Below are 72,089 nucleotides of genomic sequence, written 5' to 3'. Positions count from 1 at the left end.
ATAAGGGACAGAAAGCCAGTTTACAAGTATACATTGGCTGTAGGCTACAGCCAACTGGTCCAAAACACATTTCAGATTGACATCTGCTATGACTGAGATGTTCAAAAGGTGGCTGCAGTTCAAATGAAAATATCCGTAGCAATCAGTTCTGGCACAGTTAACTCACTCTCCTACTTTTGAATGTTAATTAGTGGGAGACAAATAACATCTGAAAAATAACTTCTGCTTAGTAACAAATAAAATACAGGTCGTTATATGGGTGCTTCATAAGGATGCCTCCTTCCTCCTCCCTTGCCCCAGCAATCTCATGTATGAAAGAAAGCACTGTTATATAACTTACTTTTAACTGAAGACATACAGGGCTAAGCAGACTTGTATTTATCCATCCATCACAAGGTGCTTGTATCATCTGCTCTGCCTGTACCTTTCCCATGAGATTGAGAAGTGTGCCTTTCTCACTGTTGCACAGATGCTTTTAAATTTTGAGAGAAAAATGTATTTTAAGATGGATGTAATAATTCAACAGCAAAACACTGTAATAGCTGATGCATACATATATGTGAAATAATTTCATTATTTGCTTTGAAAGGAAACGAGTCTAGAGAAATAGAGAGCACCTTAGCTGAACTTCATTTGAAGTTCATGACTGTGCATGCATGTGCGAGAGATGGTTGTGTCCTCTTCTGTAGCAGGAGAAAGGTGGGATTAAATGAATTTACCCAATTGAACTTCTTGGTTTACTCTTTCCCCCAAATAGTTTGCACAAAATTGTTTGTTCTTCTAGGTAGAAACACTTGGTAGACTTTGCCTTAGGTAAGGCCATGGTGAATTTGAAAGTGATAGGCATCAGTTCCTCTTACAAATAAGAACAATTGTATTAGCTGGATATGGGCACCTAAGCTGGAACTGCTGCAGCTCACAGCTCTAGAGGTAAGCAAAACAGTATCAGTGATGGCTTTGTCCGGCAACCTGGGGCTATAAAGGCTGAGTGGCTGATAAATGATCAGCTCATAGGTGTGCAGCACAGGCAGAGAACTAATGCAGTAACCTTGTTAATTTTCCCAAATCGTTGCCTTCCCTGTCAATACAAATAAGTTGCTCACATATTCGACCTAAGGAGCAGTTCAGTGATGTGAATTGCTGTTGCAAAATATTTGGTGAAAAAGATAATAATGAGTATGAATTCACAAAGCACCAATATCAGAGAAGTGTCAGGGTGGGCATCTTCAAAGTGACTTGAATGTGTCTTTTAAATATATTCTTGAGACAACTCTAATTTGCTTTAATCAAAATTACTGTGGAAAACATTGAGTAGAATATTTCACCTCAACTATTATTATTAAGTTAAAATTTAATTTAGTGGCAAAATAATGTCATGTTCTGCTTCAGGATAAGAGATCACGGATCCTTTGAATTTAGGATAACAAAATGCTAAGTTAATAATAATCTTTTGATATTCTGGCCATTGTAAGCCTAGGTGATGTCATGTCAATATTTCAGAATGTCCTGTCATCTTTATTTCAGCAGTGCAACTTGGGGTTTTTTTCTTCTGATTTACAGGAATGGAAATGGATTTATATGGTACACCCCCCCCCCCGCCTTTTTTTAATATAAATATTAAAAAAAAAAAAAAAAAAAGCAGTTGCAAGAGAAAAGAGTTCTGAAATTATTACATGTGTATTACAGGACAACCAACTAATTACTCCTAAGTAAGGGTGCTTACAGCTGAGAGAATTATAATATCAAAGCTGTAAGATATTGCAGCTTAGGGCTGAGCTATTATGATCTGTGTCCAAGAAAGGAGGACAGAAATCTGCTCAGTGATATAGAATCATAGAATCATAGAATAGTTAGGGTTGGAAAGGACCTTAAGATCACCTAGTTCCAATCCCCCTGCCATGGGCAGGGACACCTCACACTAAACCATGTCACCCAAGGCCTCATCCAACCTGGCCTTGAACACCGCCAAGGATGGAGCATTCACAACCTTGTAGGCCCCCTTCAGATACTGGAAGGCTGCTATGAGGTCTCCAGGCAGCCTTCTCTTCTCCAGGCTGAACAGCCCCAACTTTCTCAGCCTGTCTCCATACGGGAGGTGCTCCAGTCCCCTGATCATCCTCGTGGCCCTCCTCTGGACTTGTTCCAACAGTTCCATGTCCTTTTTATGTTGAGGACACCAGAACTGCACACAATACTCCAAGTGAGGTCTCACGAGAGCAGAGTAGAGGGGCAGGATCACCTCCTTCAACCTGCTGGTCACGCTCTTTTTGATGCAGCCCAGGATACGGTTGGCTTTCTGGGCTGTGAGCACACACTGAAGCTGGCTCATGTTCATCTTCTCATCGACCAACACCCCCAAGTCCTTCTCTGCAGGGCTGCTCTGAATCTCTTCTCTACCCAACCTGTAGTTGTGCCTGGGATTGCTCTGATCCAGGTGTAGGACCTTGCACTTGTCACGGTTGGCATCAGCCCACCTCACAAGCATGTCGAGGTCCCTCTGGATGGCATTCCTTCCCTCCAGTGTATCAACCGAACCACACAGCTTGGTGTCATCGGCAAACTTGCTGAGGGCACACTCAATCCCACTGTCCATGTCACCAGCAAAGATGTTTGAACAAGACCGGTCCCAACACCGATCCCTGAGGGACACCACTCGTTACCGGTCTCCAGCCGGACATCGAGCCATTGACCACAACTCTTTGCTTGCGGCCATCCAGCCAGTTCTTTATCCACCCAGTGGTCCACCCATCAAATTGATGTCTCTCCAATTTAGAGACAAGGATGTCGTGAGAGACAGTGTCGAATGCTTTGCACAAGTCCACGTAGATGACATCAACTGCTCTGTCCCTGTCCATCAGTTCCGTAGCCCCATCATAGAAGGCCACCAAATTGGTCAGGCAGGATTTCCCCTTAGTGAAGCCATGCTGGCTGTGACCAACCACCTCCTTGTTTTTCATGTGCCTTAGCATGCCTTCCAGGAGAATCTGCTCCAAGATTTTGTCAGGCACAGATGTGAGACTGACTGGCCTGGAATTCCCTGGGTCATCCATTTTCCCCTTCTCGAAAATGAGGGCTATATTACCCTTTTTCCAGTCATCAGGAACTTTACCTGACTGCCATGATTTTTCAAATATGATGGCCAGTGGCTTAGCAACTTCATTTGCCAGCTTCTTCAGGACCCATGGATGGATGTCGTCAAGTCCCATGGACTTGTGCACATTCAGGTTCTTAAGATGATCTTGAACCAGATCCTCTCCTACAGTGGGCCTAGGGTCTTCATTCTCACAGTCCCTGCGTTCACCTTCCAAGACTTGGGTGGTGTGGTCAGAGCCTTTGCCAGTGAAGACCGAGGCAAAGAAGTCATTGAGAACCTCAGCCTTCTCCAAATCCAGGGTAGCCAGTTCTCCTGATGGCTTCCGCAGGGGGCCTACGTTGTCCCTAGTCTGTCTTTTATTCGCTACGTACCTATAGAATCCCTTCCTGTTATCCTTAACATCCCCAGCCAAGTTTAATTCTAACTGGGCCTTAGCTTTCCTAACCTGGTCCCTAGCTTCCAGGACAACATCCCTGTATTCTTCCCAGGCCGCCTGTCCTTGCTTCCACCTTCTATAAGACTCTTTTTTCCTTTGAATTTTCCTCAGCAGCTCCTTATCCATCCAAGGAGGTCTCCTGGCCCTCCTGCTGCACTTCCTTCTAGTTGGGATGCAACACTCCTGAGCTTGGAGCAGGTGATCCTTGAATAACAATCAACAGTCTTGGGCCCTCCTGCCCTCTAGGGCTGTATCCTATGGAATCTTACTCAGCAGGTTCCTGAAGAGGCCAAAGTCTGCTCTCTTGAAGTCCAGGGCAGTGAGCTTGCTGCACGCTCTTCTCACTGTCCTGAAGATCTCAAACTCGACCGCCTCATGATTGCTACAACCAAGGCTGCCCTGGAGAGTCACATTTCCAACCAGCCCTTCCCTGTTGGTGAGCACGAGGTCAAGCATGGCACCTCTCCTTGTCAGCTCCTCTGTTACTTGCAGAAGGAAGTTGTCTTCCACACAATCGAGGAACCTCCTGGATTGCTTGTGCTGGGCCGTACCACCCCTCCAACAGAAATCAGGGTGGTTGAAGTCCCCCATGAGGACAAAGCCCTGAAAGCGTGAGGCTGTTCCTGTCTATAAAGAGCTTCATCCACAGATTCCTCTTGATCAGGCAGTCTGTAACAGATCCCCACAGTAATGTCCCCCATTGCTGTTCTCCCTTTAACCCTGACCCACAAACTCTCTGTTGACTGCTCACCTGTCCCCAAACAGAGTTCCATACTCTCCAGCCTATCCTTAACATAAACAGCAATTCCCCCTCCCCGCCTGCCAGGCCTGTCTTTTCTAAAGAGCCTGTAATTTTCCATTCCAACACTCCAGCCATAGGAGCCTTCCCACCATGTTTCTGTGATGCCTACTATATCATACACCTGTAGATGTGCACACATCTCTAATTCCTCTTGTTTGTTCCCCATGCTACGGGCGTTTGTATAGAGGCACCTGAGCTGAGCTCCAAATGAAGCCGGCTCATTGGCTGGAGCAGCTGGAATATCTCTACATTGCTTCGAGCATTTATTATAAGTGCATATTATATTCATATTATATGAAGATCAACTTTAAAAAAAAACCAAACCCAAACCAATAAAGTATAATCAATTATTGAAAGGAATTAAATATGTCATTAAGAGTTCTTTTCCTAATTGAAGTTACTTTATTATGCATCAATCTTCCATGTAGAGAGACAAATTTGTGGGCTGGAGGACATTGTGGAAACGGGGGATGAGTCAGATGGTGCTATTCGTGGCTGCTTTCTGACTTTCTGCTAGAAATTTGCAAGATGGGTTTGTGTGCTAGTCCTGCATGTTGTCTCTGCAGGTATTATTTTAAGCATTCATTGCTTTTGATACCCAGATGATGCAATTTTCTGTAGTTCTCTCTCTCTTTAAATCCTTTGCTTCAATACCTGGAAAGAGAGAAGTTGTTAGTTATTGGTAACCATCTTAAAGCTGTCAGTAAAAAAATTGTATTAATAATGTACTGCCTACTGGATAATTCACTGTGGTCAGATGCTTATTTAACTTTAGCTTTTCCAGTTTTTAAGAAGATAAATGCAGACAACAGCGTTCTGTCACCCATTGATGAGCACACCAAAAGGAAAACAGGTGATGACTTCTTACACAACTGTACTGTTGATGCAGTCTCAAATACCAGATGTACCAGCTGTAACAACATTAATACTAATAGGATCACCCATGTTTTGAATGGAATAAGCAGCCTCCATGTGATATATATTTTGGACAATTTTAGCCCAGTTTCTCTTGTATGTTCTTGGCAGAAGTGCCATGGCTTTTCTCAGTTCCAGTTGAGGAACTGGGTATTAGTAAACAAATGATGGCCTTGCTAGGAGAGCTCTGCTACAGTAATTGTTATGCTCATCAAAAGCCTGAACCGTGATGGTAGGAAAAGAGCTTTTTATCAGTTCACTTGCAACTTTCCCTTTATGAAAGGCAGGTTAGGGTCTCAAATTATAAAACATGATTATCGGAAGTCCATTAAATTATTGCATCTCCTTTTGTTTTGGTGAATAATTTTTTCAGATAGGCATTTTTGTGGTCTCACTTAAAATTTGCACTGTATACGTCTTCAGCTAAGGAGCTAGTATACCTGCCAGTTTTGCATTTGGGAAAAACTGGACTGATGTGGACGTACTGTGCTGAAGAAAATGAAAGGGATCATAAGAAACCAAAGGATGGTCCTATCCCTGTAGAATGAGACATATCCAACACAGGCATATGTAATACAGGCTGGAATGCAATCCAGTGACGTGTTCTTAATTAAAATTGCAAATGAAATCTACAACAGTACCCATGTTAATTGCTTGTGTTCTGTGCTCTTCATCATGGCTTTCATCATTTGGGTTTTTCCATCTGACCTCCATGCTAGTAATTGCAAACTGTAACAAGCCAAAGCAGTAAATTCTGTCCCACAGCTGTTGCTTCCCAGGCTAAAACTCTGAGGCACTCAGTTGTATCAAAACATTTATCTCAGAAATTATTATTTGTGTATTATAGGATAAACACAAGATAGATGGGCTGCAAGGGGATGTAATTAGCTCCTTCATGACTGAAACAGTTTATGTACTTAAAGCTGTGTCACAAGTAGAAGTGCATATTGGGTCATACACCTGTAGACAGTTAAAAACACTAATGTGTAAATTCCTGTCTTTGGAGATATATTGGCAGTGTATAGTAATGAAAGGTGTGAGTCCACAGGTAGGCACTAAAGCTTGCCTTGGATTTCTAATGCATAGAATAGTGATTGCTATAGAAAACACATGAGTTTAAGAGACCATGTCACTTTGCTAACATTCCCTTATCAGGAATAAGACTTGTAATATTCTTATTTCACTCTGGTAGCATTTAGGGACAGTAGAATTCCGAAGAATTTTATCATAAGTATGTTCATATTTTTATGATACATGTTCAGAGGGTTTATAATCCACACAAACAGTGCAGGCAAAAGTTGGTAGAAAACTTCTACTGTTTGTGTTTTACAGGTAGAAAAATCCTACTGCTTGTGTTTTACAGGTAAGGGGGGAAAAAAACTTCAATTAGGAAATCTGCCTAAGTCTACAAAAGCCATCTGTAACACAGCTTAGAGTAGAATGTGATTATCTGACATGTCAGTTTACTAAAGGATACAAGTAAAAGTAGAAATTATCTAACAAATAAAAAGAATCTGAAGATTTAAAGCTTAAACAATGAAGCAGTAGTACCTTCTCGTTCAATAAATAGACATAGCAGCAGTTAGATGTGATTGCTGCCTTGGGACAGTTGTGCTTGTGCTGAGGCAGTGCAAAAGCAATGCCAACGACAGCTCAAGGGCCATGAACGGCTGCCTTGCCCTTATGGCTCTGTCCCCTACCAAATAGATGTCTTTCCCAAGGCAGGTCCTTGAGGAAACTGCTTAGTAAGCCAAGGAAAAGGGGACAGGTGAAACTGCATTTAAATTAATGAGTGCTCTGTTGCCACAGTTTTAGCTGCTTCAGTTTTCTCCCTGTTTGCAGTTAGATTTTAGTAGTTCAAATGGCAGGCAATTTTTAACTCTCTCATACATGGCTCTACAGAAAAAACAGGAGTCTCACTGCTACTTCCTTTTAAATGAATACAACTACTGGGGTTTGTTTGCATGTTTTTCTTGTCCCCATAGGGTACTGTCTTGCCATGCTTGTCTTGGGTACTGCTCCCATTTTCAATGTGTATATTTTAACAGTAGACACTCTCACTAGAGGAGGTGGAATTGCATGGCTGGCAAATGCAAGCCAGGTGCTGAGGTCCCTCTGGTTTACTTGCTGAGGGAAGTGACGGGAAAACAGCTTAAAGGGAATCTGTATCAAAAAGTAATGGTGAAATGAGGGGAAAGAATTACTTAGTATAAATAACTATTTGTGTTTTATTATCTGTTCTTGTGGCAGACATATGCTGCCCTCTACAAGTTCTGTTTCTGCCAGAGGAATGTAAAGCAAACTTGCATTAAACTTCCCCATAAATGTAAAGGGACTAAAGCAAAATTTTTAGTGACATTTCCAGACTAATTCTATTTTCCAATTCCACCTGGAGTCAAGTATTTTACACAAGCTAAAAATGTTCCATTAGAAAAAAAAAAAATTAATTTATAAATTTACCTTATTTTTCCTAATGCTGTTGTATAAGCTAGGTTTTGTTATTTTCTGTCTTGGGTCATTTTGCCTGCCCAGTTATCAAGGTTTTATTGACAAATTTCATCATCACTTTAGAAATAAGACCTGCAGTCTGAAGTCTTTCTTCAACTGAGAGCAGAATTTGTGGCCTCTTTAGCAGCTGGTAAGTACTGTCTGCCTGCTGGCAAACTCTTTCTACTGGCCCCTTTGGGATGGAGATCAACAGACTTCAGTCACTACTTGGTTATCCTCATAGTGTATCTGTAGTAGTGTCTTGTTCTTGAGGGCCATCTAAGTGCCACAGCACCTGGAACATCTGATGTCTCCATCCCAAAGAACCTAAGACATTTCTTCGTTCTTTCACTTAACACTTACTTCTTTTGCAGTTAGTACAAACACATATATACAAAGGTGGATTTCTACATAAAGTACAATAAATAACAAAAAATAAGTACAAAAAATAACAAAACAGTTTAGTGTAAGGTTGCATTAGCTTTTTCTGTTCTGCAAATGCAAAGAGTGGAAGGATGCAGAATATCTGTCCAAGGTGGCATATGGATGGAATTAACCTGACAGAGATGGAGAAATACAAAACTGTTGTGGTGTTCAAAACTCTTTCCCTAGTTTCATGATTACTATTGTTTTCCTGAAAGCCTCAGGTCCTAGAAATAAGAAGAAAACATGCAAACCTCGAATTTCATAGGGAAGAAAATGTCTAGCTGTCATTGAGACAGATTGTATCTAGGCCATATTTTACGACTTTAACTTCAAAAGTGACAAACCTGGAGACAAACAGAAAAGATGTAGTTATTTATTTTGAGACAGGTGCTTGACACTTGGATTTGATAACACCATTTTTAAATGAGGCTATGTGTCCTGTTTTCAGCTGGGTTAGAGTTGATTTTCTTCCCAGTAGCTGGTGCAGTGCTGTGTTTTGGCTTTAGTCTGAGAACAGCGTTGAAAACCCACCAATGTTTTAGTTGCTGCTAAGTAGTGCTTACCTTAGTCAAGGACTTTTCAGTCTCTCATGCTCTGCCAGTGAGGAGGGGCACAAGAAGACAGGAGGGAGCAGAGGCAGGACACCTAACCCAAACTAGTCAAAAGGGTATTCCAAACTGCAGCATATCATGCCCAGTATATAAACTGGGGGAGTTACCCAGAAGAATCTGATTGCTGCTCCGGTCAGGCTGGGCATCAGTCCCAGTGGTAAGCCTTAAGTAGCAGTCACGACATGCTGCCATAAGCATGTCCTGCTAACTAACGAACTCAAATGAATTAGTTCATAAGTACTATGGATTTAGTGCAGTAGCTCTTTCAACTAAGTCTTGGTAAAGTGAGTCAGTACCACAGCTGCTCCGAGGATTGGGATATCAAGGCAGAAATTGCTCAGCATGTCTAGGAAGCACAAAGTTAACCTTATATTCTTGCAAGCTAACAGAAAGCTTTGAACTGGAAAAAAAACCAAACAAACCCACAACCTGGAATGATGTAAAATGTCAGCCCGCTTCATGGTAAGTTGCTCAAAATGACTCACTTGGACCCTTAGGGAGGAGGAAAGTGGAACCCCTGCTCAGTTTATGGTGCATAAACAGCCCAGCTGAATTTTTACTGTTTTTTCCCCTCATGATGGATTTGTCTGTGGTCATATTGGTGAACCACATCCACTTCCTTATTTAGGCTTCTCTTCTTCATTAGTTTCATGCCTGTTCTAAAAGCTGCTGTGAGCCTAAGATTGTAGTTGATACAACAGTCTGTACAAATATAAGAAGAACCCAACACTCCACCCCAAAAATAAAAAACCGTAAAACAAAATGGCAATAGCAGAAAAGCTAGTTAAAATGAGCAAGAGTCAGGCTTGGATTTCTTGAATCTGTGTATTGCTTCATAGTTAGTGCAATTGTAGCGATGGGATGGCTAAAAGACAGCATGTATCTAGATCCTTAATGCCATCTTAATATTGTTTAGGTGAATTTGGGAAAAGTAAACCTAGGGAATGAGCAAATTTCTTTCAGAGAGGTCAAAATTACTTCCATCAGCCTAAAGCTGTTTAATAGTGCAGCCCATTATTTCTCACTACAATGGCTGCACAAGATTCAAGGTAGATGCAAGCTTGGAAGAGGGGACCCTAAGTTCTAACAAGAATCTCAAAGACATAGTTTACTAGCAAAAGCAGGGAAGGGAAATCTCTTTCTCTTTTCTACTATTAGTGCCATAGTTTCAGGCTTTGAAGAAATGTCTTATTTTTTTTCAAGCAAGGAACTTTCCCCACAGAACTAATCCACTTTACCTTAGCAAAAGAAGTGGATGAAACTTTGAACTGCTGGAGACCAAGAGGAGAGACCCCATTTTCTTCCACGGGTACAAGATTTTACCCAAATGGTCTGAGCTGGCTTATGTTCAGCCTGGCAAGAGCCAGGAGACGTGGGAGATGAATGCACTCTGCCTTCTGAGATTAGAACTGGAAAGTGTAATATTTTACCTCCATTTCAATTATGATCAGATAATTCAGATGTTTCTCTTCCTCTCTTGAACACTGTTTCAAAGAAATTTGCCGGGATTCAAGCCAAGCCATCTCTGATTGTGCATTGGAAAAGTAGGATCTCGGCTCCTGTAAACATGTGGAAGGTAATGAATGAAATGAGTGTACAGATTTACCCAATAGCAGATGTGGAGGTAGAACTCCAATTATTATTACCTTTACTTGTTTTATACTCTGGTTTTGTACTACTGACTTAATTTTTTGAGACTGCTCATGAATGAGGGCAGTGAAAGGAGATGAGTGGAGCAAAGATGCAAGTGTTAGAATTCAGGTTGTGCATGCTGGTCTTAACCACTAGAAATAAAACAGAAATGAAATAGAAATGCTGATGATCTGTTGTTAGAGCTCGTTGGCTTCACATATGACTAGAACTCTGCTAAACATTTCCTTCATATCAATTTTCATTTGATTTCTTGCCTCTGACATCTGTTAGTATATCAGGTCAAAGACGAATGATAGGTCTCTGCACTGTAAGTTACTGTGGGTCTAGACTGCAAATAAAGTTACAGGAAGTCCTGGAAAAAAAGACACAGGGTCTGGAAGGACTCACTAGCCTGGAAGAAAAACTGACTGTGGATAATTTAGCTATACAGCAGCCAAATATAACACAGTTCAAGGCAACTTATTCAAAAGACATAAACAGTGAGAAGAAAGAGCAATTCAGGAAGATCTACACCAATTGTAAAGTAAAAGAATCACACAGGCATTTTAGATATACATTGTAGAAGGACCAATGACCTCTCCTATGACAGGAGAATGAAGATTCACATACTTTGTTTTAAGTGGCAAGTACTTGATTTGGAACTGTTCTGAAGCAGCAGAAATGAACATTATGGAATGTACTTGGGGAAAGAGACAGCATAGAGGTTGAGATCATGACATAGGCAAAATTTGCACATTGAAGCCAAGTATCCTGCTTGTTGTTAAACATTGTCTTTCACAGGAGACATCTGAGAGCTTGCAGAGGTTGTCATTAGTTGACCCCAAACACCCATCAGCCAGCACCCATCAGCCTTTCCATAAGCAGATGTGGCCCAGCCTGAGAAACTGAATGCCTTTCTCCTACCAAACCCAACTGAAATTTAACAATGGAAGTGGTAAATCCTGCCTAGGAGTTGCCATTGCAGAGCCTGACCTTGTAGGATTTCTTTGGGTATTTTCACATCCTCCCAGCCTAAAGACTTCTGACAAAATACAATTGAGTCACTTTTGTTCTAAAAATAATGCTGCCAGAATGATAAAAGGAAGTTTTAAACAAGGACTTGCTTCTAAAGTACTGCCCTAGGAAATGAGCTGGCTTCCAAAGTGTTGTTCTCCCACTCCAAAATTAAAAACCGTATCTTCCTCTTCCTGTGAGCCTTTCCCAAACATCAATATTTGCAGGCACTTGTAGTCCTTACTTTGAAAGACAGTTTCCTAAATAGCAGATTCATGAAACCAAGAAGCGAGAGCATGACCATGCATCGTAGTTGGTGTCTACAGCACTCACTTTGATAAAGAGAAGATATTTCCAGAATCACTACTATTTTTAAGTTTTTAACTTACTCATAAATTCAATCCAAAACAGAAAAGTTACTAGTGCTGCAAGCAGAAAATCTTCACCCAAGAACAGTAAAAAGAAAAGATGAGTTTGTCTGTTTCTCAGAAACATAGGTGCTTTCTTTTAGCTCTGGCTGCTGGTGGGTGAGGGATCAATGGTGCTTGCCTGGAACTCCAGCTATACCCTCAGCATCAGTGGGTGTAGTGACCATTTTGGTGTTTACAGGTTATCTGTGAAATTAAGGTTCAGATTAACATTAGATCACAGCAGCAGTCACTGACAGAACCTACATGTAATACTCTGGCTCTCAAAACTCTGCTCAGATCAAGCACAATGGCTCATATATGTGCATATGTTAAAACAGATGACTGTGTAAACATCTTTCACAGCTCAAATGCCTCTTACCTCGGATCTCTTATGGTGCCAGGAAAATAGTTTAAAAGCATCCTTTTTCCTTTGAACATCTGATGGGAAGATAGTTACCCTGAGCTGGCTAAAGCAATAAATTTACATATCCAAATAAAGTGCTTTATTTTGTCGTCATAATATATGTTCTGTCTCTAGTTTTACACGTCTCTTATTCCCTATAGAAAAAAGGGAAGCTATTTAGGCAGTTAGTGTTAATATCTTTTCTTATTTGCCAGATGAAAAGTTAAATAAGAAAGTAAGAAATGAGAAAGAACGCCAGTAGGAATGGAATGTAGAACTTGTGTTAAATCTTCTTTCTGCCACAGAAATTTCAGATTTCTCTATAAATCTTTGAGCTTTAAAGAAGGTTATGGCTATAAGCACTGGACACAATGTTAATTAACTAGATTTCCAACCTAAACAAAAAAACTAATCACAAACCACTCAGTTGATATGATGCTGGGTCTGGAAGACGTCTGAGATTTGTTACCAAGTTATTTGGGATCATATTTATCTAAATTAAAGAGCTGGCAAAACCATGCTGCAGGACCATTTTGCTGCTTTGATTCCATAATATGGTTAGGAGACTCAGTAAAGCTAATTTTCTGCAGTTAGCATGACTTCTCTGTTCCCCTCTTCCATCTATGCATACCAGACTAAGCAGCAAGCCTCCCGTTTTCTGCTCCTGAAGGCTACCTGAGCTGTCTTTTGTGCCAGCTGTAGCCCATGGGACTTGCGTTGACCATCTACAGCCAATCTAAACTCTCAGATATGTATGCTGATTTTCCAGTGGATAAAGGGACTGAGTTATTTCTATTTAAGTTGGCAGTGTCTCTATGATGGTAAAAATGGGAACCTGGTTTTGCGTCAACTGAGGACAGTGGCTCTGTGAGTGAGTTTATGAATTTTATCAAGACTAGGGTGACCAAGATTAAAAATAGAGGTCAAACAAAAAACTCAGTATTAAGCTTTCAAGATCTTGTAACTGTATCTGTTAAATGCTCATTAATACGTAACTGCATTGCTGCATTAAGATACAGTAGTTACTTAACTGTTAATACCAGCTGTGAAAATCATGAAGTCTTTAATAGGGCTCCTAGATGAACCCTTAGCAGTCATGAATGGTAATCTTATAAGATTATTTTAACCACAAAGGCTGTAAATGTGGCTGTCAGCTCTGCTGTGTTGTTTCCTTAGCTCAATTCCCTCTGAAGAGAGAAGTCACTGGGCAGCTTCTGTGTCCAGGGAGAGCCAGCTGAAGTGTGAAGGTACCTTCTTGCCTCTCTTCATTTGCCTCTTTTCCTCCTTGTGTGATAACTAGATGTTAAATAAGGGAAGCTTCACATGTCTGATCACATTACAAGTGCTGCAGTTGAAAATGCTGCAATGGGCAAAAGATAAGAGGTTAGTATTACTTAGGGAAAAGGAAGAAAAATTATTGCAGTTGAACTAGTCAAATTTGAAAGGGCAATGAATAGTATTAAGCCTAGGGGGTAAGAGAGGGCTGCTTCTAATGGAATCAGTGGAGTGAAATTCTCATCACACTGAGCAGAGATACAGGACTGAAAATGGAGGTTAACAGAGAGCACAAAGCAACCGTGGAATATAACTGAAGTTAATGAGACTAATTAACTATCCTTGGCATTCATTTGAACATAAGACCTAGCATTAGAAATTTAGAGACTAAAAGCTTACATAGTGTCTTGACTTTTGCTGCTACTTTTTTAAGGGGAAAAGGGAAAGTTGAATGCCCCTCTGAGAGCATAAAGGCTGGCAGTGTGCGCTTGCAGCCCAGAAAGCGAACCGTATCCTGGGATGCATCAAAAGGAACGTGACCAGCAGGTCGAAGGAGGTGATCCTTCCCCTCTACTCTGCTCTCGTGAGACCTCACTTGGAGTATTGTGTGCAGTTCTGGTGTCCTCAACATAAAAAGGACATAGAACTGTTGGAACACGTCCAGAGGAGGGCCACGAGGATGATCAGGGGACTGGAGCACCTCCTGCATGAAGACAGGCTGAGAAAGTTGGGGCTACTCAGCCTGGAGAAGAGAAGGCTGCGTGGAGACCTCATAGCAGCCTTCCAGTATCTGAAGGGGGCCTACAAGGATGCTGGGGAGGGACTATTCATCAAGGACTGTAGTGACAGGACAAGGGGTAATGGGTTCAAACTTAAACAGGGGAAGTTTAGATTGGATATAAGGAAGAAATTCTTTACTGTGAGGGTGGGAGGCACTGGAATGGGTTGCCCAGGGAGGTTGTGAATGCTCCATCCTTGGCGGTGTTCAAGGCCAGGTTGGATGAGGCCTTGGGTGGCATGGTTTAGTGTGAGGTGTCCCTGCCCATGGCAGGGGTGTTGGAACTAGATGATCTCTAGGTCCTTTCCAACCCTAACTATTCTATGATTCTATGATCATTAGATGAACCGTCACTGAAAATAACTAAGTGGAGGAAGGCAGGTGAATAAATTCTTACAGACTAAACTCAGTTTTTGTAAGAGGAAAATGTTCTGATGTCTGATCAAGGAGTGGAGAGGAGATATTTTAAATTATAGAGCAAGAAGTGTAGAAAGTAGCATCATGGAAGTAAAATAAAGTAATAGCTATCATTGGACTTACAGTGATTTGAAAGCCACTTTTACAGTGAATACTTTTGTTGACTTTCCTTCACGGATATATTGAGATGCAAAAGAATATTTTCACAGTTAGGAATGTGTGTCTGCTTCAAACCCAGTGTGGTTGTTGAAAGATCAGACTTTCTGACCCAGTATCTAATGTCTTGGTGGAATCACAACAACAACTTTAAGGCCTCCCAAGCCTTGATTTACAATGATAGTCCTTTGCGTGTCGCTAGGAGAAGCAGTACTGAATGTTGGAGAGAGTGCTGCTGTGCTAGGATTGCTGAGGTTCTTAGAATCATAGAATAGTTTGGGTTGGAAAGGACCTTAAAGATCATCTACTTCCAGTCCCCCCTCCATGGGCAGGGACACCTTCCACTAGACCAGGTTGCTCAAAGCCCTGTCCAGCCTCGCCTTGAACATCTCCAGAGATGGGACATCCACAGCTTCTGTTGGCAACCTGTGCCAGTGCCTCACCACCCTCACAATGAAGAATTTCTTTGTAATATCTAATAAAAATCTCTCCTCTGTCATCTTGAAGCCATTCCCCTTTGTCCTGCCACTACATGCCCTTGTAAAAAGTCCCTCTCCAGATTTCTTATAGGCCCCCTGTAAGATCTCCCCAGAACCTTCTTTTCTCCAGACTGAACAACCCCAACTCTCAGTCTGTCTTCACAGGAGAGGTGCTCCAGGCCTCTGGTCATACCTGTGGCCCTCCTTTGGCTCCTACTCCTTCCTGCTCATTTTCTGAGCTGCAACTTGAAGTGATGACTGTCAAAAAATTCCTCCAAAACACATTTATTTTAAAGCTGCTTAAATCTCTCCAGCTTTTTCAAACAGGATGTGTTAAAACTGCCTAATTCTGTGGAGCTGCATTCGTAGCCAGTGTAAGGGTATGGAGGATGAGGATGTACAGTAAGTTGCAAACATTTATCTAATTGTAGAATGAACTGAGAGTGAGATAAAGAGGGAAAGTCTCAAACACAGATCTGTTTGGTGCTCCTTGAATAAGTATATCATCAGTTCCCTCTATGTGTTTCAACTTCATGCAAATTGCTACTGTTTCTAAGCTACAGCTTTGATTGGGGTTTGCTGAGAAACATACTGTTTTATTCAGTGCTCACAAACTTAAGCAGTTTAAATAAATGAACGAAGAAAGCTATACCCAAATGTCCATAGCACGAAACAGCTTTTCCAGTCATGCCACAGTCTAACAGGGTCAACTCAAAAATGGATAAAGGGAGTGGATCATGCAGCCTTTGCCAGTGCTACTTAACATATTTTTTTTCTGACAAGGGAAATGGTCACAATCTTTCATCCACAGTAAAACAGCTACTGCTTACAGTATGTAGTAGGCATCAGCTTTTAGTGTGTTATATTTAAGGGGAAGTAATGTTGCAAAAAGTATTTTTCCAGAGAAAGATGGGGGATTGGAAGAAACAGCTGTTGCTTTGAGGCAGATTTCTGGTTAAAGAAAGAAACAAGCTGAGTGATGCTTCTGCCAGCGTTCCTTTGGGGCTCCAGCTCTTAAAAACTCAGCTATTGATGTGTTACTTTGCTCAACTTGGGAAGCCTTGAAGAGGCTTTTACAAAAAAGAGTTGGTCGATTGTCAAAAAAATGCTAATGATGTTGATCAGAGGTAGTTGGTGACATGGTAGTTTGAAGCGGGTAAACTTCTGAGAGCAGTTAGAGATGACATGAAAACTGCAGTGAGTGTCATAGATGCTCAGTACAAATGATGGAGGAGTCTGAGGAAACAAAGTGCTCTGTTAGAGCTGGCGAGAAGTTTTCTTTGGGAAATTATGAGTTGCAGTGATGATGTGGGTTCCAAATAACTGATAAGGTCAATTTGTGGATAGCACTGCAGATGGAAAAAACAAATAACTTGGACTGAATGAAGTAAATATTTGTTGTCACGTGTCAGATTAGACAGCTGTTCAAATTATGTTGACCTCAACCTTTATTTCTTCAGATACCCTCCCTTCAACACTGAGCAGATTTGATGTTACAGGCAGCTCTGGGGATCCTTTGTCCTTAAATCTGAAAGAATTGAAAGTCTAATATATGTGGCACACTACTTTGTGGGAAAGCAACCTCATTAATCACAAAACTGCCAAAGGCAGGGTCACAAGAAGGGCACCTGGGTGACTGATCAGGAACTAACACAATTCCCATCCTGCAGAGCCCAAGGAATAGCAATGACTGAAGTATTGTACAAGCAGTGATAGGACCTGTAGGCTCAAATAGCAGTAAATTCCACTTTTGTTCTGTGTACTCCTGAGATGAGGAGTGGATCTATACTATACCCCACTTCACTAATTTTGGGGATTGTGAGTGCAAGGTAGGGAGTGAAGGTAAGAGACTGTCTTTCTTGAAACTGGTTTCAAGAGGCCATGAGAGGAAAGACTGTAAGACTGGGAATTGTGTGTGTGTTGGGGAATGGGTGGGTTTTCTCCTTGGTTGGTTGGTTTCTTTTTGTTTTGTTCTGGATTTTTACCATTCTTTCTCTTTTTGGATCTGCCATACCAGATCACATGTTTAAAGCATGAGGTAGAACCATTTCATAACAGACTTAAGAAATAAATCTAAAATTTCCTTGTACCCAGGATTGCTCAATGATACTTGTTACTTACTGTTTGTAACTATAGTTTAAAAGTCTGCATCTGGAAGTTCTGACTAAGACATATGCTTTCTTGACTCAAGCTTTTCCTGCAGTGAGTAACTTAAAGACTGAAAGACTGCTCTTGTCTTGCTGTGTGTCTGTCTCTTTTCTGGCCTTGTGTTTAAAGTTTTGGTAAATAACAGTTGAAATCACATGGTCATATACTAGAAAACCACATTTATTTACATACAGAGCTAGACTTTGCGTGGGTGTTAAGATTTATTACAAGGCTACTTCTCTGCTCTCTCATGAAGAGTGAAAGAGGCACTTCAGGAAAACTGGTTTCAGACTTTGAACAAAGCATGTTCTAAAGTTCTTGGTTAAAAAGTGTGAGTCTGGTGTTAATAATCTGTTCAGACACAAAATACATTGGAACATTTCCTTCTGCGAAGATGGAATTGGCTTAATCTGCTGATGCTGAATTCATTAGGAAGGAGGAAAAATGAGTGAAGACTGTACTTTACCTGAAAGGCACTTGTCTGGCTTTGCAGGCATCATAAATATTGATAAACTAATGCATTTGAGAGTCTTGATTCTTTTATTCCTCTTCTTCCTTCTGCAACACTTGCATTCCATCAGCCTACAGGCTCTTTAAAGGAAGGTTCATTAGTTGACAAAACCACACAACAGTGTGTTGTCATGACAGACTGTTTCTCCCTTTGACAGCTAAACACAATGTGACTATTAGGGAAGAAATTTGTTTGCTGAAAGCAAAATGGAAATCCATCTACCATGTAAATATGAGAGAATATCAAAAGCTTTTCACTTTGCCAATATGAAAGACAACACATTGTCCCAATGTTTTTGCACATGGGCCTTGGCCAAGGGGGAATACAGCAAAAAAGCAAACTGGTTTGAAAATGCTGTAGATAGCACAAAACAAGAGATTGGTATTAATGGATCTCCATTTGTGTTTTTCCAGTTAACGACTTGTCTTATTTATACATAACATTTCCATTACAGTAGTTTGTATTAGCAGAGAGCATTGTACTTGAGGCAAGCCACGGGAGTAACAGCAAATGAATCCCTAAGGTGTAATGCAATAGCTCCTGGGCTGGTAGAAGGCACATCACCTTGAATTCTTACACAGAACAACAAATAAGAAACTACACTTGGAGGGCAGGGGCATGGTGGTGGAATATAGTCTTTAATGTGCAGGGAGGAAGTGAATAAGGTGGAACCTTCACATTTGAATCCTGTACAGGGAATACAATGTTTATGAAAAAAAATTGACCTTGTTGGAAGTACTGTTTAGAAAAGGTTCACTATACACAATGGACTTAACTTCAGAGAAGCCTGGATCTTGCAAATAAAAAATTCTTGCGAAGATAGTTGAATGCTGCAAAACTCACCCATGGAAAGCATTTGGCTGAGGAAGTGTCTTCTGTCTTGCGGACCATAACAAAATGGAAACAACTGTGCCAATTCCCCATGTTTTGAAGCAACCATGAAATTACTCTTTGCCTGTCTCCCAGACTGGCATTTGAGGTGTTAGTCTGAGTCAATTTCTCCACTCACTGTGAAAACTCAAAAGAAAAGTTTTCTTTCCCTAGCCATGGTTGTAAACACATTCCTACAGTCACTCTCAACAAGAAGGTTAAGCAAGGGTTTCTGTATCTGTGTGCTGTCTCTGAATGGAAGAGGGTACATACTATTTGGGGTAAAGCACCTCATGTGTTATGCTAATTTTTATCAGATTCTTAATCACTGCTTTGAAAAGATTGATCTTATTTTTGTAAGAGTGGGTTAACAGGCATCTCTGCCTCCCAGTTCTCTAAGTTCCTACAAACTTCACACTTCCATTTGGACAACCACAGAACCTAGAAACACTTGTTGCTTAAGGATCAAGATAGATAAATGCCCTGACTATAAGAAACGAGATTTCAGAACAAATGATAAATTAATGTACTTAATTTCTCAGCTATTTTTGTACTGTCTAAAGAAGATGCATAAATAAATAGCAGTTGAATAACACTTAAACTGTCTGTGATATTTTTCTAAGTGTCACTTAATATGACTTAGGAAATTAATAAGACTATTAAAAATAAAACTGTTTTGGGAAGCATCTGGACAGTTACCTACTGTTTGTTCTTGAGCTCTGTCTTTCTTGCTCTTCTCACACAAGCAGTTACATCAGAGTCAAGAAGGTTACTTCTACACCAAAATCAATGATGCAGTTATTTCCAAACCACTCTGCACATCTCCTTTTCTTCTGCTGTGTAAATCTGAGGTTGCTTGACACCATCACTGGATTTCTGTTCACATCACTATATGTAAATATTAAAATATGGGTAGGTGATCCAATCTTCTAGAGGTTATACAGTGGCTATGTGTTGCTAGATGGAAATGAGCCTTCTCAGTGAGCTTGGTCTCTACTTTTCCTGACCCTTCTCCCTTGCTTGCCTAGGGCTGAGCTAGGTGATCCAAAGGCCCATAAGAGAAAGAGAAGTGACATGCACGAGAGTTGCAGAGAGGTCTCTGAACAACCTGATGCAGTTGAAGATGTCACTGTTCAATGCAAGAGCATTGGACTAGATGACCTTTAAAGGTCCCTTCTAACCTAATCTATTCTATGTTTGCATGAAGAATAGAGGAATATTTGTCTCCAGTACCAACTGCTGCAGGATGATGGTTCGATAAAGGGCGAATCCTTCAAAGCACAGGTCAACAAGAAAAAAATGGCTCAGATCCCTGTGAAAACAAAGGATCCAATAAAACTGGGCTTTAGCTCACATAATAAATGTTACAGGTAGCTTCAGTAACATGATAAACATTACTGATAGTCAGGTGATACTAATTTCTTAATAGTTTTTTTGTGGGTTTGTTTTTTGCTTTGTTTTGGTTTGTTTGTTTGTTTGTTGAGTTTTTCTTGAGACACACACCCACCCACCCCCATATTTGCCTAGCTGTTGTGTCTGATGATTGCTTTAGGAAAAGTATTATATGATCAATATACTAGTGACTGAGAAAAAGGTCTCAGGAGGTATTTAGGTTCCTGTATTCACTTTGTTTTTCTTCTTCTTCCCTTCATGTATTTATTTATGGAACAATTGAATCTGTATGGCACATGGAGTACTGCAAGTACTTTGCTGTTCTAAAGGAAAATTTAATTTCTTCGAGCACAGATTACCTCTTGAGAGGCCTGAAAATACACTGAATGGAATTAAAACCTTATTCTCTTCTGCTTCTTTGAATTTTATTTTTTGTTGCTAGGTTTTTTTCTTTTAGAATAGGGCAATAAATAACAGTAATCCCTATCCTGTTAATAGGAGGGTGGTCTCTAGTCCACAGTCTAAATGGAAATTTACCTGTACTTCTGCATTAACTTAATTTGCTTGCATTAACTTCAGGGTGAGACTGCTTATGTTTTCTAATTTGTGTTATTTTTATTTTTAGCATCCTTCTCTTCCTGTCTTTGGGGCCCAGAGCAGAGAGGATTCTTATTTATAAACCTTTTACTGTATGATTTTTTAAAAAAATCTTTATTTAATAAGCTTTTCCTGTAAAAGGTCAAATCTCAAGTGATTGTACCAAACAACTGGGAGAGACCAGAAAGAGAGGATGTGGCAAAGCAAGATAAGGGTGTGTGCAACACAGACACCAGATGAAGGGACCAAAGTATTCTCCTTATCCCAGTGCTTGCACAGTGTATTGTTGTGTGCAGTTTTGGACCCCACAGTATGAGGAAGACATTGACAAACTTGAAAGTGCTCAGTGGAGGGACCAGTAAGTTGGTTAGTGGGCCAGAGAGTATGACAGTGAAAGAAATCTGAAAACTAAGCTGGACAAAGCCCTAAGCAATGCAGTGGAGCTAGAGGTGACTTTAAAGCTGATTTATTATATAATTCTATAATTTATGCAAATCAGATAAATAAGAAAACTTCTAACAGACTCTATTTAATATTTGTCAAAAATGTTTCCAGTAAACAGTGAGGTAGAAGAAATAGGTTTGATGTTTTAATGGTTTTGAGGAAACTGGGAGACACTAGGTAAAAAGTCCTCAATGGTAAAAAACAGAGCCTTCGGCTTGATGTTGTGTAAAGACAGAAGACAGAAGCTCTTAGAGAATAGCTGTGCTTAGAGAGGGCTTTTGGGGTGTTTCAGAGAGATTCAGTAGGTGGAGATGAGTGAGTGTCCTGCTCTGTAGAGCAGGGGCCTTTGGGAATTAGTCAGCGAAACTAATTGAATACATGGAAATTTTGCATATCATATTATTTCTTCTGATCCCCAAATATAAACATATTATTCTATCATTTGGCTACTGACTCTGTTAACTGCATAAAATATATATGTACATATATATGTATGTCGCTGTTATTGCTGGTCACATTCCTAATGATTCAAAAGTGTCGAAAGTACCTTTTTTCAAGTGTGTCTTTCAATTTGTTCCTAGTTTTGGTTTGCATTTATGTACACTAGATCATGAAGACGTTCTTGTGATGAACTACAAGGCTTTATTGAGTTATCATCAGACTCTTTCACTGGCAAGGTAATTAAATGTAGAAAATAATATTTAGAGGTGAGGATAATTAGCATAGCTCTCACCATAAATCTGGGAATACTAACTATTCTCTTAGAGTGTTTCACTAAATTATTGATAGGAAGCAGCCTGAAGCTCAGATTCTGACTTCTAATTCACGCCAAATCACGTCTGGTGAGATGAAGCAATCTCTAGAGCAGTGTGTTCCCTCACATTCTGAAAATGGTCCAGTTCATATCCAAATTCCAGTGCCCAGTCCTGATGTAAACAAAGATATTAATTAATTTTCTTAAGGGGAGTCTAATATATGCCTTGCTAATCTTCTTGTCAAGATTTTCTTGCCAAATAATGGATTTTGGCAAAGTTAAGGCTTATTACACATGCTAGGCATTTTGTTCCGTCATTTGTGTTCTTGTTTTGGTATAAGAATTGGGATATTTCTAAACACTGGAAATCCCCTTTGTGTCTCAGTTTTATTATGTGGTCTAAAATTAATGAGTAAGGCTGCTCCTGAGGCAGCATCGGCATATGTTTCACCATTAGCTATCTGCAAGTTCAAGACGGGTTTTTCTGTTTCTATTTCATCAGAGCTTATTTACTCTGAAAACTGTGTAGCCGTCTCTGGAAGGCATCAAATCCCATTAAAATAAAAGCAAAATCCACACCAGACCCTATACCAAATGAACCACAATCAGATTTCCTAAATTTCATGTTGTACCCAGGGAGCGGCTGAGCTCCAAGTCAAAAGTCTGTGAAGTCATCACGACATGTCACCGCTGTCTCTCACTTAGCAGGCTGGTGGGTTCAGGCACAGAGGTGGAAGTGTGAGTGCTCTGTCTTGTATCATGAGCACTCATCCCAGAAGCCTGCACCATTCTCCAGCTTAGTAGGCCCTGTCCCAACATGTGTGCACGCACACAGGGGCTGCTACAACCTTGAAGTGTTCTAGCACACATTCACACACATGTGCTTAATCGGGATTTACAAGATGAATATGATGGTGTTGGTAGCACAGAGAACAGCTTGCATGGACTTGGCCCACCTCTGGAGATGGTCTATCATGACTGCTGGTATCTATAAAGGTCCACTGAATGGCAATGGAAATAATATAAATCTGTGGTTCAGAAGGAAATCTTGATGTAGGACTTCTTCAGGCTGTTTAATAAGATTTGATTAAATGCTTATATCTGGTTTTGGAGAGGTGCCCCTATGGGAGAGAAAAATGGGAGGATGAAAAAATGCTTAAGCCATATGTAATTTTGAATTATGGGAGGTGACGTGTTCAGTGTTGGGACAAGGCACTTTTGTTCAAAACAATTTTAATTTATGGATGTGCTGCTCCCATGTGGAGCAATGTTGATGAGATTGTAGGATTAGAAGAGTTGAAGGACTAGGAAAGTGAAGCTGTGAAGGCAGTGCACAGAAAGCACTGTCCTGACTTGTCAAAGCTTTTCTTATTCATACGTGTCTTGTTGCTTGCACGTAGGAATGGCAGCAGCCTAACCTGGAGTCTTTTTGCTGTACTCAAGATAAGCTTTAGCTACATGCTCCTTCGGACTGGAACAGCAAAGTCCAAGAATTTTTAACTCTTAAGGTGCATACAGCTGAGTGCTGGAATAGGACTCTCCAGTATCTGTGTTCGTCTTGTTGATGTCGGGTGCAGCCTCGGGGCAGGAGCTACTTTTGCTGCTTGTGACTGTGTAAGGTTGTAAGCAAGTCCTCCGTTCCATGGCAGGTTCCTAGTCGATGACCAGATCAGCAGTGGACAGCATTAGCTAATCTAACCTAAGATGTCTCCTTCTGAGAGAAGAATGGTTGTTTTGTTGATATAAACCAGACCCATCTCCCACTGATGACAACTAATTTCTGTCTTTGGCAGTCATTCAACTTACTATGATATTGGAGCTTGAATCCAGACAGATTTCCACATCAGGTTCTGATGTGTGTGGAACTGGATATGAGTCAAGTCAGAAAGTCTTGAACAGGGTGAACTGTGAGTTACAAGGCAACCCAGTTACCATTGAAGGTGTGTTGGAGTAGCTCTTAAACTGGGTGGACTCTGCAGGTGCTTGTTGAATACAGCGTAATTGAATCCGAGGGCTCAGCTTCCCAAGAAATGGGTACCAGGCAACTTGATGTGGTTGGTGCAAAGCAAATCAGAGTCCTTGTGGACTGGGATATCTATTTGATAATTTCTTCTTTTCTCTCTGTGTGAAAGAAGGAGAAATGGTTTGTAAATACGCCAAGGATCTGAGACCGGGGAGTTTGTCCCAGCTACATGGTAAGATCCTAGATGCAGGCACTGAAAACAGTGAAGTGCCTGATGTGTGAGAGCAAAAAGGGGCTGAGGACTGCTGTGCAGTGTTTAATTCAATGGATTTTCAGCCTGTTGGCTATGCCCCATCTGCATCTGTCATTCCTAATGAGTGGTCTCTTTCCTATAGCAAGCTTGTCTGCCTTTGCTTGTTTCTTACTGCTCCCACTGTCCTTGTACTAAAATGTGACTGGCTTCTCTACTGCAGGGAAAAACAAGGATGGCAGCCAGTGAGGAATAAGCAGCAATCATGGCCAAATGCTTCATCTCGACTTAATGCAAATATCCAAACAAAAAAATTCTCAGTAACAGGGAAGGAAAAAAGCTTCATAGCAACAAAGAGCAGAATCTAGAACCTGTGAGACAGAATGAGGTGGCATTGTCTTGGGGTGCTTTGAGGGAGTGTTATTGAAATATGTATAAAACGAATTAATATAGTGTAATAATAATAAATATCATGTAATATGCACAGAGAGCATACGGATTTAACCTTCTGCACAGGGACCTATGTAAACACATTTAACCTCCTCACTTACGTGTGAGGTGGTTAAGTATTGTCTGTATCTCATGCATGAAGAAATTATGATGCAGGGCCAGATTTGAAGAAAGCAGCTTTTGCAAACCTTCAGGGTCCTGTTTCTCTGCGAACTCCAGCACCCTCAGATGCTAACAGCCCAGCTGGCTGCTGCTCTAAGGCTGCAGAGAGAGTGCTGTTTCTTTGAATTGCAGAGAAGCCAGAAATAATGTGGTAACTGAGGCAAATTGAAAGGGATCCAACAGTAACTTTACTGTTGGCTTTTGGGGGGTTGTGTTTGTTTGATTTTGGGTTTTCTTCCACCTCCTAGGTTTTATTAGTTCATTTTGTTTTCTTAAAGCAGACATTTTCAGCACAGAAGCTGAATTCCCTCTTGTCCTACCTGGTTGTTTTCGCAGCAAGACTAGAAATCATGCCGCAGTGCTGGAATTTTCAGGGATTTTCTTACATTTCTTATCTAGTAACACCATTCTCCAGCTCCACAGAAAACATTGGTGTTTATAGCAGGCACTGGTGATTAGATCCTGCCATTAGATGCTTGAGTATTATTCTCCCCAGGTTAGTATCTGTCTCAGAGCACCAGATCCTTGAACTGTCTCAGCAGTGTATGCAGAACTGAATTTCACTATGCCAAAGGCTAAGGTGGGACAGGAGAGGGTGGCAGCTGGTAATTTAACAGGAGGAGCGGGGTTTGTTAGCAAAATCCTTCTTCTGACTTCACGCAGCTTCTGGAGCATGCAGTTGGTAAAAGCAACAGTAGCTTCTTTGCAATTCAGTTGTGGAGGCAAATGCACATCAGAGGCATTGCTGCTATGATCCCCTAGATGACTGCCTACTTTGCTTGTGCCTAGAGTTGGTCTTGGTCAATGGTGAATAAGAAAGGATGTTGCAGACCAATGTCTCCTTCAATAGCATGTGCTGTGAAGGTCTTTCTCCTAAGTGACAGAAATAAGGCTGCATACCTCAACTGGAGTCCAGTTGTCTATTTGTGAGTACAGACAAGGGTTGTGTGTGTCCCTGTGAGGGGTGTACAAAACTTCTGCTTGCTTTGAAATGTGTATCTTTCCTCCTATACATCAGGTTTGATTTTTCGTAGGAGAAATTATGCTTAAAAAAGTGAGGACTGACCTAGTGGTAAAGCTGGCTTATGTGTCGATAAAGATAGTAGGATTCTAGTCTTAGGAGAAACATCACAGACATCATCAGTACCAGAGAAAAATGCAAAGCAACACATGAACTGAATTTCAGCAATACGTCAGGTTCTGTGGTCCTTTCTATACCAGGTGGAGATTCTCCTTTGCATTGAAGAACAGCTGGTAAGGAGCAAATCAATGAGTCTTTAAAGTGGTGGTGTTTAATTATTATTCCCAAAGACTGTGTCTTGGCTCACCCTAGTTCTAGGAGATAAAGGAGCAGACCACAATTAGACCAGACAATTAGTTTGGCTTCAGTTCACTATATAACATAAAGAATGCTACCCACTTCTTTCTCTGCTTTTGCATGTTTCTATTGCATGGGATTGATGAAATTTTTTCCAGCTTTCTGTTATAATACTGTTGGCAAAGACTGAGGGTCCTCTTGCCTGGTTTTCCATTTTTTTAATTCATTTGTTTTCCTTTGTATCAAATCGTGGTTTCAAATGAAGAGGTCTTTGGCAACTATACTGGCATTACAAAGCTCACATCTGACTGCTCACTTGCAACTGTACTTCACAACATTGTTGTTTTCCAGGGGCCTATGGAGCCTGTTAACCCTGTAGAGCTACAGTCCAGTGAAATCAAACGTGTTGCATGCCACATCTTTACACTAATCTAATTTTCCAGTGCTTCTTTGTCTTGGAAAAAATTGGAATGGAATTGGAAAAAATACCCACAGCTTTGCCACACAGTATACTGTAGAAAGTTGGGAAAGACTGTAAGTGGGAAACAGGGGGCATGTGTATGTGGGATGGAGCAGCTGCTGGCTATTATTTTCTTCAAATTATTTTGTCACTCAATAATTTTGGCAAAAATTTTTTGGAATGTCCCGATGCTCTTGCATAGAAGTTAACCACTTCTAACAAAGAGAAGGGGCCATGTGGGAAACCACCTGGAGGATTCACTGATGATTTCACCCAGTTACTGATTTGTTGTAAGAGGTTTGTCCGCAGCATTCCATCTTGATTGGAAGATGATTCGTTAGTACTAAAGACAGTTGAAGCTAATCACCAGATAAGGAAAGGGAGAGAGATAATATTGAGAAAGGACTGGGCTGGCATATGCCAATAACAGACTGTTTCATGCTGCTGAAATTTAAAGGTTAAGCACAAGTTATTACTTTAATAGCAGATGACCATGGCAAATCATCACTGAAAGTGCATCTAGAATGTTTTGGAAAAAAGCTTAACGTTATCTCTTTTCCATATTTGCAAGTACATTTTAAAAGTAAAAAATTCTCTCTGTTTTAATGAGGAAATAAATTCAGGAAATTAAATTTAATTCTGAATTTTTCTATAAGGCTGTCCTCTGCTCTTCCCCAAGAGATTGAAATCAGTAATACTCCTTTTTATGATGCACATCCCCAAATCCCCATTGGCCACAGGCTAAAATTTTGTTGCTGGGGTTTTTTGCTGTTGTTTTAGGAGGGGAACAATGACCTTGATTAAACTTCTAAGTTTCCATGCATGTATCTAATCCTCCAGCACAGCTGCATAGACATCAGTCAACCTAAGCTTATTTTTTTTTTTAAGTGTATCATAAAAGTCACAAAATATATTAAAAGGTTTTGTAGCTAAGAAGGGTAAGGTTAGTTAATTCACACTTAAGCAAAACTCCCATTAATGTCTGTGGTGCTGTTATGGAAGCGTTCTGAGCTCTGAACACTAAACCTATGTAGGATTAATGTTTAAAAAAAAAAAAAAAAATTATTAGTCCACTGTTTTAAGATACCATGACAGAGATAAAGAAACATTGTCAATGGGAGAGTAACGGGTTGGTTTGAAACCTAGTATCACAAATAATGTTGGACACTGTACTGCTGTCCCTGTGGGACTGCTTCTCTAACCACGATGAACAGAATCAGGTAGATGCTACAGCTCTATCTATGATATCGCTCATGCTAATCTCATACTTTGTTGTGTGACACCTGGCCTAGTGTGATATCCCCGTTCCCCAAGGACAGTGTGGATAAAGCAGAACAAAACATTTGTGGTAGTCTCAGCTGCCTGTGAGGAATAGCTACAGAAGAGTGGTTTTCTTCCTGCTAAGTGCCTGGGTCTGAAAAGACTGCTGAGGGAAGGAGGATCTTGATAATAAATTCTGTCTTACTCAGACCTTGCAGTGAAATTTTTCAGGATAAATCTCCCTTTTCTGTCCATACTCCTGATAAGCAGGTGTGTGGAGGCACAAAGTGCTAATGGAGGTGAAGGAAGAGACAACTGTCAGTTTTTGAAAGCTCTGGAGTCCTTTTCACCAAATATCCTTGTTTGTAGCACTATTATGTGAAGTAGTGTTAATGTAACAGTGCATTGATCTCAATATCCATATGTTTCAGACAGCAGCACTGGTTACAAAAGAGAGTCCCAAGCTTAGAATTTTCATTCCATTCATCTGCCAGAATCTTTCTTTGTTTTTATCTCCCTTCTTAGCACCATTCAAAAACTCGAGAAAATAACATTATATATTTTCACTTCTAAAGGAGAAACAAACCCAGCATGTTTTCTGTTTACTTTAAAATACCTGAAGCCCATAAACATTGCAAGTGTTAAACAGTTGCAATGACCATCGATCTCTGCAGCAAAGAAGCCTCTATTAATGCAGTAGGATTTTAATTCTAATCTCTTGCTTAAGTAAGAATCGGCTGTAACAGCTTGAGGGGTTTTGACTGAATGTCAGCTGAGCAAAGGAAAGATGACACCTTGGGAACTTCAGTCTTCAAGAGCTGGTGAGGTGATACTTCTGGAAGGGTAAGAAGGCTAAAAGGCAATGAAGCAGAAGACTGACGTGAAGATGAAGTTGGCCTTGGCAGATTTGCTTGTCAGCATTTAACTGCGTACCCCACTGGGGAAGGAAAGGGAAGAAAAAGAGAATAATAGCAGAGAGACCCAGTCAAGCCCGAACTACTAATCAGCTTATTTGTGTCTTCTGTTGTGCTGCTTGATGCTCCGTACAAAAATAAAAGGGAAAAATTCATTCATAAAATTTCAAATACAAAGGGGCTGCTTCCCTTTCTTTCCGCCACCCTTGATTTTCTGGCCTGTGCTAGGCTCCTTTTCTAATCTGGTCACATCCCTTGTCCCCTAGCTCTGTACTTCCTTCCTCATTCTGTCTCCTGTGATACTACTCCGTTGCTGGAACTCCATCCCTCCTAGCTCCGGCTTCTCTTGCCTTTTGTCTTTTTCCATGCCCCTCTTCTGATACACTGTTTCCTTTATAGGCACATGTTCTATTTTGACAACTGAAACAGCTCAAAGGGTCTGTAGCTGGGGGAAGAAGGAAAGGATGTCTTCCAGCAAGGGCACAGGGAAGGAAAATTAGAACTGTTTAAGATCTGACGTTTCAAACAACAATGCATGATTTCCCTCACAGGGCCTCCTTGATTCCCTGCTGCCGTCTGCCAGCATGCAATTATGGGAGCTAGCTATAAAAGCTGTAGTAATAAAGAAGTTTGTAAGCAGTATGAAGTGCATTAAGAATGCTTCTGTCTTTCTGAACCTAGGCACAGGTATAAATACCTTCCACAGCCTTGAATACAGGAGCCTCTTGTGCGATCCTTGGTTCTGCTCGTGGATGCTATGTGCAGGCAGAGTCTAGCCACGCACTGATAGGGCTCTCTCCCTCTGCATAGGGGCATTGCTGCGCTAGAGGCTGGCAAGGGAGAATGTAACAGGTCAGACAGTCTGAGTACTCAAACATCCCGCCTGTGAGTGTCCTGCTTGTACCTTTGCTGGTATGTATGCTGTCCTGAGGCATCTAAGGAGGAGAGAAACCCCATTATTAGGGTACAGACTAGTTCCTTGTTCAGCTGCGGGCTGAGGCAAGTATAAGGAAAGTGCTGAAGCTTTCACAGCCACTGGCATACTAGGACTTGGGGGTATTTTCCATTTAGATCTTGTGTGTTTGCTTTTAAGTCACTGTTGCTTTTCGAGTGAATAATGAAAAGCCTGTAACTATCCCTGCTCTTTAATACTATACAGAAAGCATAACTTTGGCAGAGAACTGTAACTTTTAAAAAGCAGATCTGTTTGGTGATGAAAGCTTGTTAAGGACAGTCAATGAGAAAATGCACAGCTCTAAATCAAGTTTGTTTTTCAGAATGAAACTTAAATGACATTTAAGTGATGGGTAACAACATCATGAAAAGATTTTTCTATAGCACCCTATGAATGTTAAATATTTATGGTTAATAATGAAAGATGTGCAGGGGAAAAAGCAAGAGAGTACGTGTATGTGTGTTGGTGTGGGTGAGAAAAATAGGGTTTTGTTTGTTGTTTATTTCAAATAGTTTTAATGTCATAACACATGTGAAGTACAAACACTTGTGAAGCAGAGCACTGGGTAGGGTGACAAGGGAGGAAGAGCTGTTCATGGTTCATGCTATACCAGCCCAGTGACAGACACAGCAGGTAAATGGTGACTGTAAGGAGGTGGGGGCATTTCTGCCTTCTCAGGATCCAAAGGTCAGTGAGATTGAATGGCAGCCTCCTCTCATTTTGTGTATGCCCTCTAAGCTCCAGTAACTCCAACATAACATTTAGTTCAAATTTAAGGAGGGAAACAAAAATTTAAAGAGAAAAATTTCATTCCTAAAAGTTTAAAATTCCAAAAAGGTTTCCTTCCCAATTGATACGTTTGTATTTTGTCATAGAACCTGAAGAACAAAAAAATAGTTGGTTATGTGTAAAAATTCTGATTTCTAACAAATCTGGGATAACAAGTGTCTATCTCTTTATGAAATGTGACCAGATTTCAGGATTCTACTTTTGGGATGCTGAAGAGATCTGAGAACTGTACTTCCATGTGCAATTCCAACCTTAGAAAGTCAGATTCTAGCTGTTTTGTTGCAGCAGAGCTTCTTGCCCTATTCAGTGTGGTGCTTTTGTGGTTTTTCTGCTCTTAGTGAGATGAGGTCAAAGATTTCCATGTGACTAGTGAAGAAGTTAAAGATTGCTGCACTCATTTGTGTTTTGGCTTTTTGTTTTGGTTTTGTTTTTTACATAAAGGTCAGACTGTATTTGCTTTATGACTTCATGTTCCTTATTCATTGTGTTTTTATTTTAAACGAAAAAGTCTTCATGCGGTAGCTTTTGTTGCAAAAAGTGAAGGGTTAAGTGAATAGCTTACAAATGAAATACATGAGAATTCTGCTCAGCCTTCTGTCTGTAAATATGTGTTCAAAGTATTTCTGAAATTAAAATCTAAACCAAATGGTCATCTGATTTTAATGACATGAATTTTTCTGTCTCTGTTTTACTGAGATGATACAAAAGACATCCTGGCTCTCTATTCCCCTCTCTGTCCTCCCAAATAGCTTTTCTGAGACAAAAGTACCTAAAAGTAAAGCCTGTGTAGGCATATTGATTGCCATTTTTAGCAGGTGTACAAATCCTTGAAAACATCCTAGATAAGCTGCTTTGGACAAACAATTTCTCCTGTATTCAACTGGAACAGGCAGGCCTTTGTTTAATTAAAACTCTAGTAATTATCTGCTTGAGAAACTCCAGTGGCAGCAGAACTGATGGATACCACAAGCAGCAAAGCACAGCAGAGGCTGTGCCCGATTCCACTAGTTGGAAGCTTGCAGCCAGATTAACCACCCTCTGCTTCACAAGTTGGCAGATCTCAGGTGCTTCAGTGTCGCTATATGCAGAAATCCTCCAAGCCAGATGTGTGTGCAGCATGTGACACCCACATGTATCTTGCTATGAGCAGGGCAGAGTCATGATCTCAATTTCAAACTTGAATTCTGTCTAAGGGACAGAGCTGAACACTTCTGTTTGGAATCACCTTTGTTGTAACTTGCTTAATTGGGTTGGTGGATTGCAAGGACAAGAAATTAATCATGAAATCTTGTTTTATAGTCATGCTATGACTATAAAAAATGGCCTGGGGGATGAAGCTGGACAGTTTGCTCTTCACATGATGTTAAGACATCATGTGAAGAATCTCCATCGGATACCCTAAAGAGTGCTTGCAAAACCAAACCAGTGAGTGTGGAATATTTTTCTGCTTTGCTTGTTTAAATCAAAATGGATCCTGCCTTTAACCTGACTTTGTTTAGGGTTTTTGCTTGATTTGTCCTTTTGCTGTTGCCAAAGAAAACTGTCCGAGTGCTGCTGGTGAGAAAAAAATTATCTAAACCATAAATATTAATGTGTATGACATTGATTTTTTTTTTTTTTTTTTTTTTTTTTATAATGCTTAGTGTCAGGTTTTTGTATAGCAAAAACATGTGATGAAGACAAGATGAAGTGTAGATAAGAACAGTCCCATCCATACTGGTGCAGCCCTTGTCTCCCACGTGAACCAAAAGAATGTTTATGAAATGATTTATTGTCAGATTTAGTACTAAAGGTTATTTTGTGCCTTGCACTGGGGAGTTCTTCAAGGCATGGTTACTCATATCAGCAAAACTTAGACAGAAACATTCTTTACCTATTACATGTATTCTCAGGTGCCTGTAGCTTCATTAGCTTCTAAACCCATTCTTTGCATATCTTGCTTCATTGTGTTTTCCATAAATTCAGGGCTGTTATAACATAATTTCCATGTTCTAAGATTTGGATCTCTGATACTTGGTTTAATTTATGCTAATGTAGGCTAAATCTTTGCACCAGCCATGGAGCATTGGTCATGCTATCTTGTTTAAGTGCACACTCAGAGTTTGATGAGCTTATTTCAGTCTTATTTGTAACTTCCTCTATAAGCATTAATCCTATATACTTTGGCAGACTATTTTCAAGTAAATTTAGTTTAGAAAAATGGAAAAAATAGATTATCTGATGGGTTGGTATATTCTAGAAGGAATATGCAATGCTTGGCAATATCTTTCAGTTTCTCTGACATTTGACCCTGACAATGTACATCAGCTGTAAGTTGTAGCAAATTATGTGTACAGCTTTTGTCTGTGCTCTGTATATTCTTTATGCATCTTCCACATGGTAAAACATTAGGTAATCTAATACTTGAATTGTGTATCAGTTTGCTTCAAAAGCAATGCTAAAGATAATATGCTATATCACCCTTTTGTAATGCTTGTCCTAAGAAGGGTAGGTATGGATGCTTGTTCTAAAGATCACATGAACAGACTTTCCCTTTATTTCCACCCTCATAAGCAATGGGAAAAATTGGTTTCTAAGGTATAATTTACATTTAAATAACACCAATTTACATGTAAATAAGCAAAGGACTGACACAGAATCCTACTGAAAGAATTTATCGTGTTATATGTGAATGAGAGCAATGAATCATTAATCTTCTGCTATTTCCACTAGAAACATGGAAAAAACCTTCAAAGTTGATAACAGATAGGGAAATCCTCTGTTGAGCATAGCTAGTTGATGACCTTCTATTTTCAATCTGTCCTTTAGCTTAAAACAGTGATTTTTCAGAAATTTCAGTATCAGATAAATGTGGTGCATTAATACCTGAGGCTTACAACTATTTGAAAGGAGTAATTTTTCTACCTGCTATTTGAATTTAAATGTGGTGCATTTGGGCTGGACACATGTATGACTTTCTGTCACTATGGAATACAAAATGAAGGACTTTGATGTGTAAACTTTGGACTCTCTTAAGAGCCTGCTTGTTAAGCTCATATTCTTGGAATGGGAAAATGTTCTTGTGAATAGACAGAAAATGATCTCAAATGTAAAACTCTATTTATTACAGTTGCTAGAGAACTATTTCTGCTCCCCCAAATAGTGCATAGCATGTAGCCATAGGCTGAATGCATTTGTAACCATAAGTGCTGATGCTTAAGACTTACCTGGATCTGGAACGTGCCGTTGTCATGGCTGCACTCAGCAGCACTAAAAATCACACATTAAACATCTGATCTGGAAGTTCAGCAAAGTTTGAGTTATTTTGGGTTTAGATTTGTGCCCCTGGTTTGAGTTCATGCACTTTTGTCTGCAACTTACTCATTTCTTTCTTTGAAGGAAAATCAGATGGAGAGAAAACAGTAAATGCTTTGCAGCTGAAGGGAAATCTGTTAGATCTATGACTGCACGCCTGCTAAGAAAGGACTAATTGGCATATCTATGCTAGCAATCCCTCCTACTGTGAAATTGCTTCAAAAGAGCATGTTAGACTGATTCTTTTTCATCATATTATTTTGTAAATTAAATTCTTGTAGAAAAAGTGTTTTTTACAACTATGGCTGCATCTCCACTTGTGCTTTTGGAGATCATGGAAATCACCTTTCCCCAGTATTGTTCCTGTCTTAGTAAGAATTTTCAAAATATAAATGCTTTTCTTTCTGCTAAGACTTCCCCCCAAAAATTAGGATTTCTGATTTTACCTTCATGCTTTTTAAAAACATTATTTTGCTTTTCTAGTATCCTTGTATTTGTTTGCCCAGTAAGCTGAGGTGCACATTTATTCTATGACAATTACACAAGAAGTGCCTCTGAAAGGCTCTGTTATGTGAATATTTTCTATCTTCCCTTGAAGATTTAGAGATCTTGATTAAAAGAATGAAGATCCCTAACTGCAGGCCCCTTAAAGTGACCTGTAAGTTCAGAGCATGGCCTCAGTGCTGCTGCTAGCTGAGAGATGTTCTGCATCAACTTTATCTGTCTCCTACCCCGATAAAATGAGAAACCTAAGGCAACTGTGCTCCTTATTTTAGCACCTGAATGTAGGGCTTGTCTCTCCTGGGAGAGAAGATAAAGTATCTAAAGTGCTGAAGTTCGTGGTTTCTTTCCATTCCCTTTTGTAAGAGTTGTCTTCTCCCTGTTCCCTTTTCCACCTAATTCTCTAATTAATCTTTACTCCCAACCTTTGCCTTTCCATCCAAGCAGAATACTTCTCCCAGGGCTGTTGGAATGAAATGAAAATTTAGTTGCAGCTTAATCTTGTTTTACTTCAGGTATGGCTGATCATAAGGGCAGACTTGATATTCTGCAATTGAAAGGTGCTCACTCCTCCCTCATGCTGCTAAAAACTGGAGATGGTTTTTGGCCATCTCCTGCACACTTGCATGTTTTAAAATACTTTGATAATTTCCCATGCAAGTTGCTGTGTCTGTGAAAACAAAAAGCCTGGAGGATGTGGCAGAAATCCCCAGAAAACCTGTGGGATCTGCACAGTGTGGTGTGCCTCTTCAGGCTTGACTCAGGTAAGTATTATTTGCAGTAAAGAAAATTTGAGGTAGGACACCTCTAGGCTGACAGTCTCTGGCTATCAGAATGCTCCAGTGAGGCAATTGGTCAGCAGCTCAGTATAAATTAGATGAAAGCTGAGGTTAATCTCGGTAAGAATAGCCTACGACATGGAGTTCAACTGTGAGACCCTGCTAGAAAAAATAAACAGTGCTCTATCTTGAGACATAAGCCTGTCTTCATTAGGACAGTCTCTTATAAAATCATCTGACTGAACTGTTAGACTGCCTCCATGTGCTAGGTTTTTCACACCACTGTGAAATTAGTTTTGCCAACACCAGGAGCAATATAAGTACCTGACCATATTGCTGATGTCTCCTGAGAAGCAAGGGCTGGCGTTATGTGCCCACAGAGCTGGCATAGCTTGTGAGCACTGAGGAGCAGCCAGTTCAGGGAATGCATGCACAGGCATGAGAAGTGGTGTCCAGCTTCAAATTAGAAGTCCGTCTAGGCCTTTATTCTATCCACAGCAGTGGCTAATGGTGTAAGCTTAAAGAGCAAAAAATAAGAAAGTAAATGTGTGGATAATTCTTTCCAACTTCAACAGTTTAAGGATCCTAAACTGGATTCTGTATCTATATAATCTTACTAAATAGCTCTAAATAAATCTGTCCCCGTGAATGTATCTAGTCTAAACACTGTGGGAGAATAATTATACACAAGCCATGTAAATTTTTTTTATTTGAATTTCTTTCTAAGAGTTGTTTAGAGCAGTTGGGGTTGTTCTTTCTCTTTATTTGCAATTCCTGCAATCAATGTTTACAGCAGCAACATTTTTTTATTTTGCTAAATATTTTGTTTTGTATGTGGATAAACCTAAACCAGGTTCACTTCAAGTTTGTCCTTTATTACATTGTGAAATGTGCATATTTTGTGCTGAGAATTTTGACATTGAAAGGTGTCTGCCTGGACTGAAAGCACCCTGAAATCACACTTCAATGGTTTAGCCTGAGCATCCTGGTGGGGTTCTTTGTACTTTACTGTGACGCATTTTGGAAAGCAAAAGACTATTTCTGCAATGCATGTAGACAGATTGGGAAGAAAAGCGTGTAATGGAGAAGGAAAATAGGAAGGATAAAGAACTACAGCCCGTGTAGGATTACTGGGAACATGCAGAGCAACAGAGTTTGAGGAGAGCTTTAAAGCATTCCTGAGTAATCAGAAGCCTCAAGCATGTTTTAAATTTTAAAAGGCTCTTGTGAAAGTGAGCAGGAGGTAAGAAGCTGCTAGAGAAGAGTATATCTAAACATCCGTGATTAAATTTGAAAAATGAGAACAAGAAGCCCTGTCTCTGTATAGCTGGGTCCAGAGGGTTTTTTTCTCTTCTGCTGTTTGCAGAACACTTAACACATAATTGGCACTAGAAAAAATAAGGGACTTGTGATGAAGTTGTGTATTATTGACCCAGAGCAGACTGCTAATCAGATCATGTTCCACTGCATCACCACCTGAAACTTCTTTTGCCTTCATGGAAATATAGAACAAAGCAAATCTGGGTAATTACTCAGAAGACTGGCCATCTCATTAACACTGGAGAGAGAGCTCTTTCCCTAGGAATTTCTCCTAGGAAATTAGGACAGTAACAAGCCCACTCTTCTGCATACTCTTGCTTAGAAAACTATAGTCTTTTCCACATAGCCTCCAGACAAGAAAAAAATACTTCACAGGACAGCTTCACTGTAAAAGTAGAGGCAAGCCAGGCTTGGTTTGCGTCAACCACTGGCAGTGGAACCAGGCTTTTGGCCTAATATAGTGATTCACACTCTGATTTCTGTTTCCATTTATAAAGCTGAAAAGATCAGAAGTATTCTGATTTGTGTGTTTGCAGCAATTCCTGGCACATGCATTTTTGCATACACAAAAATGTCATTAGTCAAAATGTCAAAATACACAAAAATGTACATAGTCCTTGCATGCTTCTGCCAAGCGCTCCAAGACAAATGGCCGGGTTTTTACAACAGCTCAGCTTGCTTGATGTGAAGACCTTTCAAATATTTAGATGAAAATATCTTTATTGAATTGCTGAGAGCTTTGAACACCTGATCGGAAGTGCACAGACACGACCCGAGCTTTCTTCAGTTTCCTGTGTATTGTTAAATGCCATGGTTGCATTTGCCTGCTATATTGGCCTTGCTGAATTCACAGAATATGGTGCCGACTGCTCTTGGTAGCCACTGCCATTTTATAACCACCTAGAAAGTACTGATTCTCCCCCCCCCACACCCAAATTCAAACCAACTGATGTGAATCACCACAACACCTTGTTTCTGGGGGTGTGTAACAGTACTAGTAAACAGGACAGGGTATATTAATTAGCCTGGAAAGCAGCAGGGGAAGAAATTCAGATGGACTAGCCAAAATTCTCTACATCCAGCTAAGTATAAACAACATCCAGAGATGAGAGAGACAAACACAATGCCATTGTTTCTGCTCAGATTAAAAGCACTGGATAAATTCTAACCACTGCTGCAAACAGCACAGCAGGAAGGATGTTGCATCGCATGGTGAACCAAGGAATGTACGTTTGTGAGAAAGGTATGTGCTTCCCCTTGTGTTGTCCAGGACCTGAGGAGCCATGAGGTATTTATGGCAACTGTACGGAAGTGTACAAAACCTATTTCACTGAAAGTGGCCTTCTTTAATGAGTTTTAATACTTCACCAGCGCATATTTTCAACTATCCTGAAAGTTATTTATCACTGTAGTAAACACTTAAGGTATCTTTTAGCACAGTGCAGTCCAGAGCTCTCCATGCTGAAAGGAAGTATTGGTATCTGGTTATAAATTGCACCCCACAGGGAGCAGAGGAAATTACTGATTTCCCCTCCTGTCTCCCCAAAACCTGACATGGCCCCAGGGCACCTTCTCTGGAAAAAAAGGTATCATAGCAGGAGAGGAGTGTTTGTCAGTCTCTCTGCAGGCATAGGGATGAGACTTACAGCAGATGACGTGATATGCTGGTCAGTGTGATGGGGCAGGTGCAGGAGTGTGACAATCTATCAGCGATGCTCTGCTGTAGCAGTTTGGACATGGCAGCAAAATATCAGGAAGAGGATAGCTGCCTCCTCACCTCCACAGGGAAAGGAGTTGAAGGTCATCCTTTGCATGCGAGAAGAAGGCAGCTGTCCTGGGTTCAGCAGCAGCAGTCATTTTTTCTACTGGTGCAGTGCTGTGTTTTGACTTTCAGCCTGGGGATAATACTGATAAAGCTGATGTTTTCAGTTGCTGGTCAGAATGTTTACCCTGAGCAAGGACTTTGTGAGTCTCATGCTCTGCCAGGGAGGAGGAGAAGCTGGGAGGAAGCAGAGACAGGACACCTGACCCAAACTAGCCAAAGAGGTATTCCATACCACAGCACGTCATGCCCAGGATGTAGAAGGGAGAGTCCCCGGAAGGGCTGGATCACTGCGGGGTGGGGGCGAGGTACCGGTCGGTGAGCGGTTGTATTCTCTTCCTTGTTATTTCCTTTATCATTATTATTATTGGTGGTAGCAGTAGTGATTTGTGTTATACCTTAGTTACTAAACTGTTCTTATCTCAACCCGTGGGAGCTGCATTCTTTCGATTCTCCTCCCCGTCCCTCCAGAAGCGGAGGGAAGAAAGGTGGGGGGGGAAGTGGACTGCGTGGTTCTGATTTACTGCCTGGGCTTAAACCACGACAGCAGCACTAACCTAATAACTTCCTGTCTATAGTGTTTGAAGTAAGTTATATTTAGCTGTGAATAGCACTTGTAAGTGACATTCTTTTTCATGAATCCTTTAAGTATAATTTCTAATGGAGAAACTAAGCAACTAATAATTTATTTTTCATTTTCATTACGTACCTATGCAGTTGAGGGTCAGAGGTGTCTGAAACTTGCACAAAACAGGTACAATAGGTATTATCAGTGACCATCCTCATAAGGAATTTAGCTCGCGCATCGGAAGGGCTGACCCATCCCTTTACTTGGTGCAGTTCAGTACATCTGCTCCTCTCTGTGAGCCCTACCCCATTTACTCCTTCTCTGATCCATGCTGTTGTTCCATCTTGTCAGCAACAGATCTTGGGGCTTAAGTTGGCTGTGACATATGTGCTGTGCTTGTACCATGCTGGTGTAAGTGGTAATGCCGATGGGACAAAACCCTTTACCCCTGTTGCTAAAATAATATGATTCTGAATGTGGCTGTGGCATAGGGTCATATTGCTATGTATTTTCTTATGCCTATGTTATCTGCAAAGAGGAGGATGATGCTGGAGAATGGTTGAATTTGCTCAGCTGAGAACTTCCCTGCTAGAGGAGACGTTTTAGATGACACACAGTTGAGGTATGCAGTTCTCTTGCTTCCTCCTTGCCCAGGTTTAGTACAGAGAATAAGATCAGGTTATGCTGTGGTATGTGGCTGGTTATGACTTATTTATACTTTCATAGCTGTGATCTGTACCATCACCATAGAATGGTCTCTTAGAGCTATTTATTACATCATGATGTCAACTTCTTGCGATGTTATTTGAAAACTTGTTTGCCACTTCTCTTCTGTTTTAGAGTGTGATGAAAATCCTGATTATGTCTCCTTCCAGACAGAGGTGTCACTTGGGAAGCATTATGTAGATAAGGGGATTCAATGTCTGGTTCAGAGATCAGAAGTAAACAGGAGACCCAGTGGAGGCCAAGGTCTCCCAGCACCCAGACTGCTGCCTTCCCAGCAGACCAAACTTCCTCTCAGTCTGCTTTCAGCACTGCCTTAGAGAACAATTGTCATCATCAGTCCTTTCCCTCATATGGCCAGGCTTCTAAATACTGCATTGCCATTGTATAATTCCCAAGGGTTTACTCTGTGCTATTGAATTCTATTTTCCATTACACTGCCAGGACTAGATTGACTGTTTACTTTCAGAAATCCAACCCAAGAGGAAACAATTATGATTTTCCTCTTCTTGTCTATCTGTCTTGCTGATAATTTGTTGTGCTGCGGACACAATTTATTTTTAGGTAATTTTGAGCTGTGGTATGTGCCTTTGTTGCCCTAATGCTGTTTTGCCTGTTTCATGATCATTTACCAAGATATTTCCGCTTAGTCATGTTTCTTAGTCAACACCTATATGAAGAAGCTTGCATTCCATTCCACTTTCGTCAGTCTTGGGAATATACAGAAAACCTCAGACTTCTCAACAGTGGTGAAATTTTAGTCTTCCATGAGTATGAAATGATGCGTAATACTGGAACATCTTGACTTCAGGCTTCATAGAATCATAGACATATCCTTGAGATTAGAGAAATGCTTTTGCTCTTTGTGCAAGTTTGATTGAATCCTGTGTGTGTCCTGATTTTAAAAGATTTGTCATTAAATCATAGAATGGTTTGAGTCGGAAAGGACCTCAAAGATCACCTCTGCCATGGGCAGGGACTCCTCACAGTAGACCAGGTTGCTCAAAGCCTCGTCCAACCTGGCCTTGAACACTGCCAGGGATGGGGCAGCCACAACTTGTCTGGGCAACCTGTTCCATAGTAAACCCTCATAGTAAAGAATTTCTTCCTAATGTCTAATATAAACCTACCTTCTTTCAGTTTATTGCTGTTGTAGTTTGGTTTTTGTTGGGTTTTTTGTTGGTTTTGGTTGGTTTTGTGGTTTTCGGTTTGTTTTTTTTGTTTGCTTGGGGTTTTTTGTTTGGTTTGTTTCATTTTGGCTTTTTGTTTTCGTTTTTTTAAAATGGTTTTCAATATCCACAACATCCAGTGTATTCACTGAGAGAAGATGCAAGATAAGTGCACTTCATAGAGTTTAGAAATTAAAAAAAGAAAGGAAAAATAATTGATCAGAGACTGGATGTCCACTAAGGTGCCATTTCTTTTGAGGTGAAACACCAGAAAGAGGAAATGTTTTATTGCTAAAGTATGCCTTAGTGAGAGAGGATATCACCCACAGGAAACTGGGAAAGCAGTTTCAGAGTGGTGACAGGAAGCTTAACATCAGCAGATTTCCACTGATCTTGGGGTGAATTGCTTTTAAAAGTCTGGAGCCATTGAAGGACAATGGGCATTTATATGTCAGCCAAGCAGCAGTTTTCATATCCTTATGCAGAGAAATTTCCCCTTGTCACCTTCAGGGATGCAGGCTCCCACAGGAAAGGAGGAAAAGTACTAGGAAGCTGAATTGTCATTCTGCAGATAGAATTATTGACAGGTGTCATGGAAACACTATGAAGGAGAATTTTCAATTTCCCCTGGCTTTTGTGCTTGCTAAAGAATAACTTGAGCAACTAGAAATTGTTGCTTTCTTTTCCTTCCATTCTAGTACTTACTGATGATCCACTGGACATTTTCTGAGCCATATGAAAAATAAAGGGTCTGACTAAGCTTACTGTAAGTGGTCTAAATCAAGAAGGACCCTACTGAAGCCAGTATTGCACTATGCAGAGTAATTTAAAATATGTGTAGAAAAGATAAGTAAGATTATCTCTTGGAGATCTGTTGAAAATATTGCTCAATTTGCTGTAATTAATAAATTAGTGTTAACTTTGAGTGTGGAAATGAAATTTAATGTTTTTGCTTCCAAGGATTCTCAACAAAACACACAGAAAGCCATAGGAAATAATGTTTTCTAATGTGTTTCTGAACTGCACAAGAGAGAAAAGTTTCAAGATTATATTATAAACCTTCAGTGATATTTAAGAGGATTTTTTAAAAGGATTCCAAAGCCAAAGGATGCTTTATTTAACTTTATCTTTTATATAAATAGACCACTTCCAAACAGTGCTTTCACAACACTTAAGTTTTATGAATCCTTTCTGTAAATGAGATCCATTTATTGAGGAGGAGTGTTTTTTTAAAGATACACTTTGATGAAAAACATATCTAGGAGAAGAAATGGGCTGTATTTTTGCTTAAATATCTATTTTAAGTTTGTGATTCATCTCTACGTAACTAACAAGACTGTATCCTATGTGACTTAAGATAAAGCAAGCAGGGAGGTGGGGAGTGCCCTCTGTGAATTCGTCATATAGCAATGAACAGATGGGACATAAATAATTTTAGTTTTGTAAATCATAAAGACAGACACATCATTGACTGTAACTGTGATATAACGATTAGTTCATAGTAGATAATGTAGCATTCCAGCAGAGAGCTCTAATGCTGTCTCAAGGCTATAGTATTACATTAAACAGTATTCATTACTGATGGAAAAGAAAGTAAATACTTTAGTTATGACTCTATCAAAGATACTGGTTTGCCAAACAAGATAGGAAAATATCACTTTAGATTTTAGGTTGTGCAATCTGAGATGGTTTTCATCAGAAATAATATTTCAATCTCCTTTTTCAACATTGCAGCTCTCCTGGGAAACTTATGTACTTTTCCAATGTCAAATAATCTGAAGAATGGAAGGCACTTGCACTGTGTATGTTGACATAATTTAAGGAAGATAGGAAAGAAAAGGAAGTAAATCACTATAGAAAAAAATAGTTCTTAGGTATTACAGTGTGTTGAGGTGACTTGGTAGGTCAAGGGAAAAAAGGAACACAAAGATTCTCACATCTGGAAAATTAGGCAATAGAGGTTTAGAGGCCGGTTTTCCATGCAAGCAGATAAGGTTTTTGCCTCTGACTTCATAGGGAAGAATAGTTTTTAATATATATAAATGCCTCAAATCCAAGATAAATGTGGTTTCTAAGAATTAAAGGAGCTGAACTGATGCAGACACTACAAGTTTTATATGGTGATTTGTAAATGACAGTCTAACAAGTCAGAAGAATTACTTTGGTTGTTGTTAGAATAAGATTTTTTTTAACAGCTTCCTTTCAGAAAGCTCCCTCACTTCCTTGAAATTTTACTCAAAGAAACCATGATGTCATCCTCTGATGGTCTCACAAATTGAACTAAGCCAATTAAATCAAACAACCCGTATGGACACTAAAATCTGTTACTTCAAAACATATTGTCTTGAATCTGATTATTAGAAAGGTTTCCATCCTGAAAAGCTAACATGCATCAACAGTTATAAACAATATAGTTTGCTGGAAAAAAAAAGAAAGGCTATATCCTAACAGTGACAGAAACCAAACCAATTTTGTAGTTGTACTGATTTTTAATAAATTTTAAGTGTATAAATCAATAAACAGATAGATGAGACTTAGGCTTCCAAATGATTTAGGAATAGTTCCATAAAAAGATTAAACTTGCAAATTCTGTCATCAGGGTTTCCATCTTAAAACCCCCAGACAAACAAACAAAAAACTGCCAACAACAAGAAACCTCAAAACCTTCTCAAATCTCTCTCAGAAGCTGTCTAACTTGGGATATACTCAAGCATCTGTGGCTTCTTCAGGTCTGCTTTGGGACATTACATGAAGGATAGCTTTCCTGATGGTTGCAAACAGGCTGCCCATGCTTTATGAACCACAGACTTCATCTGTAAGGTTCAGTGCATCACCAGAACTAACAATGGAAGTGTCATGTTTAAGCAGACAGAAAGACTAAGATACCGTATTCTTCCTTCTTCCTTCTCCTCCTGACAATGTCCAATGTTCATTGGTCAGAGGACTTACCCAAATGTGGAGGAGAGCAGGTTCAGGTTTCTCTTCTGCATGTGGGGAGGTGAACTCACTTTTCTGAGTTGAAGGCTGCTCTCACTGAGCTCTAGAATACTGTTTGCCATACTCCAATTTCAGTGTTCAGGCAGTAAATATAGATTCATTGGATGAAAGACAGCACATACAAGTGTCTTTGCAGTTAGGACACTCAGCTGAGAGTAGAGAAGTTGAGTCTTACACTTATCATTCAATCACACATTTTAGGAAGGGCAAGACAAAGAGCACCAATATGGAGCTTTGCAGCCATAGTTTATTAACATAGCTACTGTGATGGTTTTAAGTTTACCAGTAAACACTGTGCAGGTTTCTAACTGATGACTATGCATCAGAAGTAATTGAAAGGTTTTCATGTTCTCTCCTAGCCATTTTTATCTATTGTAACAAGTGGACTTGATGTTAACTTTCAAACACCTTCCCTGAGCTGAAGAGAGATTCAAAGCCAAAAGTAGGCAGAGAGGGTGAGACTTCTTTTTGCATGAAAAAACAAAAAAGTTAACTTCAAATATCTAGAGTCAAGCGATTATGCCTTTCCTAGTTGATCAGGAGAGAAGGAACATCATAATGACACTAGTAACTAGTAAGACCAGGTATGGTATGTGGAATTCTCTAGCTGACTCACCTCAGCATCAAGTTTCAAGACCTGATGCAGAAATTACTGCATTTTTTTGTTCAAGCTGAGCTGTTAACCACAAGGGTTCTGTCATTAGCTGAATCGCAGTATCTATGCTATCAAAATACTCACCTGTAAAAATGTCAAGGTGATAAAAGTAATAATCAGTCCTTAGGTTGCATCGCTGGTCAGCCTTGAGTGCTTCTGCTGTTTTGGGTGAAGGTGGATGGGACGAATTCCTGACCATACTCCTGGCACATGCCAAACTCTTCCTAAACAAGCAATGCCCCAGCACACAAGCTAAAAATTAACTTGAAAAACTCTAGCAAGGTTCCCAGTCAGGATGGTTGAGGACCAGGACTCTTCTGGGTGTAACATGTTTCTCAGCCCAGAAGTACTTTTTACATATCTCTGCCAGTTAATGTAAATAAGGCTTGGCCAGAAGGGCTTTCAGAAGAGACTTGGACAGCGATTCTCATACAGAGAAATGCTAGGCTAAAGTTTATGATTCCTGTGCTTGAACTGAAAATAAAGGCAAACACACAAGAGGGAGAAGGGGTTTGAATAGAATTTGTAAACTCTTCACAGCAAGATGGAGAATCGAGATATCAAATCTGGCAGCTTTTCAGCAGAATTTTAACACTGGAGTGAGCCTAATGCATTAGGAATAAATTAATGTTATTGTAGGTATGCTAAATAAAGTGGCAGAAGACAAATGAAAGATACTAAGCCGGTAACGAAAATAAGGTCCTATTTTTCAGTCTTTGGTATTTTGAAAAACTTGCAACATTAAATGAAAGGTGCATGAGGAATGCAAAGTAAAGTTCATTGACTGTGTCCACAGCATAAGTAATGGGTCATGCCAAAGTCACTCTTGCCATTGAAATGCGAGTCACAGAACTGACAGCAGCTTGGCAGAGCTGCCCTTCCAGCAGGCTACAAGACCCAGTCTGTCTCGATGTCAGATGTTTTGAGGTTTTTTTATTTGCAGCTGTGAAATGGTCCTGCACACTGGTTCTGATGTGGTAGCATTTTCCTTGTCTTGTATTATGTCAAGTGGAAGAAGTCAAGTGATTTGAGAGACATTATCCTCACTTCTGTTCTAAATTTGCTCTGTTGTTTTTGTTTTAAATATAAAACAGTGCTTCACCACTTGATTTAATATTTGCTCCTTTCCCATGGTTCTTTCCTGTTACAATGGATGTGTTACATTGGAAGTCTCTTACCATGCAGATTTGAAGGAAGCACTTCCTATTTCCCTGTAGTGAGTAATTTGTTTATTTGCACAGAGAATATGGCTTAAACTATAACCAGTAGTTACTTTACAGCAATTTTCCAGGTCAGCAGTGTGTACTCCACTTTGAAGGGTTGCAGCCCACCCTTTGTCCTGGCAAGCCCTTGAGCAGCCCCACACAGAAGCCAACAGAGTACCCTCATTCCCAGACCTGTGCTGCACACAATCCCATGGAAAGCACCAGAGTTTCTCATCATAGTAGTCCTGCTGTGGTTTTCTTTAGCACTTGTGATGATTTCTTATGCTGATCAAATAGTCAGTTGGTTTGAAGCAGAGCTTTTTAGACGCCTAAGTCATTTGTTCTTGACACAGCTGGTTTCCGAGACAGCTCTTCCCAACCAAGCATGAATGAATCTTGTCAAGCTATAAAGGGTGGCTCTCATCTAACTTAAATCAGCTTCACTGGGAAAAACTTTTTTAACCCCAGCACTTGAATGCATTAAAACATGTGATGAACTGTTTTTATCACAGGAGATGATACTAGATTATAGGTTAAAAAAGTTAGTGTAATTTGACTCATTACGCTGATCACATATCAATGCATTGAAAAGTTGCTTCAATGATGAGATTACATTGCAATTTTATCATATGAAACAAGTATGCTGTGACATTGTACTGCATTAAAACCTGATTTTTTTCATATCATAGGCCTCAACATCTTATAGTAAAACTGAAGCTAAACAAAGCTATTCTAAAATATATACTATACACAATATACAAAATACAGTAGGTTTTATGTTTGCTTGGGTGTTTTGGGTTTGGATTTTTTTTCCTAAAAATTGCCTGAAGAATGGAAATTCTAGATTGCAGTTGGAAGATGGAAAAATTAAGGTTTCATCTAGAGTATCTTACAATCACAAGTGAGGAAACTGAGACAACAACTTTAAGAATTAGGTCCTACATGTTCTTGAAAGATAAAGGAAAACGGAAAGGTAAGAAAAAGTGCTACAAGGTCAAAGTTTGAATTTGACGTTAAGAGATGTACTTCAGAAGATGGGACCCACCTGAAACAAAATCAAATCAGTAAACAGAAATTATTAGGGAAGGTTGCACAGAGGATAGAAACTAGTTAGGCCAAGAAAAACCGGTGTTGTCATATAAAGTATTAAAAAAAGCCCAAAAACATGAGGCTTTCAAAGGAATTAATGGGTCTTTCGATTTACAAGGTGAAGGAAATAAGTACTTTATAAGTACTAGATTAGATAGATAGATAGATAGATAGATAAATAAATAAAGGCACCCAGGTGATTGGAAGAAGAGCTGAGCTGCTGAGAAAATAAAATTATCTGTTTAAAATTGTTTCCTATACTGGAGGACCAAGAAGTAATAAATTGCTTTACCTGTCCTTTAAGGAGTCACTAGGGAAATTCACAGACTGCTAAACCTTGCTTCTGTATCCAACTAAACATCTGCAGGCATAAAGCCTTGTAACTTAAAATGACAAGAAAAATACCTTCATAAAAGCATCATCTTTCTTGCCTCTAATGAGCAATGATTATCTGAATATGTAATGCAAATATGAGAGTCAGCTGATCTTGTGTATTCAGAATTGTAAGGTGCATCTTTATAAACTGTAATACAAACTTTGTGGGTGATTTGCTAAGGTCAAAATAAAGCCTTTACAAGAAACAGCATTAATTAGCTCAAACTTTTACAGGGAACAGCATTAATTGACTCCTGCTGGCAGGTGCAGGAGAACAGGCAAGTGGGCTTACCTGGCATTAGGGTGACCTCTGTGGTAGGGCCAAGTCTCAGTGCCGGTACCTGCACTGCATGTGAGCTGGCACTTTGATAGTGTGGTGTTCTTGGCTTGCTGCCTTTCCGAAACACTGCAGCATGTCATAAGAATTCAAAGCAAAAGGCAAGCTCCTCTTTGATTCCAATATTTCTGGTACCACAGCAAGCAATGAAAGGGATAGCAGCCTGGTTACAGGGTACTTCATCAACTCCTGTACCAGATGTGTGCACGCTCAGTCATTCCAAAATATTTGAATTAATTTTGCTTTATCCTAAACAAAACTGTAATGTAGCATTAGGCAAATCCAAATATGTCAGTTGAAATGCTATAGTGGACAGGCTCTCTTGGGCTAAAAGACTGATGTTTTTTGTTGGTCTCACTACAAAACAACTTACATTAGCAGATATTAGCATCCAGTTTGCTTATATAAATAATACTGTGCAAGAAGACAGTGTCAACAATTTCAGTTGGTTTTATTAGCCTCACAACAAAACACAGCTAAATCTTTAAAAGACTATTCAACAGAACATACCTTCTATTTCTCAATTTTTCTCATTTTTAATTACTGTGCAGAATTTAGAAATGAATGGAACCGAGATCTGTAAGATTCCATAACTGCAATGGAGAAGTGAATTATAAGTAGTTTTGCTGTAGTGTAGCAATTGCACTGCCTTACATGATGATGATTAAACTCTGGAATATGTTATGTGTTAGACTGGGACTAAAAGAAAACATGTCTCTGAGTTTAATTTTTAATGAATTTTTGTCAGACTTGCTGCCAGGATTGGCGTGTGCATCTTTGTGATGATCTGAGTTTGCTTCATTCAAAGGTAAGTTAAATTTTCATTTAAAACTGTGCTTAAAAGGTCACTTAGCATGTCTTTTTGTTGTTCCTTCAGTAGATCTGAATGCACATGCCTCACTGGATCCCTTTTGGAGAGTCATATGGCATGTGATAATCTATGGCATTTGAAAAACCAAATGTATTCTTTTCTTCCTTTTGCCACTATTTGTCTTTATACAGCTTGTTGAACATCCTACAGGTAAGCTTGACTCCTCCCTTTACTCCCCAAAAGCCCTTGGCATGGCTGCCCTAGGACAGGAGTTTGGGGCCACAGTCACAAAAACATCCACATTACACTTGTGGGACAGGACACTCGTGCTAAACTTAAGAGAGAACTGGGAGAGGGCAATGACATAAGGGCTCATGGTATAAGGGTTTCTGAGCTTATGTGTGAAGAAATTGAGACATCTTTTTTTGGCTCCAAGCTATGTTGAGGTACTGCCTGGACTCTGAGAGCAGATGAACCCATTTCTACAGAAACAGCCGCAGTGTTTTGTTTCTTCCATATATGCAATAGAGATGGCTTCCTAGGCTGAAAAATCACACAGATCTGTAAATTGCAACTAATTATTAGTGTCATTATATCAACTGCAATTACAGACTTCTAAATACTCTCAGGTAAACTGAATAAAATGAAAAATCACACTCTGCCATCAATTTTAAGAACTTTATCCAAAACCACAACTTTCAACTGATATTAACAAAACTTGTCATTTTCACCATAGTAAAAGAATGAACCAGTACTAAGTACACAGATAGTGAAAGTAGTCAGTAACTGGAAAATAATAGAACAGGAGCTTAAAAGAATACACTTCCATTAACTAAACTTGAGGATTACAGTAAATTTAGAGAAAACAGAGGACATTTTTAAAGTTGTTTTTCTCTTTACAGACAGAGATCCACATTTCAAGAACTAGGATTACAAGAGTAAAGGTTTTTCTTTAAATCAACTCATATATTACAGAAACAATACAGAGAAGCCCTGTTGGTGTACAGAACGGTAGCAGAGAGAAAGGATATGAGAATTAAATTGTCAAGGATTATTAAGAAAAAAATACCAGTGCATACTAAAGGGCTCCTGTAAAGCTGTTTACATGAGCTGAAGGATGTAATTTCCATATGACCACATGACTGTGATTTTGTGCGAAGTACAGATGCTTCCAGAAGTGTCACTATTTAGCTTATTTTGGAAAAAAAAAAACAACCAACCCCAAACCCAACCTAACAAAACCCCCTCTAGCAATTAGGCAATATTTGAGATAACTGAAAAACAAATCTTATAGGCTACCTCACAAAGCCAGCTACTAGATTTATTGACATTAGTTTAAAATTTCACTGAGGCTTTGCACTCCACTCCTTTCACATTGTAACTTCAGAACTGAAAGAGGTCTTTGTTAGAGAAAGAATAAATATTTCTCAGGTTAGGTGCTTAGACAGTAGAAAAAATAGTGCAAATGTTTGCTACATTATATACCCTTCCAGCATATCTATCAAAATAGTCAGACTTGGTTTTTATTACCTTCTCATTTAAAAAAATACAGCTTTCAGCTTGCTTGCTTTTCATTAGGAAATTATGGACATCTTTAGATAGATCTAAAATAAACCCCCAGCAACCCAGAGCTAGTCTTTCAAGTTGATCCACTTAAGCAGAAGTGCAGATGTGTTATCAATCCAGCTGACTCCAGAGGGAGGCAAAGGTCCCTCTGGATGGAGCAAGTTGCAGGCTCAGGAACTTTGATCATCCTTATGCAGGCAGCAACTGAGAAGAGTTTTAGGTGTAGATCTGTAAACAGTTCAATCTTATTTGCTCACTAAGGGGACTGAACTCCACAGGAAATGTGACAATACCTTAATGGACCGCAGATCAGGAAGCTCCAAAAACAATACTAGACCAATCAGGGACTGTGAGGGAGGCTGTTCAGCATTCTCTGATCTGGCCAAGAAATGCACTTCCTTTTGGTCACAATGAGATTTAAAAATGCTCAATCTGGCTATAGCAGCTTGGCTGTGAATTTGAGAATTACAGGTGTGTCTAGATTTGAAATTGTTTAGTACATTGTGGTTGTTTTTCTTTACTGAATAGGCTAGTGTTTAATGGCCTTGACCCTACAATTATTCATGTGGAGCTTTTGTATTCTTCCTAGTGCTCACTTCCACTCCCCTTGCCTTACTCCAAGTGCATTACCACTGATTCTGATTTGATAAAAATAACGAAGTACTTTGGGTTGAGAAAAGCTCAGTACATGCTGATGGCAGAACAGTGCAGTATATTTATAGAATCTCAATTTCTAAAAAGTAGCTTTGGTTTGTATAGATACTGACAGTACAGTTACCCAGCTTCACGGCCACATTCCCTATGCATCCAGAGAAGAGCATAGGGTGACTTCATTTTCCTTGTTTTGAGTTGGAAAACAAGGTAAAAGACAAAAGGGTCTGTATGAGGAAGCACAAAAAGTTAGCATCAGATTAATGGCAGTAGGAGACTTTAAGGTCTCAAGGATGCTTTGACTTCTTTAGGATGTTCCCAGATTAGGAGCAAAGGGCTAACTGCATGTTAAACCATCCCTATTTTTACCTTATGGTGGCTGATCAATGTACCAATAACAATACACCTAACAGAATATTGATCTCTGGTTCTTCTTGTGCAAATGGAATAAATGCATTTGTTTCCTTGAGGATTAGCAAGCTGTAAGATGAGGAGGTACATGCTGTACCTGATGATTAGTTCACTTAAACTTAGCTCAGGCTGTGGGTCCAGGGAGCCCACAGGAGTCAGAGGGACAGAGCAGGAGGTAATGAAGTGCTTATCTCTGCCTGTCAGAACCCTGATGTGCGACATTATCACCAGGGACCTGATCACCCTTTTCCTCTCTATGCATTAAACAGATGAAATCCAATTCTCCAGAGCTCTGAATGTTCCAAAAGAACAGAAGCATTTTGATCTGGGATTCTGATTTTTGGTCTAAATATCTCAACAATAGAAATCATCCTTAAAAAGAGTAATTTTCCAGATTCTGCCCTGTGATTAGCCACAGGAAATCCAGTAAAATTACATCAGATAAAAGGACAGAGCTACATGAAATTAATAACTCTCAGCAGCCTGCAGAGAAATGGGAAGAGGATATTAACAACTGGAATTGTTTGAGAATAGCAAAATGAAAGCCTCTAGTCTAGACAAAATACATAACAACCTTCAGCTCCTGGGTTTTCTCTGCTCACAGACACAAAGGCGTATTTTCCCTTAATGTTCAAATGAATGTATAGGATAAGGATTTTGGAGAGGGGGAATCTCATTACTTCTGAGGTATCCATCACCTCACTTGCACACTCAAATGGCCAAATAAATTATTTATAGCAGACGAGTCTCTCTATTACTGTCAGTGCATCACTTTCAAAATCTGTTTTTTAGTGTTGCAGATGTGTTGACACGGAAATACATCCCCCTCCCTCATTTTAATTTTGGAGGATGTTAATGCTGTGGACAAGCACAGCCTCCTAGCCCAACAGATAACAATATAACAGCAGCAGCTGTGTGGGTTTCCCCACTCAGTTCTCCTATCTAATGTGCCTTTGTACCCACCTTTATAGTTGTGCAGCCTTTAGACTCTGCTGTGGTGGCTGTACAGCTGCTTCTGGCTGCTTAGAGCAAAAAAAAAATCTTTAGAGAAAGGTTGATAATTTTATCTGGTTGATAATTAGTTGCCATGGCTAGAAGAGACTTGTTAGGCCACCCAGTTTGTCTCTCTGCTTCCCATGGCTCATTAATAACTTTGCAAAGCACATACACTATTTCTTCTGTTTGTACAAGGAAGATCACAACAGAACTAGAGGGCTAACACTGCATATAGAAAGTTGTTTGTTTTGTCTGCCACTGAACAAACTCCAATTAAGATCTTGCAATTGCCATCTGAGCTAGATGCTTACATTCAAAACACGGATCTTCCACAAACAGAATCCTGCTCTCATGCTGATACACGAAGGGCTCAGCAAAGCACAAAGCCCTCTTCTGCCTTTACTGAAGAGCTACAGTTAACAGCTCTGAGGAAAGCAGTTGGGCACTCTCGTCACCCCACAGTGAGTGACAGCAGTTATCCAACTGCCTGGCTCCAAGGAAAGGAGAAGCTACAGTGCTGTAAGTTAAGCTGTGCTGACAGTTCAGGGTATAACATATACCCGCATAAAGAAGTGGTAACACATTTCACAGGACCATACCTATGACACATCCACCATTCATCTACTTTTCTGTTTCCCTCTGTGGCTTCTTTGAATTTAATGATGGAAGAGTCCCCTTTTTTAGTGGTTTAATTCAAACCTTCCCTAGACTCCCAGAAGATGGAAGTGGTTGTAATGGATGGTGCCAGAACACGATATCCAAAAATATAACATGCTTATCATAAATATCAAAGTAGATCAGAATTTGAATCAGCTCTGCCCAGTGCGATCTAGAGATCTAAAGGCAGTATCCTTGTCCCTGCATCCTAAAACTAATTGTTTTTCCAATGGAAAAGCCACACAATTAGTGTGCAGTTTAACTATGACAAAAAAATGCTTGCACTTGCTGCCTGTACCCAGTTGGTTATGCCAACCTGTCAAACCTATTACTTTAATTAAAGTTTTGTCTGGCCCTTCTTGACAATTCGGCCTCTAACAATGAAAACATATATGACAATCATCTGGATGTGGGAGGAAAAATTAATTGTTTTCCAACACTCCTACATCAATTCCATATGAAAGTAGGGCGCTTTCTTTTGGAAAAGCAACACAAAAGTGTCACTCGGTTTCATGAGCAGAGAGGAGTGTCTCTTTGCTGTTCCCACTCTCACACTTCATGGGTGAAGAATTTAGTCCAGCAGTCTGGGAGAGAGATGCAAACACTGTTAATTGCAATAATATTATTATAGGAAACTTAAACAAAACACTCTTCTGGAAAATTCATTAAGCAGAAGAATAACCCCCATTTGGCAAATACCTAAGTGTTAAACTGGTTTTAATCAAGGTGGAAATGTTTTGCTCTTCATGCAAAAACAGTGCTTGCAAGGTCTGGCCTAATTACAGATGTACTGAAGAAAAATCCCTAAGTAAGTGATACAATTATGAAGTTAATAGAATATTAGAACATGGCTGGGGACAGTACATTACATTAAGCAGTGTTTCCATGAGTCCTACATGTTCATACCCAGACACTGTCCTGCTCAATTCTGCATTGCAAACTTCTCTCGGCAATCGTAAACAGGAGGGTAAGAATGGGAAAAGTACACAGTTCATGAAGCTCCCTGGTTTTTATTATCCTCTGCCTATGAAGGAACAAATAGCTATTTTAGGACAGTGAGAATTTTTGTATCATTCTTAATACAGCAGCAATTTTATTAGACAGAATATGCTTTCTGCCTCACTATTCTTCCAGAACTGGGCTTCTCATACTTTTTCCTAGCACAGATCTTACCTGTCCTCAGCCATCTTCACAAAATCCTGCCTCCAAACAAGGAAATAACTACACACACAGAAACTCAGTTCCTCAAGTGAGCTGTCACTGTTTTTCTCATCCTCAAAATTACTTAGTTTCTTTTGTCTCTGCTCCCCCCAGCTCTGTTTGCATCTTGCCAACTTTAAAGGCCAGTTTATAGGGTGGAAAAACAATATACATAGTGATGAGTGGTTATAAATACTGATTTGGGGCATGCTGCTTTGATTCAAGTAACTGTCCACCAGCCCTGCAGGAAAATGGGTTTAAAGAGAAAAGAAGAAAATCCAACCCTCTCTCCACATTCAGCAGCTCTTAGTTCAGCCTCAAGCTCTGTGGCAGGCAAGTGTCAAAAATAGTCTCTGTGCCTGCAGAAACAGCTTTCTGGAATTTCTGGGTAGTAGCTGTATATGACAGAAAACCTGTACATGCAGACATAGATGAAGAATTTGTCTGCTGCTCTCAAAGTGCAGATGTTTTATGTATTTGTGTTTATTTTTTTTAAGAGGGAAGAGGCAGATCTCCTACAGAGGTGATTATTTTCTTCTTCCCTCAGGATTTTATAACCTCTGAAGCAAGGAAGGCTACAACTTGTTTTGAAAAGATACAGCTCTTGAAAAGGAACTGCTTGTGGGAACAATACAGTGAAAATGTTGTCCCCCAACAGAACAAATCCAAGTGATAATTGGAGTTGTTACCTAAAGCAGGCTATGTAAAAATCACTTGCAGAAGCCTCATCAGTACACAGAGACATCTTAATATTGAAATATAAAGACATCTTAATACTGAAATATAAGCACTTGCATATCTGTCACTTACTACCTTTTTCGTGCTGTTTCAATCCCAGGACATACCTGGCTCTTGCGCTCACCCCGTTGTGAGCATAGAAATGTCAAATCTTTCTTTCAATTCTATTTTTCTCATAGATATCTTGCACTATTAATTAGGCTTTGCAGTTTCCCCATATTCTTTTGATACACCAATAAGCTTATGAAAATACACGGCTGTTGTAACAAACCTGGATTACAGTGAAATGATCTGAAAAGCATGGTATTTGGCCTCTGTTTCCTGGGAGAGACACATCTATGAACCACTGCAATCCAGTACCTCCAAACAGAAATGGCAGCTTATACTGCTGTTTAACACTTGCTCCTCCGGAGCGCAGCAGGTCTGCAGACCAGCCACACCTTGCAATAGCTGTGTCTACTCCCATAAATAGCAGACAGGTTTAGCATTCCTATATTTTCAGATCTAGCAACTGACAGTGGAAGGCAAGTGTTAGATAGCACACATCTGCCTGTCATAGGTTTCAGACTCATGAAACTTGAACACAGCCTAGCAGTGTATGCACATGCCAAACACACACGATGAACACGTGATTCCTCAGAACTGTGCCAATGCCAGCCATTTAGTCCACCTGGAAAACCAAGATGTCCAGCAAACATGACATAGAACAATGTCATACAGCATTATACTACAATAAAAACTGCACAAAAAAGCTGACAAAATGCAGCAGAACTGCTGAAAAAATCTAAATAGTAGAAAATAAGCACTTGTCTCTATAAATGTCACTTTGTATGTATGTTGGCCTCTCATTACATTTCTACACAAAGCTGATATTGGCTCTGTTCTCAGTGAAAGCTCTCACCTCCACACAACTTGCAATTGCATCCAAACTTTCTGCCATCAAGATTCAAGATGATTAACTTGCATTTCATTTCCATGACTGCAGCTGCACTTAACCAACAATGTCCCTACCTATATGTATTTATATAGATATATATGTATATATACACACATACACATGACAAATACTGTTGCAGTTATCCTTTCTTCCAGGGTTTGCAGTGACAGTCATCTAGAAGGTGAAGGCATACACCACTCCAACAACCACAATATTTCCAATTGTTGCTATTATTGCAATCCATAACAATATGGCATCATTTGAAGAACGGGATGTCTCTTCTGGTGGATTCTGCATGGAAGAAGCCGCATGGACGTTGGCTGATGAGTTAAACAAGGAGTACTCTGTACTAAAGTCCTCGTTGGGTGAGTCCATAAAGGCTCCTCCCATAACAGGAAGCTGTGAAGAAAGATATGGCAAAATTAGACTGAAGGCTAATATCTGTATTTGCTTTGTCTCAAAGTCATTACAAAAGGCTATCCACTAGCAAACCTGCAAAATTACTGAGATTTCATGGTACTTGGTGCTAACCTGTCAGAAATACTACAGACACACACTTTACAGTATTTTTTCCATTTCTGTTAGAATCAATATTATTGCAGAAAACCTATGTATACATGGAATGTACATAAGAGCATGAAGGCTCCAAGTCAGCCTTGATATAATAATGATATACATTTAGAAAGAAGCAGGTTTGGTTTCTTGGCGTTATTAATTTTAATTTTTCTCAATAGGGATTTCTTCTACAGTTGAAACCCTCTGGCTCTGTAACAAAATAAAAATCCTTCCTGCTTTATACTAGTAGTAACACTATTATAACCTCAACAGGAGTGTTGAAATCACCATGGCCTATGAGTAACAGGAACCAGCCTTGCCTTCATTCAGTCACATCACAGAAGACTGCTATACCATCAGCCCTAAATTACCATGTCCAATACTCACGGGAAACTGAAAAATCAATTTCTCTTAACACCCTATCGCACTACATTTTGACTCTTCCAGTAACCTCTCCCTTTGGTACTAAACTATACCCCCTCCCAGCTGAGTGCAGCTGTGCTAGGGAAGCTGCTGAACAGAGCAGGATTCAAGGATAAATCACCTCTCCTCACAACAGTGGTTGCTGTAAACTACAAATTAGAGTAAGGAATTTTAAAAGCTTGAGAATAAAGTACTATTTTTGCTTGTTATCTATAACATATTACACAGCTATGAAAAACACTCTCAAAGCTGACTGCTGAACAAGTTTTAGTTGTACTAGAAAATATCATGTCACATTCAAAATTAAACAGAGAGCGATGTAAGACCACAACAGGTATGTGATACTACTTAATCCACATTAAATAAAATTATCTGTGAAATCAAGTATGATTAGACAAAAGCAGTTTGCAAGAAACCAAACAGAAAATTTCAAAAGTAAAGTTTGATATATTCTCCCTGCATCCAAATTTTTTTGCTGCCAGATTCCACACAGAATATGCTTTAAAGAGAGCAAAAGCTTCCATTTCAGAAGCAGCCCAGCCTGATGTTTTGAATCTAATTCCACCAGCCTTTTTTATGTCTTGCAATTTGATAAGGAGAACACTGCACAGTTTAATTGGGATTTCTTTTTATGTAGAGATTGCCATAAAAGGCAATTCTGACTTCAAACAGAAAGTGTATTTACACAGTGTTGCTGCCATTAACAGCTCTGTAGACACTAGTTAAAGATCTTTGCAATAAATGACAGGCATACATTTACCAAACTGGCAGCAAAATACTCAAAGTGAGGTTGCTTGGCTACTTAGCAAAACACATGAAGGGTATCAGCATTTAGGATTGTCAGTTCTGCAAAATCTTTCAACTGGAGGAAATATCCAAAATAGAGAAGTACACATGCATGTGCATGTGCCCAAGACAGTGGGAGGTTGTGTGCACTGTTGTGAGTGATACCGGGTTTTTGGGCCACACATTCTGTGCTCTCAGAGAGTTATTTGAAGTGACAAGCTTCTACCCTGTTAGACTTGATGCTGTCACAGAGGAAGGGAGCATTTGTGTAGCAGCACAGCTACACACCAAAGTGCAAATTATGTCACATCTGAATCTCCTCATACCATCTAAGGCTCAAACAAGCTGTTTGCACCATCTGAGGGGAACACATGGTGAAACAGCTCATCTGAGTCTCCAAAAGGGTTGCCGTGACCAATATAAAGCTCTGACACTCAGCACTTGGCATGCACTCTTTATGTAAAACTGATTTTCAGCTTTTCTGTTTGTAGGTCAGTAGCACTTCACCTCAGATCTGGAAATAAACCTTACTGCCAACTTCTCGTTTGCAGAAATCATTTCTTAGTAAACACATATTTCCCACTTCTCACTGCTAAAATGGCCTCACGTAAGAGCACAGGAATGGCCATGTAGTGTAAGACAGAAAGTCCATCTCCCCTGTGTGTTGGCTCCAGCAGTGGCCGTGAACAGATGCTTGAGAAAGAAGAGAACACCAGGACAAGCATGTCTGATACTATACCTTAGCAACTCACAGCCTCCGACTGTTTTCACTTTAGGAAATTCATAAGCCAGATGCTATTGCTATAGATTTAATAACTCTCAAAGTATTTTGCTACCTTGAACTTCTCCAGCCTCTACCCAAGCTCATCTAAAGCTGAGCATCCTTTTCAGTCTGGCCTCTTACTGCCACTTAACAGTCAGGGTGGCCCCGTGATTAGAGTCACATAAATCATCCTTGGGAGATCATCTCTTCACTGGAGAAGGGGAAGCACAGATTATTAATATCAACTGGCAATCTATCTTTTAGGTAGATTAACTTCTGTAAGATGAATCTAACCATCAGTCTTGATGTCTCTGTTCTCTAAAAAGGTACAGTATATTCCCTCTGCAGTCTTATTTGAGATATTATATTAAAGGCTATGAGACATCCAGATCCAACACTAGTGGGAGTTGTGAAGTGCCTGTCATAAACAGGCCTGTCTTCTTTCTGAAGACAGAAAGCCTACCATGCTTTCTGTGCTTGATCTATTTGTCCATGCCTCTACAAAACAAATATACACCAATTTACATCAGCCAAATCCTTCACCCATGTCACTGCCATTACAGTGCCTTGCAGTCTGCTTTAGCCTCAGAGAACTTTTCTAGTTCTGTCAAAGCTGTGCAGAGCCTGTGCCACCCTCCCCAAGAGCACTGGACGAAAGGGCCAGAGCAAAGGGTTAACTGGGAAACACAATGGTGAGGGACATGGCAGGAGCAGATGGCAAGGTGGGATGCTGTAGCACTGTTTGGAAATTAAACTCTTTTCCTAGTGGCTATGTCGATATTGTTAAGTAGCACTAATAGTACATTGTTTGCTAAATGGCGTCTGGGACTGGTGATGAAAGAATTCAAATAATTAAATAGCAACAGGAAGAAAACCAAACAGCAAAATGTCAAGTGGTAATGAGAACACCCACGGCGCTGAATACCTCCTACTGACAAGAGAGGATGCATTTAGGGTCACGAGGAAGAAAACAAGGCTGTTGAACAGTTAAGTGACATAATTTCCAGTTAGCAGAAAAATCCTATTTTCTAACCAGAATGATTCACATGAAGGAAAACCAACATGTTGGGTACCAGTCACTGGTACTCTAAAAATGATAGCTTTCTTAAGTTGGATCACATAAAATCCATCACTTAACAATAACATTGTGTTATTTCTCTTTGAGAATCATTTTTTCATAGTCAGCTAGAGAAGCATAAAACTTAGTTACTCTACCTTACTGGGAATCCAAGCTTGGCACAGAGATCTGAAAGCACAGCTAAATCTTCTGGTAGCCATTTTTCAGAAATTAGGAAAACTCAGCAACAGTTTGAACAACTGTGCTGTGTCCTGGCCCTGTCCTCACCGTATACCACTTTGGGAATGGGATGCTGACAGGTGAAATGTCACCCCAGCTCAGATGTTTTGTAAAATCCCTGCTGTTACTTCAGAATATTTCATTTTTTTACTGTTTCTTTTGGCCTGTATTTTAGATAGCATATTTTTACATGCTGACATATTCTGAATACATAAAGTGGATTTATTATTTCCTTCTGCCCTGGCAGCATGTGATCACTGCAGTGCATATTTGTGTCTGAAAACCTTCCAGTTGCAATCACAAATCAATCTGAGTTGCCAAAGGCAGCAACAACATACAGGTTTGCAAAAGCATCACAAACACATTTTAATTTTTAAGCTCTTTTTAAATATGTTTTGCACTAAACAGATACCCCAATTGACCAATATTTTCCCCATGCTAATTCTCTTCTGTCCCACAGAAACATGCATATATATATATTCTCCTCATCTAAAGCATGCACTATTATGTAAATGAAGATGTCCTGGCTACTATTTATTTACTGGTAATATCTAGAGAACCAAGTTCTTCTGTCCACCATTTGCCAGAATATCACCCTGCTACTTAGAATACAAGGACTGGTTACACAATGATAATCAGGACAGTTAGCCCACATACACTGCAAGTGGATTAGTTTAAACACATTAAGACCCTATGCAACCAAAATTAAAGGGCACCTAAGGCAATCCTATTTAATGTAATTAAAAAGGTCTAATTCTGAGGAGGGAGGATCCACGCAAGTGCTTTATGTAGTCAACTTCAAATTCTCATTTTAGTTAATTCAGGTCTCTGCTTCATCCTGAAATCACAGTCTCAGGTTGACAAGCTTAGGAAACAAGAGCTGCTTATTTTCAAAATACAGCTGTCAAAATGCTCATCCCAGCAGTGGCAATGGAAAATTTTAACTCTAACCTGGAAGCATCAAGATTTCACCTGTTATTTTTAATCTTGTTAAATCCCCTCTCTTCTATCAATTCTACCAATCTCTGCTTTTCTTCTAATTCATGGTATTCCTAGGACCTGTGTTTTACTTCTTCTGCTTCTTTCCTGATTCATGCTAGGCAAAGTATGATATCAGTGTCCTTTTAGATGAGATATCTGTTCAGAGTTGCTCCTTAGCAGTATCTCAGAGGTTCAAGTTTCAGCCTTGCTGTTGAACCACGCTAAGAGTCTACTTGACCAACAGGTGCCTAAATATTCAGGAAGTAACATCTAAAGATGTTTTCAAGACGTTCCAAGATGCTGCAGCAGACGCTTCAATTCTGTGTTTGCTCTTGGCTGTAGAAACCTATTTCCCTTACCTGAGGTGTTCCCATGGGGAACCAAGCTCAGCTAGATCTTTGACCCTAAGCACAGCTATCTCTCAAATGCCTTATATGAGCACATGGCTTGGGCAGACTGAAGCACCTCTCTGTGGAGTTCTGCTGAATCAGCTGCAAGAAACAGTGTAAATAACTGCCATGAAGGTGTTTTCACTCTGATTTTTTTTTTTTTCTCTCGTATTTCTGCATAGGTAGCAACCAGATACTCTAATGACAAACATGCTATGATACCATTCCCACAATTTACATCTGCCCAGTATCTCCCTGAAATAGTTTTTTATTATTTCAAAGAATCCTACTGCTTTAAAACTGCTGTTGGATTTCATCTCCCCAGTGTGGAAGACTGAGAACAAACAAAATCCTTTTTATTGCTGACAAGTCTCAAATGGAAACAGCAGGAGTTTCTCATTCTAACACTGGTCTGAAGAATTCCTCCTCTTTTTACAGCCAATGCCAGCTATGCTGTACCAAGGAAAATAGCAAGCTTTGTCAGTGGCGAACAGAAATGCAAACAACCTGTATGAAGAAGCAGCAACTCTAAGTCACATATAATTTAAATTGTGAATCTGTATACTCTAAATTGGAGGGGGTGGTGAATATCACAAAAGCATGCAGGGCAGTCAGGCAGACATGGATGTGCTGGGAATAATCATTCAAGCAGCAGTGCTAGCTGACCTTCCACATAAGTAGTACAGCTGAGGCTAGCTTCCTATTGTGGACACCACTCTGGGGAAGCAGAAGATGCCTGGGTCCCATTTACACTTAATGACAACTTTTGTGCTTCCAGGAGAACACGCACATAGAATTAAAAACACAGAGGGAACCAGGAAGAGGAGTATTTATCAATATGGAAAACCTCAGTAGTAGGCTATAAAACTAACCATCAGTGTTACCATGAGTAGAAGCTATTAAAATCTGTTTACAATTTCCAAAACTGGCAAAACAGAGAACCTTTTCACACCCTGTGTAGTCATACTGGGAAACTCAGAGAGAACAGGAATTCCTTTAGAAATAGGAGCAACCTGCAGAGCTGTATCAGTTTAATACTCAACATGATGCTGGAAGGGCTTCAAACTCTTTAATCATATGTGAAAAGAACGAGGTGCTGATTATTGCACGTATTGGAGGGTTTCTGGCACAACCTTCTGATATTTTTGGCATTGGTAAATTCAAAGCTGGACTACTGGATTTAATTGCAGTTACACGGTCTCCTGTTGTGAACCAGGCTGGCAATTCCTTTCCAGTGTCAAGTTCCTCTACTACAAGACAGGATAAAGAGGAAAAGAAGAGTCACACATACTAGTTGTAATGACACTTTATTATCCGCAAGATGAAAAGGCATTCCCATCGTAAACAGAGAAGTCAAATGATGAGGTGTAAGTGGAAAACCAGAGCAGAGCTCAAGAAGGGATGTGCAGGAAAAAATTTTCTCAAAGTGAAAAAGAGCTGCACAAGCCCTTCCTCCATCATGATCTTTGAAGCCATTTTAATCTCTGACAAAACGTCAATGCCTCATCATCAATCTACTGTGGTGGCCAACATAACCCGGTAGCAGAGAAAGGGGCTGACCTTCATATTCTTTTGATTTTCCCTCTGTTCCTTCTCCCTTAGCCTGACAAGATGCTTAGGCTATTCTCAGGGAATGAAGGACGAGAACTGGCAGCCATTCACAGTAACAGAAGTGATGACACAATTTCAAAACTCGAACTATTTCCAGATGAAAAATTGTTTAAATCAGCAGACTTCAGTGTCCTGGGTTCATCAGCAGCAGTCAGTTTTTCTCATTCTTAGTAGCTGTTGCAGCACTGTGTTTTTGACTTTCAGCCTGGGAACAGAGCTGGTAACACGGATGTTTAGACTGACCAAGGACTTTGTGAGTCTCATGCTCTGCCAGGGAGGAGGAGAAGCTGGGAGGAAGCAGGGACAGGACACCTGACCCGAACTAGCCAAAAAGGTATTCCATACCACAGCACATCATGCCCAGGATGTAGAACTGAGAGTTCCCGGAAGGGCTGGATCACTGTGGGGTGGGGGTGAGGTACCGGTCGGTGAGCGGTTGTATTCTCTTCCCTTGTTATTTGCTTTATCATTATTATTATCGGTGGTAGCAGTAGTGATTTGTGTTATACCTTAGTTACTAAAGTGTTCTTATCTCAACCCGTGGGAGTTGCATTCTTTCGATTCTCCTCCCCGTCCCTCCAGGAGCGGAGGGAAGAAAGGTGGGGGGGGAAGTGGACTTCGTGGTTCTGATTTACGGCCTGGGCTTAAACCACGACAGTTCTTTTTGGCGCCCAACGTGGGGCTTGAAGGGTTGAGATAACAACAGATCTGACCGAGGCACAATGCTGATTTATTGGCTCTCAAAGTTGTTTCTCTTGATGTCACAGTTTCAGTATGCTGTAGCTTACTTAGAGCCGGTATTTGCTGTGTTAGTGTTTATCAAGTGTGGGCCTTGGGGTAAAGTTCTTGTTTCATTGTACTTTATGGTAATGGCTTGTAACGCGGGCGGGCTCCGGCAGCAGGGCGGGATGGACCTGGCCGTGGACTTGTACCTGGCCGTCCCGCTGCTCTTCACCGTCCTAGCCCTCGGCCTCGCCTCCATTTTCATGAGGCTGCGGGGAGCTGAGGGGGAGCGGCCTCGGGAGCCGGCAGCGGCCGAAGCAGCCTGGGGGAGCGGCCCCGGGGACCAAGCGGTGGCGGGAGCGGGGTCGGAGGCTGGGAAGGAGGCGGCTGCTGAGCAGCGGGAGGAGGCGGCGGAGGAGCCGAGCCCCACAGCCGAGCGCAGCCCCATGGCGGCCGAGAGCATCCCCCAGCAGCCGTCTGCCGAGCCCCATGAGCCTGAGCCGCAGGAGGATGCAGGAGACCACGCAGCACTTTCCAGCAAGGCGGAGGAGGAAGATCTGGACTCAGAAAAAGGGAAGCTGTTGGTGAGAGAGCCGGCAAGCATAGCAGCTACAGCCCCAGTGACAAGTACAGCAGCATCATTTGAGAGTTCTGAAGGTTTTGAATGGCCTTTGGGTACCCTTGGGACCTGCCTGCTGATTGTGATGGGGATCACCATGTTGGCACACACACAGAGTGTGTTTTACCCACGGCCATTTTGTCTGATCCCGAGAGTTAAGCAGAGTCAGGTTTGGGTCTTGTCTGGGTTTAGACAATACAGGGGGACCGAGAGGTTTTCCCCAAGGCTGGACAGCCATGAGTGTCATGGTGTGTGGGACAGTATGGGCGAGGATCTAATCCCCTGGGCCCCTCCAGTGCTTTGGAAGCGTTGGAGATGGAAGGCAGCTGTGTGGAGTCCCCGACGACAAGTTGCAGAGACTGCTGCAGGGGAGGGTGAATTATTTTGAGCCTCATGGGCCCGTGACACTTCAGGCCATCAGGGCAGAGATGCAACATAGAGATGGACTCATGATCGAGGGGTGGACTTTGCAATGGGCCTCTCCTGCTCTGAAAGACTGTTACAAGGGATGGAGCCCACCATCATGGACCAAATGGACTCAGCAGCTTTATAGGGATTGGTCCGTGCACTAAGATAAGAGTGCACTGAGATGAAAGTGATGCTATATTGAAAATGTGGGATCTGAGCGTGACATGAATGGTATGGAATAAGGGGTGGATACTGTCCTGGGTTCAGCAGCAGCAGTCATTTTTTCTCCTTCTTAGTAGCTGTTGCAGCACTGTGTTTTTGACTTTCAGCCTGGGAACAGAGCTGGTAACACAGATGTTTAGACTGACCAAGGACTTTGTGAGTCTCATGCTCTGCCAGGGAGGAGGAGAAGCTGGGAGGAAGCAGGGACAGGACACCTGACCCAAACTAGCCAAAGAGGTATTCCATACCACAGCACGTCATGCCCAGGATGTAGAACTGAGAGTTCCCGGAAGGGCTAGGCCACTGCTGGGTGGGGGCAAGGTATCGGTTGGTGAGCGGTTGTATTCTCTTCCTTGTTATTTCTCTTATCATTATTATTATTGGTGGCAGCAGTAGTGATTTGTGTTATACCTTAGTTATTAAACTGTTCTTATCTCAACCTGTGGGAGTTGCATTCTTTCGATTCTCCTCCCCATCCCTCCAGGAGCGGAGGGAAGAAAGGTGGGGGGGGGGAAGTAGACTGCGTGGTTCTGATTTACGGCCTGGGCTTAAACCACGACATTCAGGCATGGGCAAAAGCAGTGATTGTGTAAATCACTGTATCCGTGTATTCAGTAATCAGGATGCTTCTCACAAACACTGTAAGAAGTCCAAGGGGCAGGTGTTAGGGGTTAGACCTAGAAGGATGTGACATTTTGGAATCATCTTATTCCTCTAGAGAAAAATACTTACATACAAATTCCTCTATGTTGCAAAAGCTGACCACTCTTAAAATCAAAACCCAGCAGCAATAAAAAAAATCTTGCCTGCTAGCTCCAATCCCTCCTAGGCATCCCATGAAAAATTAATTGGATGAAGTTTACCAAACCACACTAACAGGCATAATATAGCTTAGCTCTGTTTCATTGGAGAAATTATTTGCTATTCCATGCAGACTCAAAAGCTTTCAAACTATACATCTGATTTATTTTACACAGTGATGGTTGTACATCAAAGACAAGTTGGGATACATTTGCCTATTCAGGGAAGTAATTGCTACCACTGCAGCTGTGCTGTACCTAATGATATGATATAAATGCCTCATTTTCAGCAACTTTGAGATAGTCACCTGGAATCTATCCTCAAATATGGTAAGACAAGAGTCAGGTCAGTTCCCCCATCATAACACAAACCCACTGGGAAAAAATGATTCTACAATGACTTTCATTAATTCTCCCATGGAAAATACTTGCAGACATCCAATAGGAAGCCTCAGAAAGGAAATGAACTCAATTTAATAGCCTTAACTTATTCCATAATTATTATCTTCCTTAAGTTTTTATATTCTGTCAGACTCCCTGAATAAATAGAGGAGAGAGAAAACTGGTAATGATGTATGGAATTTTATTTTGGCTATATGTCATTTTAATCCTTTTTTTTCCTATTTATTTTCTTTCCCTTTCATTATCATGCTGTATGACATTTCACAAGCAAAATTGGGGGGAGGCCTTAGGTATGCTGACAGAATCACAGAATCATAGAATAGTTAGGGTTGGAAAGGACCTTAAGATCATCAAATTCCAACCCCCCTGCCATGGGCAGGGACACCTCACACTAAACCATGTCACCCAAGGCTTCATCTGACCTGGCCTTGAATGAACACCACCAGAGATGGAGCATTCACAACTTCCTTGGGCAACCCATTCCAGTGCCTCACCACCCTTACAGTAAAGAATTTCTTCCTTATATCCAATCTAAACTTCCCCTGTTTAAGTTTGAACCCGTTACCCCTTCTCCTATCACTACAGTCCCTAATGAAGAGTCCCTCCCCAGTATCCTTACAGCCCCCCTTCAGATGCTGGAAGGCTGCTATAAGGCCTCCACGCAGCCTTTTCTTCTCCAAGCTGAACAGCCCCAACTTTCTCAGCCTGTCTTCATGCAGGAGGTGCTCCAGTCCCCTGATCATCCTCGTGGCCCTCCTCTGGACTTGTTCCAACAGTTCCATGTCCTTTTTATGTTGAGGACACCAGAACTGCAGACAATATTCCAAGTGAGGTCTCACGAGAGCAGACTAGAGGGGCAGGATCACCTCTTTTGGCCTGCTGGTCAGAATATGTGAGTTATATCTCTCACGTCTTACTTACGACTGTTTCTGTAAATCTTTTTGCTTGCTTATTTGGCACCAAGTTCAAGACAAACAACAAGCCTGACAGTCAACAAAAACAAGGCATTCCAGTTGAGATGGACAAAAACAGGAGAGAAAGGTGACAGTGTAGTCTTCTTCATGTCTAGAGACCACCATGAAGGTTAGGTAGAGCTTACAGAGCAGCTTCTAGGATTAAAGGATGACTGCTAAATCTTACCCCTCCTGCGTATCCTTCACTTGATAGAATACCAACATCTGGCACCTTGCCATATGTCTTCATACCATCAGGCATATCAGGCTCAATATACACTTCGAACAACCTACAGACTGTACATCCCCTCAGCTTATTCTGTAATGTTTCAGTAGTGGTTTATAACTAAAGAAAACACAGAGTTTGCTTAAAAATTGATCCTATTCTCTTGCATTTTGTCTCATGAATGAGCTAATCACAATGCACAAGAAAATAAAAATTAGAAGGTAAAAAAATGTTTAAAATTTCTTAATTTCTAGTATTTGAAAAGTGGTATTCATCATGCTAAGAAAAGTTTTTTCCAAAATAACTATTCATTGAGTATCATGAAGAGACTAAAAGCTCAATCATGTGTAAATCTTCAGTGCTTAGGAACTCAGTGCCACCAGGCAACTATTTCACAACTCTCAGCTGTCTTCTAGGATTTACTGTTCCCTCAGCAGAGCCCAAGAGAAGTAACATGTGTTTCTCATCCACTTTGGTGCAAATTCAGCAGGCATAATGTGAACACATTTCACAAATGGCTTAAAATAAGCCTCAATCATTTTGCTTTGAAGTACATGAGGAGCCCCTACACAGGATATTTCATTGCCTCTTTATAGGGGACAACAGAAACCTTCATCAATGTGCGAGAACGGCCATCATAAGAGCCAAATATTCCATATGTTCGCAAAAACCCAGATTCTCATAACCCAGGTTTTGCTCTAGTTCTGAGACCATCAAGGGATGAACAAAACAGCAAGTGTGGCTGAACAAGACAGCATCTGATGGCATCTTTTATCACGCTAAATACAAACAGAACAGCCAAGCCATCTGTGTTTGTGTGCTTATGCGTAAGATTGTTCAAACAGTTCAGAGCACATTACAGAAAAATATAATAAATTTTACATTGATACTTTAGATAACGTGTCTATCTCTGTGTAGGCAAAATAGCACCCCTTAATGGCCATATATAGAGGATAGGCATAAATCAATGTATAATTGTCATGGTTTAAGCCCAGGCTGTAAATTACAACAATGCAGTCTGCTTCCCTCCCCCACACTTTCTTTCCCCTGCTCCTGGAGGGACAGGGAGGAGAATCGAAAGAATGTAACTCCCACGGGTTGAGATAAGAACAGTTTAGTAACTAAGGTATAACACAAATCACTCCTGCTACCACCAATAACAATAATGATAAGACAAATAACAAGGGAAGAGAATACAACACCTCACCGACCGATACCTTGCCCCCACCCAGCAGTGGCCTAGCCCTTCCGGGAACTCTCAGTTCTACATCCTGGGCATGACATGCTGTGGTATGGAATACCTCTTTGGCTAGTTTGGGTCAGGTGTCCTGTCTCTGCTTCCTCCTGGCTTCCCCTGCTCCCTGGCAGAGCATGAGACTCACAAAGTCCTTGCTCAGACCAAACATCGGTGTTATCAGCTCTGTTCCCAGGCCGCAAGCCAAAATCACAGTGCTGCACCAGCTACTAAGAAGGAGAAAAAATGACTGCTACTGCTAAACCAGGACAATAATTTACTATATTTTTATTTGTAATTTGGTATTTGTACTTTGAACTTTTGCAGTTGGTGGGGCTCCAAAGGATAATTAAAGACAGAAATATGTAACTGCTTTCCTCAGAAATTAATTTTTTCCTACCCAAAAGTGATTTCTGTAAAAGCTTTTTCAGTTATTCTTGTGTTATGCAAGGCTGAGCAGGGAACAAAGAAAATAAAGTAAAAATATAATGTATTTGCACTTTCCTCCCATTTTATTCACTGGAATCTGAATTATGGAATCACTGCTGGCCTGAAGAGCTGGAACAGTTCAGAGAGGAGTGATTCAGCAGCCTCCTACGGCTTATAGAAGATGCAACTCTGCACTCCGCTGGTGTCTTAAGATCTTAGGGTGTTTGGAGCAATGTTTTGAAAGTACGTAAACAGGAGAGAACTGTTATTGTGCCTGAGCATGACAGCTGTCCCTGAGCCTGACACAATTCAGGTACAGAAGAAATCACCACCACCAGAACAGTGCATGAGTTGAATAGTCCTTCACATAAAGAGTGTTGAAAAGTAATCAGAAAATGGGCTGGCTCCAAGGTCAAGCAGGTTTTCTTTACAGCCTCCCAACCAAGGTAAACACCCAGAGTCTTCTGCAAACTTGAAGTTCAGAGCCCTCTGAACTTCAGATGGTAAACACAACAAAACAAAAGAACAGATAAGGGATACCTTGGTGCTTTAAGAGACGAGGTTCAGACGGAAGGCACACAAGTACACCCACATACTCCAAGACCGATACTCAGTTGCACACGTATATACATGACTACACACATAATTTTGTGGTAGTATCTTGCATCTACAGATGCGAGTTTAAAATAATCTATCTGGACAAAAAAAGTCTAAGATTGAGAACAAACTTCAACTACTGGAATACAAAAAGTAAGCTAAAATATTATGTAAGCGAACTCCTCCAAAACCCAAATCTCTGTTTTGTTAAGCCCTTAGTATAAATCGCACAAAAACAGTTGCAAAAAATGCCTGGCAGAAGAGTAACACTCTTGGCAACAGGAGAGCTTACCAGGTGCATATCAGCGCAGTTTGCAGTACAGCTGAAGTGCTGGCTGGGTTCTTCAGTCTAAAGCTCACATACTCAGATAATGAACTCACTGACGTAGGTTATAACACTTTCACCCACTCTGAGGTTTTATGTGTGACCCCACTGAAGCCAACATAATATCATAATCTTATTTTTTCATGGCGTCAATGAATATAAGGTAAAAAGATTAAATGATGAATGAGATAAAAACTGCTGAGGTCACAAAGATTCTCACCAAGGAGGCACTGGTCCTGATACAGGCACAGCTCAGTTAAAAACAGAGGTTTGGGATATCCTTTTACCATTTAGTGCAGCCTTTGAACTCAGATGGCCTGACTAATAAAGGAGACCTCTTAAAGAAGGTAACAGACAAAGGAAATTTGATTGGAACTAGTCCTAAGACATTCTGGAAGTTGTTGCTTCCTGGGGAGAAAGGGGGCTCTCCCTTACCCCAGCAGCCTGACAGCTATCTCCCCACAGAAGGACTAATTCCAGCCATGATGAAGTCTTCAGAATTGCAGCCCAAGCCTTTTTCAAGGGGAGCATCGCTCGTCAAAAATCTAACACAGGAATATTAATAAGCAGCATGGGAGTAACAACAGTGCAAGTATCTAGTACTTGTAAAAATGCAAGCATCCCTCTCATCTTTAATCACTTGTATTTTGAAATTGGATTGAAGATCCTTATTTCAGAAAAAATCTCCAAGAGACTTACGTGTCCCACACCACCATTCTTTGTCTTGCATGAATAAATATCACAGTGAGGTACTGAGAAAAAGTTTTTTTCAGGAAGAAAAGTCACAAAGAAAAATGATTGCAACAGATGTCCCAAGAAAAATTTAAGTCATCAGCAAAACAAAACACAGAGAGGGTCACTTCATCTGGTTTACACGCTCAGAAGCAGTTTCCTTAAAAACATTCTTAAACTCACCAACCAGTCAAAGGAGGAAAATTTAGAAATTTAAACTGGACATCAAGGTCTCCCTTGGGAAGACACCTATTGCTTTCCACTGGCAAAATGTGAGAATGCAGGTACTTCACCTTGAGAGAGTGCATATACTGCTCATTTGCATATTTATGCAAGAAACTTTGTATTTAAGGCTTCAGAGTTGCAGTAAAAAGTGACAGACACATATCTAAAATTATCTACACATACCCATCTTAAATGTAACTAAACCAATAAAATAATAAGGAATAACAGGAAAAAAAAGAAAGAAATTTTCAAAGGAAATTAACATTTCTTTAAAGCAATTCCGCATTCTGTCACTTTGAAAGTGTCCTGCAAATCATGAGTCCTTTTGTAATATGAATGATTGTACACAGAAAGCATAGTCAAAGAGCTAAAAGTAACAACAAGTAACAGATAACCATAACAAGCAGATGGCTATGATTACCCAAGTTAAAATGAGGTCAAGTTAGGAAGTTTAAAGCATTCCAAATAAAACAATGTTTTCTACATATTTGTTGGTAGGCCTGAACTCAAGACACCCCTTTATGCAAAGATTCTCCAAGACCTAAGTAATATCTTCACACCCTATAAAAGCAGAGATGCAGGTCTGAGTGCTTTCCTCCTAGCACATTCAACACCTGATCCACTTTTCCCTTGAAATAAATTGGAAACCAAGCCGTAATCACTCTCTGACTGGGGAGACTACAGAATCGATCTCTACATTACATCCTTACAGGAGAATGCAATTCCTTTCATCTATAGTTTACCATTCCATGAATTTCATGGAAGTTATGGAAAAACATTATTTATGTATTGGCAAGTATATAGAATTAATTGCAGAATAAGACCACATTTAATCCACCCTGTTGCTCAACAGTTTCGTGGATATGTAACTGGTAAAATACAGTAGATAGATACAAGACAGCTGCTCATCTTAGGGATTCCCACATAAAAATAAGCTCCAGCTCAGTTCAGGAATAAGTGACCCAGAGAAGTGCGAAATTCTGAAATAATATGAAAATCCTTGTGTAGGAAACGTGCAAATCTCTCTTAAACCTTTTATTTCTACATTGCTGGTATGAATACAAGTCAAGCCAGTGAAACAAACAAACCAAATTTAAGAGATGAATATGATGTGGTTTCAGGCTAATTACAAACCACATCCCTTTGCAGTACAATCTAGAGAGCTTGTAGAAGCCAGTGGAAAAGCTCTACTTGCTTCAAAGCAGAAACACTAGTGACCATTAGACAGTCACTCAACTGGAAAAGAATAGTTTGAGACATACTGGGTGCCATGGGCAAGCAGGCCGGTGCTCATCAAGCAACTCTTATTTGCATCCTTGCTATAGCTTGAGCCAGTACCTTCAGAAACCTACATTTCTGTGCTGCTTTCATTTCTTCTTTTTTTTTATTTTTTTAATTTTTTTTCCCTTACTTCAGAAAAGTTCAGGGGTTTTCGGCAGAATGGTTGAGTTCCACTTAGTTTTAGTTTACACAAAGCCTGCCACAGTGAGGTCCCAGTCTTCCCTAGACACTTTGACTACAGTGCCGTTAATTCACAACTATATCTAATAATTAGAATTATCAGGGGCTCTTTATACCAAAAGCCAATATAGTATAAGCAACTGTTGTCAGACATCCTTCATCTATGTATGGCATAGGCATGTCCTCTATATGCATGGGAAAAATCAAAGCAGTGGATTTACTGAACCCAGTTCTTCCCTTTGTATTAGTTTTATATTGACATTTACTGCAACAATATCAGTTTGGGCATATTATAAGCAAAAAACCCCGCAGCTGTAATTTTTTACCTGATTTATGCTGGGAAACACAGCAGTGTAGTCTGCCCATTCAGACCAACATGAAACCAGAAAGGATTAGCCTTGGGAAAATCTTGAAGACATTCAACAAAGTAGAGTACCATTATCCTGAAGTGAATCTCTAAACAAACCTCTGACTCAGCCTGTGATACAAAACATACTCAGATGAAATACACATACAACAACAAAAAGCAGCAAGTCAAAGGACCACAAGAAATGT

The 72,089-nt window shown here is 40.3% G+C and overlaps 1 protein-coding gene across 1 annotated transcript; it reads right to left on the bottom strand.

The window, feature by feature from the left end:
• Positions 1–55,547: 55,547 nt before the first annotated feature.
• On the bottom strand, positions 55,548–60,552 carry LOC308221234 (uncharacterized protein C14orf132; the record flags this gene model as incomplete). The annotated part of the gene is made up of 2 exons (XM_080618220.1): positions 55,548–55,856; positions 60,538–60,552. 2 exons carry the CDS (start codon positions 60,550–60,552, stop codon positions 55,548–55,550), a joined length of 324 nt encoding a protein of 107 aa, XP_080474346.1.
• Positions 60,553–72,089: the final 11,537 nt, after the last annotated feature.

This window comes from Psittacula echo (genome assembly GCF_963264785.1).
Source record: "Psittacula echo genome assembly, chromosome: 5".
In the NCBI taxonomy this organism is placed as follows: domain Eukaryota; kingdom Metazoa; phylum Chordata; class Aves; order Psittaciformes; family Psittacidae; genus Psittacula; species Psittacula echo.
Note: the sequence above shows the minus strand (reverse complement) of the source record. Positions and strands in the feature narration are given on the sequence as shown.